The 72089-nt window shown below is 45.7% G+C and overlaps 1 protein-coding gene and 1 long non-coding RNA gene across 2 annotated transcripts; one reads left to right on the top strand and one right to left on the bottom strand.

Annotated features, from left to right (window-relative positions):
* Positions 1–34147: 34147 nt before the first annotated feature.
* Positions 34148–42351, bottom strand: LOC142568009 (uncharacterized). The gene is made up of 5 exons (XM_075678100.1): positions 42063–42351; positions 39661–39803; positions 38612–38680; positions 37478–37558; positions 34148–35169 (listed from the first exon to the last, which is right to left on the bottom strand). Exons 2-5 carry the CDS (start codon positions 39707–39709, stop codon positions 35057–35059), a joined length of 312 nt encoding a protein of 103 aa, XP_075534215.1. The 5' UTR covers positions 39710–39803; positions 42063–42351; the 3' UTR covers positions 34148–35056.
* Positions 42352–62351: 20000 nt separating this feature from the next.
* Positions 62352–63762, top strand: LOC142567946 (uncharacterized). The gene is made up of 3 exons (XR_012825317.1): positions 62352–62447; positions 63251–63325; positions 63394–63762. It is a non-coding gene; the product is annotated as an uncharacterized LOC142567946 (long non-coding RNA).
* Positions 63763–72089: the final 8327 nt, after the last annotated feature.

Genomic DNA, 72089 nt, shown 5'->3' with positions numbered 1-72089 from the left:
CGCAAAGCACAACTTACACTTTGCTATGTATTAAGAATTCGGTCATCACCACAACATATATGCTACAACATCGCAAGACAGTGCAAATCACGAATATACTACACAAATAAACGAAACATGATTCCGCCACTCATCTTAAGACACAAAAAATACTGTCAAACTTATGATGTCCCTCCTGAAGCCCTGCAGGTTGCCGAAAGGCCACCAAGATTGCCTCCGTGGTGCAATTCTACACAACTATATGACTGGACGTTAACACATGTAAAGAAAAAGACATTCCACAAGAACACATAATACAAGAGTTCCGAGCTATTCAAGAAAAATACAAAAATTACACTGAACTTTACACTGACGGCTCTAAAACACTAGAACACGTAGGTGTTAGGATCGTGACGAAAAATTGGAAAAATAGCATTCCGATAAAGAATTTTTCTTCAGTGTTTACCGCCGAAGTTTATGCCATATGGATGGCAGTTAAGAAAATTACTTCCGACATGCACAAGAATGCTATTATTTATACCGACTCGTTAAGTGCTCTAAGAGCACTAAACTTAAACTCCGCGTCTAAGCCCCTGCTTGGCGATATCCTAAACATAGTACTTAACAAGAAATACGAAGGAACCATACGATTCTGCTGGGTTACAAGCAATGTTGGGATACCAGGGAATGAAGCAGCAGTAGAAGCGCGTCCATGGCAGCGCACAAAAACATAACACACATAACACTTCCATACAAAGACAGTATCCGATCGGTTCGTAAGGCCCTAGCATAAAAATGACAACAAGAATGGAACTCGTGCGTAAATAACAAGTTACATATGACTAAACCCCTCCTTCGCGAGTGGAAAACATGCATTCACCAAGACCGGTTCTATGAGGTAATGTTATGTCGATTTCGAATTGGACACACGCATCTAACACACAATTTTTTACTTCGGAACGAAAACGCACCAACATGCGAGAAATGTCATGAACTGCTTACAGTAACCCACATCATTATATCATGTCCACACACTGAAACGCAGAGGCGGAAACATTTCAAAAATTTGTATCACTTACATATACCTTTGCACCCTGCCTTAATATTGGGGGACGATCTACTATTGCCCCCCGCAGGGGCGTCTGCGTCAGCAGGCGTTTGGTGTGTGGCGACACCACGTACCCGAGCACACGAGGGTTGGACCCTCCCGCGTGTAGCCGTGCGCGGCTTAGCCGTGTCTGGGGAAAAGGGGATCCTGGGGGTTGAGCCGATGCTGGGTGTTTGGACCTTTAAGGCCCCCCGGCGGAGGCATCACACCTCTTCGGCCTCGGCTTCACATAGACGGCACCTCCAGACTGACCCACCTGGAGGACATCGGCAGTCGCCTTTTCCTGTCTCTCCCTCCTCGAATCTTCGTCTTTATCTCTCACTTTTTGACCTTTCCTGTCTCCTTCTCTCTTCTTTTTACTTCCTTTCTCCTGGCGGCAAGGGTTAACCCTGTGTGGCTATCCAACCTTGGGTACACCATATTCGGTTATAGGGACGGCGTACGACTGGCGTCGTGTAGACTTGTATGCAAGCTCTGCCGCGTCCCCTCGCTCGGCTCCGTGGTGAGCGGTCGGCGCTGTTGCCGAATGTATATATTTTTTAACGCAAACTTCTTTCCCCTCCCTTGTTGATCGCCCTCAGAAACGAGGGCGCACCGAAGATGTCTTCAAGTTTTTCGGACGCCAAACCCAGAATTTTCCCCGCTTCCACGTTATTCATTCTGAAAAGCCAAACAAAGCAGTGCGAAACATTTCTCCCTTCCTTGTCTCAAAGTCCTTGACTGATGTTTTTGGTCCAGGTTACAAGGTGTCGAGCATGGCAAGCGGTGACCTCCTCTTGGAACTCCGCAATCTGAAACAATATGAGAAACTACCGAAACTAGCGTCATTTGGGGAGAACCACATAACAATAACCCCGCACCGTACAATGAACACCACCCGCGGTGTTGTGTCGGATGATGATCTGCTGGACCTTACTGAAGCGGAACTCCTGGAGGGTTTCAGTGAGCAAAATGTTATCAATGTCAGAAGAATTAAGATGAGGCGAGATGGTGAAGAGATCCAGACCAAGCACCTAATAATCACCTTTGGTTCAAGTGTCCTCCCCGAGTCAATCGAGGCCGGGTACATCAAGCTCCGTGTCAGGCCGTACGTGCCCCAACCTACTCCGAAGTTTCAAATGCCAGCGCTTCGGCCACAGTTCGCAGAGCTGCCGAGTACGCCAAACTTGTGCAAAATGCAGTGCCCCCGAACACACCTCTGAAGCTTGTGAGAATGCTCTCCACTGTGTAAACTGTGATGGGGAGCACGCCGCGTTCTCGCGGTCGTATCCATCCTCGAAGAAAGAAAAAGAAAACGTAACGATCAAAGTAATAGAGCATATCTCATTCAAGGAGGCACGCAGGCGGCTTTCATGCCTGCCAAAGAAAAGTTTTGCCGATGTGACGCGTCAGGGGGCAGCGACACAACGGCCACCGGCGGCTGTCCGACCCACAACCAGCGAGTCGCCAGTTACGCCATCTGCCCCCGCGGCGGTTGCAGCTAGCGCTGCTCCGTCAAACCACCAGATGGCACCACCGACCCCGAAGGTGGGCGCAGCCGAGGTTACCCCAACCTCCCCTACCCCTTCCAGCGCTGGCAACAGCCGGCGCAGCCAAATCCCCCAGGGAGCCCCATCGACCTCCGGGCTGGTGGGCGCAGGGGTCTTGCGCTCCAAGGCAGGACCCTCGCTGGTAAATTCTCGCTCGCAAGAGCACGTGTCCGGCGTCTCACAAGAGGCAATGGACACTACACCTATCCTCAAGGCGCACCATGCGCCTAAGGAGCGGCGAGGCTCACTCGAACGCTCCAGAAAGGGCAAAACCCCGATTACGGGGCCTCGAAAGAGCTCTGTAATCTAAAGCATAACTACCATTTCCGTACGCACAGCACCAACTTACTTTTAAAATGGATACACAAATTATTCAATGGAATGTCAGAGGTCTTCTTAGGAACCTCGATGATGTGCAAGAACTCATCCACAAACACAATCCAAAAGCGCTGTGTTTACAAGAAACACACTTAAAACTAGAATACACACATTTTATTGGACAGCACGTTACCTTTCGCAAAGATCGCGATGATGCTATCGCATCATCGGGCGGTGTTGCCATTGTAATTCAGAAAAGCATAGCGTGTCAACGTTTACAGCTACGAACGGCCCTCGAAGTAGTGGCGGTTCGTGTTGTCCTGCTAAACAAATTCATCACTATTTGTTCGCTTTTCATACCCCACATTACAAATTAAGCAAACCTGAATTTCAGCCCTTCATAGATGAATTGCCAGAACCTTATGTTGTTCTTGGCGATTTCAATGCACACAGCAGCTTGTGGGGAGACTCTCGTATCAATTCGCGAGGTCGTCTCGTTGAACAGTTCCTTTTTTCTTCTGGAGCCTGCCTTCTCAACAAGAAAAAACCCACATATTACTCTCTTGCAAACAGAACCTTTTCGTCAATAGATCTTAGTACAGTTTCCGCGTCTATACTGCCCGAACTCGAATCGGAAATTACGACCAATCCTTACGGGAGTGATCACTTCCCCGTACTGCTAAGAACATCTAAAGAAAATGAATTTCTTCCGCAAGCTCCTAGGTGGAAGATAGATACAGCCGACTGGGAGAAATTTCGAGCTCTCACTAGCATCTCATGGGCTGATATGTCTTCTTTCGTAATTGATGCTGCTGTGGAGTACTTTACAGCGTTCATAATAGATGCCGCATGAAAATGCATATCTGAAGGAAGTGGCTTGGCATGCAGACGGTGTGTCCCGTGGTGGAACGACGAATGTAGGATCGCTCCTAAGGAACAGAACAAAGCGTGAGGGCTACTACGCGCTTCCCCCACTGCAGAGAATCTTATCAACTTTAAGAAAGTAAAGTCCCAAGGCAGGAGAACCCGCAGGCAGGCCAGAAGAGAAAGTTGACAGAACTTTTTATCGAGTATTAACTCGTTTACAGATGAGGCCAAAGTCTGGAACAGGGTTAATAGGATAAGAGGGCGACAAACATACTGCCTCCCTTTGGTAAACACACAAGGCGATACACTGCAAGATCAGGCAGACTCACTTGCGGAGCACTTTCAGAGCGTGTCAAGTTCAAACCATTATTCGCAATCTTTTCGCAAATATAAACAAATAGAAGAACGTAAGCCATTAACAAGAAAAAGTCGAGAGAATGAGCCTTACAACCGTCCTTTTAGTATTGCCGAATTGAGAGCTGCCTTGAGCGCATGCAAGAGCTCCGCACCAGGATATGATAGAATCATGTATGAAATGCTCAAAAACTTGCACAATGATACACAAGTTACACTACTAACACTTTTCAACACCATCTGGGATGCAGGGTACCTTCCTACCGCATGGAAGGAAGCCATTGTGGTCCCTGTTTTGAAACAAGGCAAAGACCCTTCCTCAGTGGCAAGTTACCGCCCGATGGCCCTCACAGGTTGCATATGTAAGGCGTTTGAAAAAATGATAAATCGGCGACTCATTCATTTCCTTGAACAGAGCAAAATGCTTGATCCTTATCAGTGCGGCTTCCGAGAAGGGCGCTCCACAAACGATCATCTCGTACGTGTCGAAGGGACTATCCGGGACGCATTTATACATCAACAGTTCTTCCTATAGATATTTCTCGATATGGAAAAGGCGTATGACACAACGTGGCGTTACGGATCCCTGTCAAAAATGGGCTTCCCCGGTAGTATGCTTAACATAACAGAAAGCTATCTGTCCAATCGTACCTTCCGAGTAAAAGTCGGCAATGCACTCTCACGTCCTTTTACGCAAGAAACGGGTGTACCCCAAGGAGGCGTGCTCAGCTGCACGCTCTTTATCGTGAAGATGAACACGCTTCGTGCTTCATTACCACCGGCCATCTTTTACTCTGTCTACGTGGACTACATTCAAATAACTTTCAAATTTTGTAACCTCGCATTCTGCGAGAGACAGGTACAGCACGCCCTGAACAAAGTGTCCATGTGGGCAGACAGGAATGGATTTAAGATCAATCCTAACAAAAGCTCTTGTGTTCTTTTTACAAGAAAGAGAGGACTTATCCCAGATCCTTGCATAGAACTGCGTGGACAACACATACCTGTAAACAAAACACAAATTTCTAGGTGTCATACTTCACTACAGACTCACTTTCGTCCCCCACATTAAACATATTAAAGAAAATGTCTAAAAACAATGAACATAATGAAACTTCTATCCCAGACTACATGGGGTAGTGACAGGAAGTGTTTAATTAATCTCTATAAAAGCCTCATTCGACCACGACTAGACTATGGTGCCGTGATTTATCACTCTGCCGCCCCGAGCGCACTAACGATGCTAGACCCAGTCCACCATCTAGGAATCCGACTGGCCACTGGCGCTTTCAGAACGAGTCCCATACAAAGTTTATATGTAGAATCAAATGAGTGGTCACTTCATCTGCAGAGAACATACATCAGCCAAACATATTTTCTGAAAGTCTACTCTAATCGTCAACATACGTGTTTTAATACCGTTAACGAGATGACATATGCTACACTCTTTCGTAATCCTCCCTCCGTAAGACAGCCTTTCTCGCTGCGTGTGAGGGAGCTTAGTCATGAAATGCATGTCCCACTCCTCCAGCTTCGCCTAATGCGTGCAGCCAAGCAGCTACCTCCTTGGGAGTGGCAGCTGATACAATGCGACATATCTTTCATGCAAGTTACAAAACACACTTCAGAAATTGAAATCCAAATGCATTTCCGGGAACTCCAGCACAAACACTCCTGTACGGAGTTCTACACAGACGCATCGAAGTCACACGACGGGGTGTCCTATGCAGCCGTCGGACCATCCTTCTCGGAAACCGATGTACTGCATCCAGAAACTAGTATCTTTACGGCTGAGGCCTACGCACTGCTGTCGGTCGTAAAGCATATAAATAAATCAAAACACCAGAAATTAGTTATATATACTGACTCCCTTAGTGTTGTGAAGGCCTTGATGTCTTTCTGTAACCACAAAAACCCGGTAATTAATGAACTCTACGTCGTACTGTGTAAAGCATATAAATCTAACCAACATGTGATTATATGCTGGGTGCCTGGACATAGGGGCATCGAGGGTAACGTTCTTGCGGACCAGATGGCCACATCAATTTCATTGCATGCAGTTAATCCTACAGCTTCGGTCCCTGTCACAGACCTGAAGCCTTTCTTAAGAAGGAAACTGCGAAACCACTGGCAACGTATGTGGGACGCAGAAGTAAATAACAAACTGCACGTGATAAAGCCACAGTTAGGCTCTTGGCCCTCCGTAACAAAATCACGGCGAACAGATGTCCTATTCTGTCGCCTAAGAATAGGACACACATTTGGCACGCATAACTTCTTACTCACTGAAAATGATCCTCCAACCTGCGGTAGATGCGGGGAGAGGCTGACCGTCCTCCACGTCCTCCTGGAGTGTCGGGCAGCCGAATCTGAGAGAAGGAAACATTTCTCTCTAGCATACCGGCAGCACATCCCCCTACATCCCGTAATGCTACTCGGTCCAGAACCTTTATTTGACACCAACACAGTCCTACGTTTTCTGAAAGATGTTGTCTTGCATGTTGTTAGCCCCACATGTTCGTAGCAGGTCCTCTCTTCAGAGGATGCCGCTGTGACAGCTCTTTCGTACAGCACATGCCTCTAGGCCCTTGTATTTCAAGGGCTCTGGCGAGGCAGCAGTGCTCAAAGTAATTTTACCATCTTATATATTTTCTATTTTGCATCATTCTTCTACGATGGGTTTTAATGTTCATAGTATTCGTCATTAGTCATCGCAATAATTTTATAGCACGTAGATTTTACGCACTTTACAGCGACTATTTTAGGCCACTTTACAGCCAAGTCACATCTTCCATAATACATCGTCAACATTACCACTTGTCACGGCGCTCTTTGGCCAAACCTGGCCCTTGCGCCATAAAACACCACACATCATCATCATCCACTATTGCCATTCACTAACTTGTTCGAGTTTTTAGATGAAACCGGTTATCTACATCGACTTTAAGATAACACAGCTAATGCTGCAGTAACAATGGATCTTATACTGTCCTGTGACTGGCGCAGCATGGCCTTAGTCGCTTTTGCGCAATTAAACCCGAATTAACTAACACCCCACCGACGCCGTACTAGCCGCAAGCTCATATTTGCGGTGTGGTACAGCGTTTCACTCGCCATAGCTGCAGACTAAGCGATCGTAAATTCTCAACACTTGTAAACATTGAAAAATGGTGTGCTTATTGTATTTTGAAATAATAATAACAAAATTCTAATATTTGACTAATTTCCATGTTGTTCTTATTTATCAATGCAGGCAGGGATACTTCGTGAGCAGACGGAAACCTTAGGCATCGCTGCGACGGAAATCGCGCTGCTGCAGTCGCATGTGAAAGCTGTCAGCGAAAATCGCTCTGCGACGTGCGCGGCAGAGCGATTCTTTTCGCCCCAGTGGCGCCATTTGAAATAGCCTTATCTGAAGCACAGGGCAAAGAGGTGTGTTGCCTCCGCCGGGGGGGCCTTAAAGGTACAAACGCCCAGCATCAGCTCAACCCCCAGGATCCCCCTTTCCCCAAACACGGCTACGCCGCGCGCAGCTATACGCGGGAGGGCCCAACCCTCGTGTGCTCAGGTACGTGGCGTCGCACCACACCAAACGCCTGCTGACGCAGACGCCCCTGCGGGGAAACCCTATCGAAAGCTTATACGCAGAATCAAATTAATGGTCCCTCCATCTACAAAGAACATACATCAGCCTCACATATTTTCTCCAAGTACACTCTTCTCAAGAACACCCATGTTAACGTTAACGATATGACATGTGCTTCACTTTTCCGTAATCCTCCCTCTGTAAGACAGCCTTTCTCGCTGAGTGCGAAGAAACTTAGCGATGAAATGCATGTCCCATTCCTAAAGCACCGCTTAATGCATCCACCAAGCTGTTACCTCCTTGGGAGTGGCAGCTGCTAGAATGTGACATATGTGACATATCCTTTATCATCATCATCATCATCATCATCAGCCTGGTTACGCCCACTGCAGGGCAAAGGCCTCTCCCATACTTCTCCAACAACCCCGGTCATGTACTAATCGTGGCCATGCCGTCCCTGCAAACTTCTTAATCTCATCCGCCCACCTAACTTTCTGCCGCCCCCTGCTACGCTTCCCTTCCGTTGGGATCCAGTCCGTAACCCTTAATGACCATCGGTTATCTTCCCTCCTCATTACATGTCCTGCCCATGCCCATTTCTTTTTCTTGATTTCAACTAAGATGTCATTAACTCGCGTTTCTTCCCTCACCCAATCTGCTCTTTTCTTATCCCTTAACGTTACACCTATCATTCTTCTTTCCATAGCTCGTTGTGTCGTCCTAAATTTGAGTAGAACCCTTTTAGTAAGCCTCCAGGTTTCTGCCCCGTAGGTGAGTACTGGTAAGACACAGCTATTATATACTTTTCTCTTGAGGGATAATGGCAACCTGCTGTTCATGATTTGGGAATGCCTGCCAAACGCACCCCAGCCCATTCTTATTCTTCGGATTATTTCCGTCTCATGATCCGGATCCGCCGCCACTACCTGCCCTAAGTAGATGTATTCCCTTACGACTTCCAGTGCCTCGCTGCCTATTGTAAATTGCTGTTCTCTCCCGAGACTGTTAAGCATTACTTTAGTTTTCTGCAGATTAATTTTGAGACCCATTCTTCTGCTTTGCCTCTCCAGGTCAGTGAGCATGCATTGCAATTGGTCCCCTGAGTTACTAAGCAAGGCAATATCATCAGCGAATCGCAAGTTACTAAGGTATTCTCCATTAACTTTTATCCCCAATTCTTCCCAATCCAGGTCTCTGAATACCTCCTGTAAACACGCTGTGAATAGCATTGGAGATATCGTATCTCCCTGCCTGACGCCTTTCTTTATTGGGATTTTGTTGCTTGCTTTATGGAGGACTACGGTGGCTGTGGAGCCGCTATAGATATCTTCCAGTATTTTTACATATGGCTCATCTACACCCTGATTCCGTAATGCCTCCATGACTGCTGAGGTTTCGACTGAATCAAACGCTTTCTCGTAATCAATTAAAGCTATATATAAGGGTTGGTTATATTCTGAACATTTCTCTATCACTTGATTGATAGTGTGAATATGGTCTATTGTTGAGTAGCCTTTACGGAATCCTGCCTGGTCCTTTGGTTGACAGAAGTCTAAGGTGTTCCTGATTCTATTTGCAATTACCTTAGTAAATACTTTGTAGGCAACGAACAGTAAGCTGATCGGTCTATAATTTTTCAAGTCTATGGCGTCCCCTTTCTTATGGATTAGGATTATGTTAGCGTTCTTCCAAGATTCCGGTACGCTCGAGGTCATGAGGCATTGCGTATACATGGTGGCCAGTTTCTCTAGAACAATCTGTCCACCATCCTTCAACAAATCTGCTGTTACCTGATCCTCCCCAGCTGCCTTCCCCCTTTGCATATCTCCTAAGGCTTTCTTTACTTCTTCCAGCGTTACCTTCGGGATTTCGAATTCCTCTAGACTATTTTCTCTTCCGTTATCGTCGTGGATGCCACTGGTACTGTATAAATCTCTATAGAACTCCTCAGCCACTTGAACTATCTCATCCATATTAGTAATGATATTGCCGGCTTTGTCTCTTAACGCATACATCTTAACGCATATCCTTTATAGAAGTTACAAAGCACGCTCCAGAGGTCGAAATCCGAATGCGTTTCCAAGAACTCCAGTACAAGCACTCGTGTACAGAGTTCTACACAAACACTTCCAAGTCTCATGCCGAGGTGTCCTATGCAGCCGTCGGTCCATCCTTCTCGGAATCCGCTGTACTGTATCCAGAAAGAAGTATCCTTACGGCCGAGACCTACGCACTATTATCGGCTGTGAAGAAGATAAGAAAATCAAAACTCCAAAACGCAGTTATGTATACAGAGTACCTTAGCGTCGTGAAGGCCTCGATGTCACTCTGTAAGCACAAAAATACTGTACTTACTGAACTCTATTCGGATTTGTGTATAGCGTATAATTATATCATTATATAATGTAATAATGACTTGTGTAAAGCATATCATTATATGATTGGTGCCTGGCTATAGGGGCACCGAGGGCAACGATCTGGTGGACGAGATGGCCACGTCAATTGCAGCACACGCTGTTAATGCTACTGCTTCGGTCCCTGTCACAGATCTGAAGCCTTTCTTACGAAAGAAACTGGGAAAACACTGGCAACGCATGCGGGAAGCAGAAACAAATAATAAGTTGCTCGTAATAAAGCCACAACTAGGTTTCTGGCCCTCTGTAACAAAATCAGGCCGAACAGATGTCCTCTTCTGTCGTCTCAGAATAGGACACACATTCGCACCCATAATTTTCTACTTACTGGAAATGAACCTCCAACCTATGGTAGGTGTGGTGAGAGGCTAACTGTCATTCACGTCCTCCTGGAGTGTCAGGAGGCCGAAGCTGAGAGAATAACATTTTCCTCTTTCATACCTTTATTGTGTCCCTCTTCACACGGCTATGTTTCTTGGTCAAGAACCACTCTTCAGTCCCCGCAGGGGCGTCTGCGTCAGCAGGCGTTTGGTGTGTTGCCACACCACGTACCCGATCACACGAGCGTTGGACTCTCCCGCGTCTCACCGTGCGCGGCTTAGCCGTGTCCGGGCAAAAGGGAATCCTGGGGGTTGAGCCAATGCCGGGTGTTCGGACCTTTACGGCCCCTCGGCGGCGGCAACACACCCCTTTGGCCTCGGCTTCACGTAGACGGCACCCCCGGACTGACCCACCCGGGGAAATCAGTAGTTGCCTTTTCCTGTCTCGCTCTCTCCCTCTAGCCTTCGTCTTTCTCTCACTTTCCCCCTTTCCTGTCTTCTCCTGGCTTCCCTTTACTACCAAGTTTCCAGGCAGCAAGGGTTAACCTTGTGTGAATAGCCAACCTAGGTTATTTCATATTCGGTTATAGTGATGACGTACAGCTGGCGTTTACAAGACCTGTTCTTACAGTCCCTGTAGCGTCCCCTTGTAGGACTCGACGGTGGGTGGCTGGCGTTATTGCCGATAATTCAATTCCTTTATGGCAACCTCGTTCCCTCCACTTCCTGATCGCCCTCAAAAAAGAGGGCGCACCGATGAAGTGTTCCAGTTTTTTGGTCGGCAAAAAGAATCTTTCCCTCGTTTTCACGTGATCCACTCTGAAAACCCAGATAAACCAGTGCGAACTATCTCACCGTTCCTTCTTTCTAAGACATTGACTGAAGTCTTTGGTCCAGGTTATAAGGCGTCGAGGGTGGCAAGCGGTGATCGCCTCTTGGAGCTCCGCGATCAGAAACAATATTAGAAATTGACAAAACAAGTGTCATTTGGGGAAACCCAAGTAATTGCAACCCCGCACCGTACGATGAACACTAGCCGCGGTGTTGTCTCGGACGATGACTTGCTGGAGCTCACTGAGGATGAACTCTTGGAGGGCTTCAGTGAACAGAATGTTATCAATGTTAAAAGAATTAGGATCAGGCGTGACAGCACAGAAATCAAGACCAAACACCTTATACTCACATTCGGCTCAAGTATTCTGCCCGAGTCTGTAGAGGCCGGTACATCAAGCTCTGTGTTAGGCCATATGTGCCAAATCCCCTCAGATGTTTCAAATGTCAACGTTTCGGCCACAGTTCGCAGGGCTGCCGAGGCCGTCAAACCTGTGCGAAGTGCAGTGCCCACGAACATACTTCTGAAACTTGCGAGAACACTCTCCATTGTGTAAACTGTGAAGGGGAGCACGCCGCATACTCGCGGTCGTGCCCATCCTGGAAGTACGAGAAAGAAATTGTCACGATCAAAGTAAAGGAAAACGTAACTTTCAAGGAGGCACGCAGGCGGGTATCTTACCTGCCCAAAAACACATTTGCCGAAGTGGCGCATCAGGGGGCAGCGCCACAACGGTCTCCGGCGGCTGTCCGACCCACACCCAGTGAGGCGGCAGTCACGCCATCCGCCCCCCCCCCTCGGCAGATGCAGCTAGTGCTGCTACGCCAATCCAGCAGACGGGGCCATCTACCTCTGGGCAGATGACATCGAAGGCCTCGTCCAACGTGCCGAGGCCTTCACGCCAAACAAAGCGCTTGGAAGAGCGCGTGTCCATCGCCTCGCAAGAGGCGATGGACACAGCTACCAGCCAGACGGCGCCGCCAGCGCCTAAGGAGCGGCGAGGCACTCTCGATCGCTCTAAAAGAGACAAAACTCCCGTCACTGCGCCTTCAAAGCGCCTGTGAACTAATCCGTTTCTTAAACACACAGCACCAAACACATTTATCAATATGGAAACACAAATACTACAGTGGAATGTACGAGGACTTCTACATAACCTCGATGACATTTGAGAAAGAATGCACAAATATAATCCGAAGCTGCTGTGTGTTCAAGAGACACACCTCAAACCTACCAATACAAATTTTCTTCGAAACTACACCATCTTCTGCAAAGACCGTGAGGAGGCTAATGCCTCCGGCGGTGTAGCAATAATAGCCGACAGGGTGGTAGCTTGCCAACCCACAGCCCTTAACACGCCCCTTGAGGCAGTGTCTGTTCAGGCCATTCTTTTTAATAAAATAGTAACTGGATGTTCCATTTATATACCGCCGAACCAGCGTCTCGAAAAATCAGACTTTTATAACCTCATTGACCAGTTTCCCGAGCCTTATATAATCGTGGGAGATTTTAACGCTCATAACACAATGTGGGGAGACTCGCGATGCGACGCGAGAGGTCGACTCATTGAAAATTTCCTTTTAACCACCAGTGCGTGTCTCTTTAATAAGAAAGAAGCAACGTATTATAATCCACATCATAACTCGTACTCATCAATAGACCTGGCGATCGGATCAGCTTCGATCTTTCCTGATTTAGAATGGCATCTAATTAAAAACCCATTCGGAAGTGATCACTTCCCAGTAACGCTGACCTTCGTAAACAAACATGACTTGCATCCACACTTCCCTCGCTAGAAACTGGCCTCATCTGACTGGGAACGTTTTAGGGAACCCACCCACATATCACGAGATTTTATAGATAATTTTACTATAGATAATGCTGTTTCATACTTCACCGCTTTTATCATTGACGCCGCTGAAAAGTTCATTCCTCAAACAAGAGGCACTTCATCCAAAAGACGGGTCCCCTAGTGGAATGACGATTGTAGAGAGGCGAGGAAGAGACAAAGCTTGGAGCAAACTACGCGAATGTCCTACAGCGGAAAATATTATAGAATTTAAACAGGTTAAATCACAGGGAAGATGGACACGACGACTGGCAAAGAGGGCAGCTGGTAGAGGTTTCTCTCTTGTATAAACTCGTATACTCAAGAATCTAAAGTATGGGATGGGCTGAAAAGGCTTAAGGGGCAAGAAATTCATCCGTTGCCCCTAGTAAACAGTGAAGCAAACCGCTTGGAAGACCAAGCTGACGCCCTTGGCGAACACTTCCAATATGTTTCCAGTTCTAAACATTACTCCAAGGCGTTTCTAAAACACAAACAATTAGCAGAACACAAGGCTATCGACCGCAAATGCAGACAGAACGAACCCTTCAACGCGCCTTTTAACATCGCCGAGTTGAGAGCCTCCCTGACTGCATGTCAGAGCTCCACACCTGGACCGGATAGGATCATGTACACTCGCCCACAAAATATTGCGGTGTGCGCGAGCGCGTGGCGAAGCGACCCTCCTCCCCTTCTAGCGGTGAACCCTTGGTGTCGAGACAGATACCTAAGTGCATGCGCGTCCCTCCGACACTGCAAGCGTGCATGTTTCCGCGCTTCCTCCTTGCACGCCGGCGATATTCAAATGTAGTCGCGAGGTGCCCCTCTTGCGATATGCGCCATGCCGCATATCGGGCAGAGCTTCGTTTATACGGGCAAAACGTAACGGGCAGAACTTCGTTTATACAACCGAAATCAACTGTTCATTTTAGTCTTGCGAGTCTCCTTCTATAGATTGCGTTTTCTGCCACGCTCTTTTGCGGGAGAACGCCCCGTTGGTAAAAAGAAAGAAACGACGAAGATTGGCCATGAAAAGGTGCAGTGCAGAAAAAAACATGACTTCTTGCGTTCGCCACCAGGCCGGCCCTATGCGTCAGCGCTCGTGACTCGACAAAAAGCGGCCGCAGTGGCGCGCGCAAACTCAGGCTTCTAAACACGTTTCACACGCCCGTCGAAGCCGCCGCAGCGCATATCACAAGAGGGCCACCTCGCGGCTACATTCGGATATCGGCGGCGCGCAAGCGCACTACATGCACACTTGCAGTCTCGGAGGGACGCGCATGCGCGCAGGTGTCGTTCTCGACACCAGGGGTTCAACCGCTAGAAGTTAGAGGAGGGTCGCTTCGCCACGCACTCGCGCACCCCGCAATATTTTGTGGGCAGGTGTACGACATGATTAAACACCTTCCCAGTGATACTCAAATTACTCTGCTAGCTCTTTTTAACGCAATATCTGCGGGATACCTCCCTACCGCATGGAAAGAATCGTTGGTCGTTCCGATTCTTAAACACGGCAAAGACCCCACATTAGTAACAAGTTATCGCCCAATTGCCCTCACAAGTTGTATATGCAAACTTTTTGAAAAAAAAATGATGAACCGTCGACTTTTACACTTCCTTGGATTAAATAAATTTCTTGATCCGTATCAGTGTGGCTGTAGAGTAGGACGATCTACAACCGACCATCTAGTGCGCATGGAAGCAAACATTCGCGACGCCTTCGTGCATAAACAGTCCTTCTTATCCGTGTTTCTCGACATGGAAAAGGCGTACGATACAACTTGGCGCTACGTCATCCTGCGTGACCTATCGACGCTGGGGATCCGCGGCACTATGTTAAACATTATAGAAAGCTGCCTGCACAACCGTACATTCCGAGTGAAAATAGGTAATGCTCTGTCGCGTGTATTCATACAGGAAACTGGGGTACCCCAGGGAGGCGTACTGAGCTACGCTCTTTGTAGTTAAAATGAACACGCTTCGTAAAACATTACCCACATCTATTTTTTATTCCGTCTACGTAGACGACATACAAGTAGAATTCAAATCCTGCAACTTAACAGTCTGTGAGAGGCAGGTACAACAGTGCTTAAACAAAGTCTCCAAGTGGGCAGACGAAAACGGGTTCAAAGTGAACCCCAACAAAAGTTCTTGCGTTCTTTTCACCAGGGAAAAAGGGCTGCCTGCAGATCCCACTCTTGAAATATATGGGCAACGAATACCCGTAAACATAGAAAACAAATTCCTAGGTGTTATACTTGACTCCAGGCTTACATTCATCACACACATAAAATATATTAAAGCAAAATGTCTTAAAACAGTGAACTTACTTAAAATCCTATCCTACACAACATAGGGTAGCGACAGAAAGTGTTTATTGAATCTTTATAGAAGCCTAGTTCGATCACGACTGCACTATGGTGCCGTGGTTTACAACTCTGCCTCCCCGAGCGCGCTAAATATGTTAGACCCCGTCCACCACCTGGGTATCCGCCTGGCCACTGGCGCCTTTAGAACAAGCCCTGTCGAAAGGCTAGACGTAGAGTCAGATGAGTGGTCACTCCACTTTCAGAGAACATACATCAGCTTCACCTACTTTCTTAAAGTGCGCTCTGATAAGGAACATCCGTGTTACACGACAGTAAACGACTTGACGTGTGAAACAGTTTTCCGTAACAGACCCTCATGAGACTTCCTTTGTCACTGCGTGTAAGAGAACTCTGTGAAGAAATGGATGTCCCAATACTCGAACGTCGCCTAATGGCTCCTGCTAATCTATTACCGCCCTCGGAGTGGGAGGTGATAGAATGTGACGTATCCTTTGTAGAAGTCTCGAAGCACGCTCCTGAGCTTGAAATTGCTACGCATTTTCGAGAGCTTCAATCGAAGTACTCCTGCGACGAATTTTACACAGACGCGCCCAAATCCCATGCTGGCGTATCCTACGCTGCTGTTGGTCCCTCTCTTTCTGAATCTGACGTGTTGAACCCCCTAACAAGTATCTTCACTGCGGAAGCCTATGCAGTACTGTCTGCAGTAAAACATATAAAGACACTGAAACTTGACAGAGCAATAATATTCACAGACTCGTTAAGTCTTGTAAAAGCACTCATTTCGTTACAAAAGCATACAAATCCTGTCTTCAATGAACTGTACACACACTTATGTAGCATCTACTTATCACATAGACATGTAGTAATATGCTGGGTTCCTGGCCATAGAGGAATCGAGGGAAATGTGCTTGCTGACGAGATGACCTAATCAATGGCATCGCAGTGTACTCGTTCTGCTACAGTCCCTGCCACAGACATGAAGCCTTTCCTCAGAAACAAACTGCGAAGCCACTGGCAACGCTTGTGGGACGTAGAAACGAGTAATAAGCTTCACGTAATTAAGCCTAAGTTAGGTTTCTGGCACCCAAGAACGAAAACACGAAGAACACACGTCCTGTTCACTATACTAAGAATAGGACACACGTTCGGCACTCATAACTTTTTCCTGACTGGTAACGAGCCTCCAACTTGTGGTAGATGCGGCGACAGGCTTTCTGTCCTCCACGTCTTCCTGGAGTGCCGGGAAGCCGAAAGAGACAGGAGGAAACATTTTCCTTTTGCACACAGCCATCACGTCCCTCTGCATCCGGCCATGTTTTTCGGTGTAGAACCGCTTTTTAAGACCAAAGCAGTCCTCGCTTACTTGAAAGATGTGCTACACGTGAAAAGCCTATTAATTCCGTAGTGCATCCTCGTTCCAGAGGATACCTCTACGATAGTGTTCTTTGTATAGCACATGCCTCTAGGTCCTTGGCTTTCAAGGGCTCTGGTGAGGCAGAAGTGCTCCAGACATTTTAGCATCTCACGTTTTTTATATATTGCATCATTTTTTTCTCAATGCCTTCTAATGTTCATAGTAGAAGTCAATAGTCATTCCCATAATTTTATTACTCGCACATTTTATGGAATTTGCATCAACTCTTTCAGGCCCCTTTACAGCCACGACACATTAAGATCACAGAACCCATCTGTCCACTGCGAACTCGTTAACATTAGCATGGCGCTCTTTGGCCACACCTGGCCCTTGCGCCATTAAACATCAAACATCATCACCATCATCAACCACTCTTCACTACCAATGCAGTCCTCGGTTTTTTTAATGATGTTATCCTACATGTTATAAGGCCATTAAATTCGTAGGGCATCCTCATTCCAGAGGATGTCGTTGTGATAATTTTGTATAGCACATGCTTCCAGGTCCTTGTGTTTCAAGGGCTCTTACAAGGCAGTAGTGCTCTAGCCAATCTTAACATCTGACATAATTTGTATATCGTATCGTTCTTTCGCAATACATCTTGATGCTCATGGTACACGGCAGTTGTCATCTTCACAATCTTATTACACATTAATTTTATGCACTTTATAGCGACTATACTTAAGGCCCCTTTACAGCCACGTCACATCAACTTCATAGAACTGATAACTACACTGCGAACTCATTACCACGGGCAGGGTGCTCTTTGGCCATACCTGGCCCTTGCGCCAATAAACACCACACATTCATTCAACATAGCACCACTACACGCCGCAACGCTTGCTACAAATAGAACATTTTTGCGCATGTGTGTTCAATGTAGATGCTGATGTACTGCGGTCGTTATACAAGAAGTTTTCGAGGTCAGAAAGGTTTAGGGGCTCTTTAAGGCCTGAGGCCAAGTTGGGTATCAGATTTTTTACTAAAATATAACTTCTTATTAATACCTTAGACGTGCTGACTCTCAAGTTTGCTCTAGTGACACTCAATTACTTCAACATGGCGGTACTGGCACACTAGATATCATGAAACACATTCGCTTAGAACTTGGCCTTCGCCCAATTAAAAATTTTCTCGCAAATCGCTTGCCAAAGGGCTTCTCCGACCGCACTGGTGCTGCACAAGCTAGAAAAAGAAAAGGTGCCGAACAATTAGAAAACAAGAACAAAGGTTTGAAGAAGACAGATTCAAAATCTGTGGCAATTTAACTCTTGAAAGTCTTTCGAACGTAAAGCAGTTGTTTGAACTCTTTTTCGTTCTCCTTAAATCATTTTTTCTGCAATTCTATCATACACCCAACAAGCACAAGTTTTCGAGAAAACGCGTTTATGTGACGCTAAACATCCATCTTTTAGACAGTTGGGCGAGCACTGAACAGCAAAAAGTAAACTTTCCTATAGCAAGGTGTACCTATTAAAGTAGTACGTTTTTTGTTGCTTCACCATTAAGCTCCCAAAACTCTTCAGATTTTACGAACTTTTCATTCAGAGATCAAAGGATGACTTATGTGACTGCCAAAAATTGGTTTCTTGATGAACTAAATTAAAGTTATTGGGCTGGTGTGCAATTCACATTTGCTAAGGAATGCTTTATACATGACACACTATCCATCTCTATTCTTACTTTTTTTAAATGTTTGCCAGAACTATGCCTCATACTTTAACTGTGCAGCGAATTGAGGTAAATATGCAAGGTTAGGGGCTCAAGACCAAATTAGTTGGATACCTGCGAGCCTTAGAGGCAGGTGTGACAGTTCGCCAGAAGAGCACTTGATACATCCGTGGCAAATTCTGGCAGTACAGTTTTTGATTTTAGCGGAAATTAATAACTGCAAATAAGCCAGCAATCTACCCAAAACCCCATTCGAAAGCTTGGCGCTTTGCTCGTTTCCTTGTTGAACAGCAACTGGTGCCCACTAGAAGACGTTCCGCTGTAGGGCTTCGGCAGCAGCGGCCTCAGAGGATATATGCAGGATCACCATAGATGCAATAGATGTGGCCCTGGACGAGCTTTTCTAGTTCTTGATAGGTTTTACTTCTTGGGGTGTACCTGCAAGATCATAAAGTGGTTTTTGCACTCAGAATACGCTCAAATCTCCCAAAACCGCTGCAAACAAAACGAAACAAGCAATAGTAGATATAGTTTGATCAGTTGCATCACCTCATTCTACATGTCGCATCGTATTATCTGTGCTGTCTCAAACGACACAAGGTAAACCAACCTATATGTCTATTGGTACAGTCTGTGGTACAGCTGTGCTGCCTGCAACTGGTTCTTCGATTGCACGGGGTGCAAGGCTAGGTTGCTGTAAGGTGCTGCCGCGGTGCAGTATACCTTTGACCCTTGCAGCTTCTGCAACCCGGCCGACAACAACCTGCACAGCTCGCATATTTTCTCAATATAACAAACCTTATTACTCCTCACAAATGTGCCAGTCACACATGCTGTAAAATGTATTTGCTTTGAACTTACACTTACTAATAAGTAATATTGAAATAAACAAGATCACAGAAAGTTCTCAGGAGTTGTTGCAAATGAAAAATGCAATGTTCATATTGCTTTAGTCATTAGGAAATAATTTGGTGTTGTCAAAAGAGCCCTATTTAAATTTCGTTCAGTATTCGTCATTACTACACTTCTCTAATTTACCACGCATTCATTCATGCACACATTGTATAACTACATTTGCTTTATCAAACAACATTCCGCTGTCACAATTTGCTACAAATTATGACAAATTGTCTGTTTCAGTGCCAATTCTAAACAATCTATAGTTACACTTTAAAATGTTACCGTAAAGTGGTTTGATATTTTTTTGAAAACTTACTTGCTTTCATCTGTCTAATAATCATAATTATTACCTTCTTGAAATACATGTGTTACAGTTGATGTTCTTGCCGATGTACTTTGACCACATACATTATTTTGCTAACCTTATTTCATTTCTGTGTTTATTCAAAATGTACCGTCCTTGATCTATATATTGTGAATGCAGTTATGCTAATAAACATGACACTAAACATGACGGCTGCGTCGATCACGACCAGTCACAACTTGCGAATAGGAACTCTCGTCTCTATTGTATCATCTCACCAGCATCATGTCGGTTGCCAAAGTACGGTCCATTTAGTTGGCAGATTATGCCGTTTGGACTCATGATAGACTGGTGTTTTACAGCATGTGTATGCTTGTGGCTGCAAACAACATCTTTTGATTTTTCGACGCGCGGCAGATAGCCCTCGCAGGGCCGTCGATGAAGCCTCAACCGTTATCAAGGGGTGCACCTTTGGAATGCATGGCCTGCAAAGTTTACGTGTGAAAAAATATAAATAAATGAAAAGGAGTGTACCAATATATATTCCCTTTTCCGTGCTACACGTTCAACTCACTTGAGCAATTTACTGGTGTTTGTTGCTTGAGAAGTATGCATGACGAATCTTTTTGGCGAACTGACACAGGCTGCTCGACCCAATTTTTTTAGTGAAATATCCCTTATAGGCTGTATGGCTGCAGCCAGAAAGAAGCCGAATTGTCATTCATTCGTAGTATGGGACATATTGAAGCTATAATTCGATGCTGCAAGGTCAAAATTTAAGTGAAATATGTAAGGCTTGTGGTGTCTTCCTAATGAAGGTTCGCGAGGTTCTTTCTTATGTACTGGCGAAGCGAATAGTTCTCCGTTTATAATTAAACAACACTGGATCGAGACATGGCGAGGAAGAAGGTGCTTGAATTTTTCTTTTCTAGGCACCGTAAGCTGCGCTGTGGTACCTCGAGTATACTTTAGGCATTGCAAATGGCGCTGTAGAAAACGGCTTGATGGTTTCAATTCGAAGTTGTAGTGAACTGATGGGTTTAGCGAACAATGCGTGTCTCACCATAACGACAGTCGGTTGCTACCGTTGCATGAGGGGTGTGCCATATTTGCGATAAAGCCTACTGAGGGCTAACATATAACATTTCATCGCTTGCAATTAATCGGCTCTTGATCTTAACCACGAACCTTTTCTTTCAGGTGATTGCAGCTATGGTATTCGTGAATTAACTATATATGCAAATACTCTACATATATGACGCGCCGTCGTGTTAGCAGCCATGAGCAATTCGTTTTATGGGGCCTATTTAAGAAAGCGGTGAAAGTAGCAGCTAACTTCTCGATACGAAATGCGCGCCTATTTCTTTTGCGCATTAATAAAGTGGCAATATTTTAATATAACTCACCAGAGTAATAAGAATAATGATTACCGCTTCGCTGGGCAGTGTGTCTCTAACACGGATAAGATGTTGATACCAAATACCAAAATTTTTCTTCCGTGTAAAATGCAGTGTCTCTCATAGTTAAGTACTGAGTGAATGTTAACTGTTTAGCGAAGCATCATATACAGCTTCGCGTGTTGAATTTGCAGTCACTCTTTTTACGCAAAATTTATGGACAGACACGGCGCATATATGTCCCTTCAACGCTACATAGCTTGCGATATCCAAGCCGCAAATTTTCTCGACTCACGCGCTTTTGAAGGAACTCTGGTTCAGGCATGGCAACAGAAAGAAGCCGACATATCCTTCAACAAGTACGTCTCGAGCCACCTATACCCCAAGCATACGCAAAGGGAACGAGCGTGCGCGGCAGCCGGGCGAGCCGGAGCGATCGGTGTCCTGGCCATGACGTCACTCGCGGAAGGGCGCTACTCCAAATTCTCGGTCAATCGCCTGCACGCCGAAAACTCCGGCACTACCCCATGAGCATGCACTAAAAGAAAGTGACTACAGTGACGGGGCCCGGTAGTTTAACATCAGCACTACAGTGATGGGGCCCGTAACAACACTGTAGCGACAGGGCCGTCACTATAATGATTTCGGTATGCGGGGCGGGCATAGAGTTTTATACAAATATAGGGTCGAGGACTTACGGAGTCTCCATCTGTCGGAAGCGCCTCACTTGCGTAGTCTGAGGGATAACGCGACGCGCTCCGCATAGGTTTGGCTATCGGCGCTAAATAAAGATATTACGCGGGAGCCCTCCTGGACACTTCTGCAAGTACTCTCGAAATGACGAAAGTATTTTACCTTCAAAATATTAATCTTGGACAAACAGAAAGCACAGAATGGTTTAAAGACGTTATCTCCTTACCTACTACGTGCAGTAAGCTGGGACACTGCACGCGGTCGCCGTAATCCATTCCCCCGAACCGGTTTCTTGCGCGAAAGGTAGGCAATCGCTGAGAGAAAGCGATGTGAAATATGTTCTTATATTGATCTGTCTGTGTAATCAAATGGAGCGACGCAGAACGAAGCTTCAATGCAGCGATCGCACGGGTTCGCGGTGATTGACTGCGCGTCTGCATGCATCTCCACGCACAATATTTTACTTTCGCTGCGAGCGCGTTGTCGCACTGTGCCGTGAGCTTTATGCTGCCGTATATGATCAATCTACAGTACGCAAGCAACCATTGTTACATGGACACTATCGGAGCTGTTCAAAAATAATTTCGTTATAGCTAGGCTTCGACGCCTACGTCGACTTGTGATGTGCCGTCGCGACGATTCCAGTCTTTTCTTTCTCTTTTCTTCTGAAGTCTTGGAACCTTCAATGTAAATATTTCTCAAGTTGCATCGCACTGTATCTTTATCGGTATTCTAAGCGAGCAATTACCGTCTGCTTCTTTTTCTTAATCCAGTACAATATTCATTGTCTGGTGCTACAGAAGCATGATATGCCATGCCTTTTTTTATGTGCTTTTACCGTTCACCTTCCATTCTAATGAACTTTCTTTTTCTTTATTGTTATCAGCATAGGTGTTACAGTGCATACGCAAAAGACTGTTGGACCCAATAACCGCAGGCTAGAGGATGGGTGCGGATATCCGAAATATAATAGACATTCGGTAGAAGCATAGGGGGATCAACACAGGGGATGAATACAACATATTAGCCCGTTGAAAACAGAAAAAAAAAGGAATTTTTTTTACGGCACGCATAGAAATTATCACCATGCACTTACGTAAATTATCAAACTGCAAACAACAAAACGCCAAGCAAGAATACAGGCACAAAATCAATGGTTTACAGCTAATAAATAGCGCTTTGCCGAGATTTTGTGTTTGTTATTTTGGAGGGTATGTTGTCCCATGTCTTAACTCCAATACATTCAAGTAGTCTTTTGCCATATACATTATGTAGAGGAGGCAGGTTGAAATTTCCAGCGGCAGTACTTCTGGTAGCACGTGATGAAAAAAATATGGACACAGGGAAAGGATGATTACGTTTCACAACACTGTTAATGTAGCTAGCTGTTTTATGCTCACATCTAAGATCGACTGGCACCCGCTGTGGTTGCTCAGTGGCTATGGTGTTGGGCTGCTGAGCACGAGGTCGCGGGATCGAATCCCGGCCATGGCGGCCGCTATTCGATGGGGGTGAAATGCGAAAACACCCGTGTACTTAGATTTAGGTGCACGTTAAAGAACCCCAGGTGGTCGAAATTTCCGGAGTCCCCCACTACGGCGTGCCTCATAATCAGAAAGTGGTTTTGGCACGTAAAACCCCATAATTTAATAATAAGATCGACTGGCAATATATTTAGTTGATTGAACAGTGGCCTGCTGGGTGTATCGGTTCTCAAGTGCGTCATGGTTCTTAATGCCCACTTTTGTATAACCAAATGGAGCATGACAGAGTGAATCCTCAATGCAGGCGGGCCCCGTCACTGCAGTGTAGATGTTAAAGTGCCGGGCCCCGTCACAGTAGTGACTACCAAAAAAAAAAAAACAGGCGCGCGTTTGACTGCGCCACTAGTGACGTCGTTGCTCTCCGTCACAGTTACTCTCCGGCTCCGAAATGGGTAGGCCACGCTTCATACGTACTCTTTAGGACCAGGCAGCTTTCGATCAGCAACGCCGCGAGCAGAACCGGGAACGAGCTTGTCTACGTCGTGCCAGTGCTTCAGCCCGGGCACAAGAACAGGCCCGCGCAATGGAGCGCAAGCAGCAACTGCGTACGGAGGATCCGGCAGCCTTCCAAGCCGCCGTTTAATGAACCGTCGGGATTAACCCAGTGATGAACACAGGGGCCGCACGTTTCAGCTTCGCTGGTTAACCGTATGTACAGAGTGCTTTGGCGGTGATTTTTTAGTTTAGCCTATAAATAATCGCGAACATTGCGCACCGCAGACGAGCAAGTGTTAAAGAGAAACTGGAAAGCACGCGTTTTCTTGACGCACGCGGAGCAAATAAATTTTGCTGCGTAACGTCACATGGCACCCGGCGCCATAGCAAATGACCTGGAAAAGAGCGCTCCCCTTGCTCATGGCACTTGCTCTGTGCCTTGTCAAGTTGTTTCTGTACGAAAATAATGAACCACAGAAGCACAAATTCGCAACCACTAATAACTTGTTTTTCTTACCTTCATCGCATCAGGGACCGCTCTTCCACTCGACGCCCCGTCACTCCCCTGCTATTACTGCCCAGCCCAAATTAGAAACATTTACAAATCATTTAGAAGAAACAGGCTCGATTACAACTTAGTTTTATTTTTGAAAGAGCAGTTGTGTGAAGACCAATGTGTTACTCAATGAATGTAAGTGTCCATGTTTTTCTATGCTAACTTCTTGTTTGTTCAGTGTTATTTTGCTCATATTGTACTTTTTTGATGACCATGTGCCCACTCCTGTTATAATCCCTATCGATATTGACAGTACTGTGAAATAATAACAGTCGGCGCAGCTGACCACAACGGGGTTGCGACGAGCCCGTGACTTTGCGCTCGGAAGCAGAATAACACAGCTTCTGCGTCATCATGGTGGGTAGCGCAATGTGAAATGGCTGAGTCGTACCATTATAAAACATGATGGCACGCGCATCAACTAGGCATTGATAATGTTTTCAAAAGATGAAACAGAATTTATTGATGTCTCACTATTTATCAATTTTTTCGTGTGACCTTACGACGAGTTTGTTCCAAGATTGTTCTTTTTAGTTTCACAGGCTTTTCTGAATAAATCTTCAGTCGATAGGAAGCGCTCGTCCTGTCTTCACGTTGTCCACTTTTTTACGTCAGCCTTATATAACTGAACGACAGTAAGCTAGACCACACCAAGAAATTCATAACTTTCTGGGCATGGATGCTAGCGAATCTTACAAGCAGACAACCATACGGCGTATGAAAACTTAACATATATGTGCAATACTAACACACCTAGTTGACTTTGGCAATAACTTGCGTTCGTCATTTTCATCATTCTTAGCGTCTCATAAATAAAACAATTGTCCTCGTGGCACACACATATACACACATGCAGACACACTGTGCTCTCTTCAAATGTCAGCCGAGAACTCGGGTGGGTGGGCCACACCGCTGACATGCAGAGCTCCAGTCACTGCAGACTCATGTCAAGTCAGTGTTGGCACTATACTACTAGATTCGGCAGCAGAAGCCGGTAACTGTGCGCTCCCCGCAGTCTGCAGGGCAGTCCCAAGGAGTGGTGGAATGGGTGCCTCAGTCGTTTTCGTGGCGTCCTGAGCACATCCGTTGTTATCCCCATTCTCAGACTTGAAGTAAAGCTTGGTATACTTATAACAGGCTGACACATCAGCAACCGTCTTGTCGAAGTACTTGCACTCGAAAGGCTTGATGTCGTAGTGGCGGTTGGTGTGCTCATTGAGTGACTGCTGCCACGTGAATTTCTTTCCACACTGAGTACACGCATAAGTACGTTCTGTATGTGTCCGTTCGTGACGCAGCATGGCAGCCTTGGTGAGGCACTTTGAGGGGCAGATGTTGCAGGAGTGATGGGGCAGCCCTGATGCCGCTGAATGTGCAGGTCCATCTGTGGGTACTGCCGGAATGCCTTGCCGCAGTGCTCACGCAGGTGCGACTTCTGGCCCAAGTCCATGGCCGTGTGCATGTGCAGAACATCCGTGTGTGCAAAGCGCCCGTGGCACAACTGGCACTGGTAGGGCATCTCGCCGGTGTGTCGTCGCATGTGAGCTACTAAAGTCTTCTCGGTAGAGCACTGCTCATAGTGGCTGCACTTCCAGGGCTTGACGCCTGTGTGTGTCTTCACATGCCGCTTGAGGTGTCCTCGTGTTGAGAATCTGGCATATTGCATTCGTTGCATCCATATGGCTTTTCCCTGAATTAGTCTTTTGGCGGACTAAAACGTTGTTTTTTGTCGAGAAACGAGCACTGTACTCTGCGCGAGCATCGGTCCACGTGTGGGTCGTCAATGAAGAATGGTTAAGTAGCTCCTTCAGGCAGACCTTGCACTGCCTGTCCTTTTCCTCTTTGGATTTCTTAGGCCTCGTCCAACTCTGAATCAAAATTACGTCAGTAATTTCGACGTCCTGAGTGCTTTCCAACTGAGTATTTGATGCTGCATAAGAAGGGGGGGTCTCAGATAAGTGTCAGCTCGCATCCCTGTAGCCTTTCTGAAGCCCGCTGTGGCACTTCTTTTGCCAGAGCTCTTTGCAAACGCTTTCCTTGCCTCCAAAGGCCGTAGTTTCCTCTGAACCTCCGGCCTGGTGGCATACTCTTGACGGGGCTGCCATTGTTCAGAGCCCTCCTTTTTCATTCATAAGTTTGCTGTCTGCTAGCAACTGAAGGACTAGACTGCTGCTTGCGCCATACTCATGCTGCAATGAAACCGGAGGATTGTGGCTCTGCTTATGTGCAACATCAAACGTGGTATCTGCAGGGCAGTCCTCTGCTTGAGTTGGAATGAGCAGCACTGTCGAGTCTTTGGAAAGTGACCGTTCAGACACATGGAGACTCCCCTGGTTCAAAGGGGCGCTGTTTAAATTTGCATGCGCAGACGGCTGTGACGAACGCACTTGCTCAAGCTCGGCGGACCGTGCCAGTAGTTCCTGTTGGTGGCCTTCAGATACGACCTTGACAAACTCCTCGACGGCTTCCGTGTACAGGTTTACCGATCTAGTCATGAGTTCAATGTAGGGCTGTGCCATTATTGCTTGGGATTCTTGTTCATCGTGAGGTGAAGCCACATTTATGTCCTCGCCATGCATGTTCAGTGCCAACGCGTTGATTTTCGGCAGCTCTGTCATTGCCAATCTGTCAGAGCCTCTTCGAAACAACAATCCAAAACTGAATAGCTTTCAACTTCGGCCACCATGTCAGGCACCAGTGCAACCGACTCTTCAATCTTCGCCCCGCAGGGGCGTCTGCCTAAGCAGGCGTTTGGTGTGTTGCGACACCACGTACCCGAGCACACGAGGGTTGGACCCTCCCGCGTGTAGCCGTGCGCGGCTTAGCCGTGTCTGGGGAAAGGAGTATCCTGGAGGTTGAGCCGATGCTGGGTGTTTGGACCTTTAAGGCCCCCCGGCGGAGGCAACACACCTCTTCGGCCTCTGCTTCACATAGACGGCACCTCCGGACTGACCCACCTGGAGGACATCGGCAGTCGCCCTTTCCTGTCTCTCTCACCTCAAATCTTCGTTTTTATCTCTCACTTTTTGACCTTTCCTGTCTTCTTCTCTCTTCCATTTACTTCCTTTTTCCACGGCGGCAAGAGTTAACCTTGTGTGGCTATCCTACCTTGGGTACACCATATTTGGTTATAGCGACGGCGTACGGCTGGCGTCGTGCAGGCTTGTACACAAGCTCTGCCGCGTCCCCTCGTTGGGCTCCGTGGTGGGCGGTCGGCGCTGTTGCCTAACATACTCATTTTCTATGGCAGCACAAACCTCTATCGTCTATGATCGGCGTCTGAAAAGATGCCGCACCGAAGTACCATTCCATTTCTCCTTTCGGAGCAACGCTCCGTCCTTCCCCAAGTACTATGTAGTACACAGCGAAAGCAACATGCCAGTAAGAAAACTCTCACCATTCGTTGTAGCCAAATGCCTGAAAGAAAAAATCGCACCGGCGTACAAAGCCTCCAAAATGTCTAGCTGGGACCTCCTCCTAGAACTGAATGATAAAGACCAAGCAGAGAAGCTCACTCACCTTACCAGTGTTGGCGACGCCACAGTGACGATTTCACCGCATAGAACACTGAACACAAGCCGGGGAGTGATATCTGAAGAAGACTTTATTGGATTGAGCGATGAGGAACTCCTTAAGGGTTTCTAAGAACAAAATGTGACAAAAGTACAAAGAATAGTAATCCGCAGAAACAACCATGAAATCCCCATCAAACATGTTATACTCACCTTTCGAACAAGCGAAATGCCTACTTCACTCGATGTAGGTTATGTTAAAGTCAATGTCAGAGCATATATCCCGAACCCTAGACGATGTTTTAAGTGCCAAAGGTTCGGACATGCTTCACATGCATGCCGAGGCCAAGCAACTTGTGCTAAATGCAGCTCCAGTGATCACCAATCAGACAACTGCACCTCTTCGCTACATTGTGTTAACTGTAAAGGAGATCATCCAGCTTACTCGCGGTCTTGCCCTTGCTGGAAAAAAGAAAAAGAAGTGATTGCGCTAACTGTTAAGGAAAAAATCTCGTTCTATGAAGCCAGAAAGCAGCTATCGTACCTTCCGCGAAGAAGTTATGCCGATGTGACGCAGATAGGGGCAGCGTCACAGAGGCCTCGGGAGTCCTCCGAGACTACGCTCAGTGGTCCCGCAGTGACCCCTCCCGCCCCCATGGTGGAAGCAGTCATTACTGCTCCACCCTCTTTCACGGCCCTGCAGACACCAGTCCCACGGGGCCCTAAAATCAAACGAACCCCAAGGCCCGAGGCACGTGTCTCGGCGCCTAACTCTCGGTCCTCCAGCGCCTCAGAGAGAGCGATGGAGGTCGACACAAAACCCCGGTGTCATTGACACCGAAGGACAAGCGCTCTCTTGAGCGCGGTAAGAGGAACAAAATCCCAATAACAACTCAAAATAAGAAAGCGTTAACCTGATGGTTATCGCTCATTTGTATTAGCCTTTTTTGTCCATGTCACCTATACCTCACCTCTCAATTTTTCCGTAGTGCCATTTCTTATCTTTCCATTTTAAGATGGCTTTTATTATCCACTGGAATTGTAGAGGGCTTTTACACAACTTAGGTGACATTAAATACATGTTAATAAACTTCTCTCCTGTGGCCCTGTGCTTACAGGAACCAAACCTAGGCGAAACACACAAAAACATTTTGAAAGGTTTCACTGTTGTACGGCGCAACCGTACTCAGGCGAACCGGCTGTCAGGTGGTGTAGCCATTGTCCTGCCAGGTGGTATAGCAGCCAGAGAAGTTCCTATCAACACTCACATAGAAGCCGTTGCTGTCACCGTTTTAGCTCGCAAAACCATCACCATTTGTTCAATATACATTGCGCCGCATTCACATTTTACCTAAGAGACCTAGAGTTAATTTTAAACCAGCTACCTGAACCATTTTTAATAAGCGGTGATGTTAATTCACATAACACGTTATGGGGTAGTAAAACTACTGACAACAGGGGTCAAACGCTTGAAGATTTTATCCTAACAAATGACATATGCCTTTTAAACACCGGTGCGGCGACTTACTGCTCCCCAAGCACAGGAGCGATGAGTTGCTTAGATCTGGCACTGTGCTCGCCATCTCTCTTTGGCGATTTTCAATGGACTGTTATTGACAACCCCTATGGTAGTGACCATATGCCTGCTATTATTAAAAGAACATCTCCTTCTCCTACCATACCATTAAGACCACCCCGTTGGAAACTCCATCTAGCAGACTGGCCTCTCTTTGCTGAAAAGGCCACTCTGGATAACATATCAGATGAGCTAACCATCACTCTAAAAACTAAGGGAGTGCCGGGCACTCTCTTTGAAGGAGTAGCTGCCTGTCCCATATTTCACTCTCTTTTCGAGAGTAGATCGACCCTCTTTGAGAGAGAGTAGGTCAACTCCTCCTGACAGAGTTTTGTTACTCCACCGCAAGGGATTGCTAGTACTCTTCCGCAGAGTGATAATACTCTTCCCACAGGGAGTGCTAGTACTCTTTCGCAGAGTGCTAATACTCTCCCCGCAGGGTTAATAGTACACCGCCAGACCGAGTACTTCTACTCCCCCAAACAGAGTGCTTGTACTCCTTCAGAACAGAGTGCTAGTACTCTTCCCAATACCCTCTTAGCCAAGTCCTGGTCACGCATGCAGGCAGGAAATCAGATCAAATTAGGGCCGCTGATATACTGTTCCCTAGGCGGCTCCTCAGAGACACTGGCCCGATTCCAAGCGGCCTTCAGAATAGGCGTGAGCAAAGTTATGCAGGATTTTAAAGTCATTTTTTCCTGGCTATTTGCTGCCTACCGTGAGGCGTGACTGCTCTGAAGCGGCCTATGCGTATGCGTCACGAACGCCACTGAGGAGAAAAAAAAAGCGAATTAACACTTAATCTGCAAATATCTTCGCAAATTTTACAATCAGGAGTCACACAATCTAATTAGAATACAATTGTCAAGGGAATCACATACTTATTAAGAATCACAATTGTCTATACATCATGTGAATTCGAACCCGCGTACACTCGCATTTGTACAATTCAAAACACACATCATAACCATTACACCACAGCGCCACCACGCCCAGTCCTGTTCTTTTAGAGTTTATATATATACCAAACGTATTTGATGAATCGGCTGTGGTGGGTGGGGTTTCTCTGCAGTGTGCTGTACTGTTGTGTACTGGAATACGTGTGCGTTTGCATCATTTCCATTCCTTGCTACGACTAACGAAGGAAGACAACGTAGACGACAACGTGAGAACTATTCACGGCTTGTCGTCACCGCAGGAAAATAACAAATGTGCCGTTCAGCTCATGATCGAGTGCTTCTCCAGTCCACGTTCTCCAAAATACGCGGATACAAAGTATTGCGCCAACCATCCACGTATGTGAATTTAATTCGCGCGTATACTGGTGAGCAACTGCGACGCCAGTACCAGGCATTTCGACGTGCCTCACGCTGCCGTGTAGGCGTTCTTTTCAAGTGCATTAGTTTAGAGTTTGGTTCAGTCCGCTGTGAGCTGTTGTCCTGCATTAGCAGCGGATCGTTAGCGTTTTGAAGCGCACGCATTCCAACATTTGGAGACTGCTTATGCCGATAGCCGCGTCAAATGCATTGGCACGCATGTTTAAATGACTAATGTGTCCACTTGTTACGCGTGCACTGCTCGTATCCTGTGGCAGTGCTCGTTCTAAAAGCTTCGAAGACCATCTACACTCATGCGTGTGTTCAATTTATATATGCACAGGATGGACTTGCCGGCTAGTTGGTTGAGCATTTTAGAAGAAACAGCGCAACACAAGGACGACGCAAAAACATGCCACACCACGAAGCGCTGGTGTGGTTGATGCTTTTTTTCGTCCTTGTGTTTGCGCTGTTTCTTCTTCCACGATACACGCACACCACAGGTACGCGAAAGTTTAGGAGCATAAGTGGTTAATTCTGTTTTCCCCGTTTTCTGTCGGTGTCAATGACACAGTGCGTTGCCCGGAATTGTGCACGCTTACCCCCATATGCAGAAATGCATCATAACTTGAAGCCCATGCTTGACTTGATCTAAATGACGCAAGTCGTGAACGCACCAAAAGAAAGGCAGAGAGCGTCTGGGGGACGTTCGCACCAGGCGTCGTTTATATAAAGTCAAGCATGAGCTTTGTATTAAGATACATTTCTGAATACGGGGGCTAGACATCTGCTTCTTCCAGAAAATGTCGAAGAAACGCCCGCCAAAACCAGGCACATTCGTAAACTTAACTAGGCAATACGAAGCTCCATAGAAAAAAGGAAGAGTGGTATTAAAAGCTTTCAGTATTTTTCTTTACTCCAAAATAGTTGCGCTCTCGTGGCTTCACTGTACAGAGATAGTGCAGCGTTAGCTAGAAAGCATGAATTTCCTAACTCCATGCCAAAATAAGCTTGTAAAATTATTTAGGTGCTAGAATCCAGGGTTTGTAGCGATCCTTGAAAATCCTTTATTTCTAAAATGCCATTTTCAAGGCATTGAAAACCCTTGAATTTTTAGAAGTACTGGAAAGTCCTTAAACTTGTACACTTGGCTAGACTTAGCAGACATTGCCAAGCGCTTTTTTTCCCTTCTGCGACACTCTTTCGCATGTCACAGAAAATTGTCTCTGGAGGTAATAGAAGGAAAGCGACATCCTTAAAGTTGAAATTACAAAGGAGCTGCAGATACCAGTTTTATGCACATGGAACCGGCGACAAATGTGCTTGGAGGAGCAGAAGCAGGAAGCTCAACAGTTGAGGCATTCGAAGAGAAGCCGTGAAGAGTAAATTGAGAGCGACAGACACAATAAAAAGAAATTAGAAATGACTGTTGCTTATTTGATGGTGAAAAAAGCTGAGGCAACAGATGACATCACATACACTGTCAAACCAAACAGTATTCAAAAACTGCAAATGTTGCAGGTCCAAGTAGTTAATTGTGCTATTGCAGAAAAACAGCGCTTTCTTGAAATGCTTCCTTGTGTGCGTTTAGTGGTGGGCGGTGAAAGGCAAATTAGCAGTCTTTCAAATGTTTGAAATCACTGAAATGCGATTTGTTTTGTTTTCTTTTGTTTGCATTAAAGTTAACGGTGTTCTTGAACAAGTTATTGCCTGTCCAAACTACTACACACATTGCACGAGGTCCTTGAAGTTACTGTGTCGGGGCCTCGAAAGTCCTTGAAAACCATTGAATTTTTTTCTTCAATATTGCTACGAACCCAGTAGAACAACTGTCATGGAGTAAAAACCTTGGCTGAACAGGGGCTTATACGCAGAGCACAGGAAGACTAGAAATGCAGTAGTAGGCATGGAGGGCCCTGAAAAAAATGTGCCACATCCGCTCGTCTGCCTTATGTTTCTGCACCGACTGTCGCATTTTTAATGGAAGTGCACTTTCTGTTCTACTCCAATAAACGCAACATTACGAACTCCAGTGTGGGGCAGATCTTCAGCCAGTGCAGCACTTTTTCTGTACATCCGAGTCAGCTCTGTCATTTTTCCATCATTGTAGTACAAGATTTGTTAAACTGGTTTAGCAGAATATGAGCAGTATACTCTTAAATTAGCTGTTTATTTGTATGCACAAGTTCAGGTCCTCAGTTTGGTTGCATGACAAATTGCCATACCTCAATAGATACAAGAAACAATTTTATTACAGTTTAATAAAATCCAAACAGTAATAATTACAACAATATAATGACATACATTTCTTTTGGTACGTATACAGCCCATGTCTTGGCAGTAAATTCAACTATACACAGCAAGTACTGTGTCCTGACCACTATTATTCACATGTGTAAAACCATCACAGCAATTCAACAAATATCACAGTAATTAGTGACATACACTTTGTAACTGCTTTACATGAGCATAATGTATACAAATGGTCCCTGTGTACCTACACATGACTAGTGCCACCCGAGTACTATTACTCACAGGTGTAAAACCAACAAAGCAGTTCTTTAAAAAATATCACAGCGCTTAGTGACGTACATGCTGTAACTCCCTTGTAGAAACTTAATACAAACACGTGAGGACACAGAAAGCTAGCAGTGGGCATACATGGGAATACCACCGCCTCAATACTAATTCACAAGTGTAAAACCAACCAAGCAGTTCTTTAAAGAATATCACAATGCTTAGTGACATACATTTTCTAACTAGCCTATATAAGCTTTATACAAACATGAGAACATACACAAAGCTAGCGGTGCACCCGCATAGAAGTGCGGCCATCTGAACACGATTATTTGCAAGTGTAAGCTCAACAGAACAGTTCATTATAGTGACGCACATTTTGTAACTGCCTTATACAAGCTTAGTGCAAGCACAAGAATGCAGAAAAATATAAATTAAAAACTTGCTCTATGCATACACAAACAGATCAACAAAAATGGTAAACACCGCTTTGAAGACAAATGTGACTGTGGCAAAGCGCAGTGCTGTGCCGGTTGAAATTGCCACCCACAAAAGTATTGAGCAATGCTTAAACCACAGGCAATAAAGTGCTGAAAGACTGCGTCTCTAACGTAACTATTTTAATTCAAATTTCTTGAATATAGGGCTCGCTTGCAGATAAGGCATCTGATCCAACTGACCTGATTTTACACCTGCTACATACATACAATGCACTCAGATATAACTGGTAATAATAATTATAAAAGGCATTTAAAAACTTGATAGTATGATGAAGATGCATGACTAGAAAAGTTCTGTCCCCCTCGTACTTGTTAAAAAGGTGCAAGTACGACACATGTTTTTTTCCTCAATTTTTGCATTAATGGACAGCCGGGAACCTCGAACCGACACAAAAAAAAGATACTGCTATGTTAATGGCGTTATGAATAATTTTTTGTGAAAGCTTTTTTACAGACAAGTTGCAGTCTCGTTTCTGGAGGTTGAGCTGTATCTTGCAAAATAACTTGAAAAGTGGTCACATGGGAGCATGACACTATATCATAATGTTAGTTTCAGTTGACTCTCTTGCCCTACAAGTCGCTGCTCACTGTGGCCAGTGATGCAACAGCAGTGTCTGTGTGATTTTCATCACACTTCTGTTATATGCCATTCTTACCAGAGTTGGCGGCACATAGATACCCAAATTTCGATAGTGTTGCTTTCTCAGGTGGTTGCTTTTGATTTGCTCAATATCAGTTGGCACTTCAGCTGCATCAAACTTCTTTTTTACCTCTTCAACAACAACATCAACAACAATCTTATGACACCTGTGTTGTCCTTCTAGTTGCCTACAAAGACCAGTCAATCTAGCAACAACACTGACAGTTTCTACTATCTTGTAATGGGGGAGAGTTGTGTCCCACCATGTGTTCCACATTGTTGCCACTATGTGGGCTGGCTGGGGAGGCAACAACTGTAATATGTTTGCATTTGCATATATTAAAGTGATGCTTGTACTGTGTTATAACACCTAACTTAGTCTTGCACTTGCTGCACAATAACACTGGCTCACAGTCGTGGTGAAAAGCTTTTGTATGTTGAGCAAATGAGTTGTATCCACTACAAAAAAAGTCAGTGATAGCACACATGTCGCTCTACCAGGCCTGGTGTGGTTCCTTCTGACACTGCTGCTGATGCTGACGCGCTGCTGCTTGCCTCGTACACTGTTGCAGCTGCAGTAGATGTGGCAGTCTCTGTATCTATTGCTGCCGTGTCATCTGTCATGGTAACTTCCAAGTGGTACCGGGCTCACTTCTGCAACAGAGATGTTGTTTGCCCCTTGAGGGCTCTCATGATCAGGGCCAATAATTTCGTAGGCATTGTCTCCTGCATCGAAGAACCAATAAGAACAGCATGAATTAATAAACATAGCTCTAAAAAGTACGGACATCAAGACTTAACCACAAGCTTTGCACATAAGTGACCGGGCTTAATGAATAATACTTGCAGGAGGAGTTACAATTGTTTGTGTATATTACAGTAAAGCCTCATCAGAAGATATTCAAGAGGCACGGGAAACATGTCTCTCGAAACCAAAAATTTTGAGACACTGAGGAGCCAGACTAGATCACTTTATTATGCATCATCACTAAAGTATGTTTTGATATATCTGAAGGAATAAATGCTCAGGGTGGCTTAAAGGGCCCCTAAACCACTTCTCGACATTTTTTGAACATTTCAAGTAAACACGCGTATCGAAATCAGAATGCCGTCACGATCGACGAAGCCAAATGCCAGAGTGCGTAGCACTGCCGGAGCACCACAATATGAAGAAAATGACCCCGTGCGCCTCTCTGGACCTATCCTACACCCCCCAGTTTGTCCTGACGTCACCAGGCTGTCTCTGATGATGTCACCAGTTTCCGGTGCTGTCGATTGGTCGAACGAAAGTGTACGACTGCCGGCAAGGCCTGCAAGCAAATACACACACTCCTTCTTCCTCGTCGCGTTGCGCGCGATGCCATTGTGGGCAGCCAATGGGGGCAAAGAACAGAAACGCCAACAGAAGGGTCTCCCTACGAGGCTCTTCAACACGAGTCACCATATAGTTCCGTTGTATTAGCGCCACCCCTCGCAGGACGACGGGCCAGCGCGGCAGCAACAGAGCTCGTTGGTGTTGGCCTGTCCCGTAACATTTGGAGGTGTACTAGGCAAGGAAAAGACGATACTGTCCATATGGCGTGTACCAGATGAAAGAGTAAAATGAGTGGGGACTACTTTTCGATAATCAAACACACGTAGCTCCACTATTACTGCACCGTTTCGAAAAATTCTCATGGCTACCTGTTCATTGCCTTATTGTGTAGAACTGCAACACCGCAACTAAATTTCAACCTCGGTAGTTTAGGGGCCCTTTAAAGAAGACATTCACAGCTTTTTAGTGACTGTAGATTGTGTCAGCTTCCTTCCCAACTTCTGGAATTTAAACACTTCACTTTGCAAGCCTTGTTGCTCGCAGTACCTTTGAGGTGCTCTTAGACGCTCGTCAGCTTCAACTGCCGACACTTTCTGCCCTGCACTGTCCTCGTTGCCCTGCTTTTCTGGTTCATGCTAAAAGAGACATGCGCGATTGACTTGTGTAAGGATTGCGTGATCTTTACGCCCTTCGGAGCACACAAGGTGCACAAAGTGAATGTGTCTGGGTTGTCTCCCTTCCAAGTAGTGAATACTTAAAAAGTCATCCTTAGTAACAAAGGTGTCTCTTGTATACAGTATTGTTAACGTGGCAAACATCGGAAAACCAACCAAACCATTTTCAGATGTCTCTTACAACCAAGTGCATCTTGTAATGAGATTCTACTGTACTGAATATTTTTCAACTATGGATCATCTGCATGTATATATAGTCACAAAGACATGTTGTGTGGAATGGCGAATCGGGAAACAGTTCGTACTCTTACTTTTTGTCCCTAACATAAGCAGCTGATAACAATACGATAAAAAAGCAGGCAGTGAGGCTAGAATGGAACATAATCCTTCAGCTCTAAACAGTTTTTTGGGCCCACATCATTCCCTCATATGACATAAGGAAACAACTTGATTGCAGTAATGGCTGCATGTGATCTGAGTTGATTGAAACAAACTATACGTAAGGTTGTCCTGTATGTAATTTTATCAGAGTGCTTTTTAGATGTCCTGCTGGTGATCCTGGCTGCGCGATGCTTCTCATGCTTTTTGGCACGATTCCTTTTTTTCCACTCTACTTTTTTTTCAGATTTTCTCCCCTTTCCCTTCCCCCTTGTGTAAAATAGCACACTTGAAGTATCAAATCTGTTGAACTAACGTGTGTATCAAACCTGTTAACATGTGTGCTTCTCTGTGGTCTGTGTTGTATTTTTGCGCTGCACAATTCAATTCAAGATGGAAGATGGAACGTCCCTGCCTTTAGTTTAATTGTGTGTGTGTGTATATGTCCATCTCATGTTTTGAAATATATGTACATTCAGGAGTGCCTGCATGCCCTTCTCTCCTCCTCCAGTGACGAAAAGGAGAGCCTGTTTATGTACCATAGTAAAAAATTCAAAGGTTTTCGCTGTGCTCATTACATCCCTTATCATATGGATCTGTCACAATACAGAGTAGCAGTGGTCCATAATACTAGCCCATCCCAACATAATTATAAATTAACACATACCGACATGCTGCGAAACAGCTGTTGCAAAGCCGCTGGTGAAGGCAATTTCCGCAGCACTGCAGTGGTACAGCCGAGTTTCACCTGTATAGTGAGAAATCCATATGCGTGTTAGCAACTCAGTAGTTGCTGATGGTTTCATAAGCTTTACACTACACAATAAAGTAATCTAGACAACTTTGTTGGAACAAATGCACATAATTAGGACACCACTTAAACACTAACACGATTAATTGCCCCCAATCTCTCACTCACTAAGGGATAATACTATGGAAACATCGGTGGAGAGCTCAGATTAACACAGCCCATAAAGGACAAGCGTTCTTTGAGGAAAACAGCTATAACAGCGGTTAGTTTTCTTGATCATTTTATGTGGTAGCTTTGATTTAAATGTCATGCAGTACTATAAAATACGAAGTGCCGCATTTCTAGCAGCAGAAGGCGTCGTCAGGCTCATGGTACAACAGATTTTTGCACTGTTTGTCAGTGAGCAGACACATACAAAGAAAACCGAATTCACACATACATATACAGTGTCAAGTGCACTTCTCCTTCTGAAAACGCAGCCACCAGTTCCAATGTTGCTGAAAGGAAAGGTTATATAAAGTGCGAGACTGCATGGAACTGCCACTTATGGCTGTAAATGTATGGTCTGCTGATTGCAGAGGTAGTCACATGCTATTTCTAGTCTCTTTTAGAAGCATTACTAAAGAATAAATTAAAATTATTCATAAGTCACGAATTTCATGCATCCACAGTTTGGCTAAATAACCTGTGAGAAAAAGACATGTTTAGCTGGAATAGCAACCTTTTTTCCTGCTGCAAAACTTTCCTTCGAATTAATGAAATAACTTTACAGCGTCATAATGCGTTTCTCGCAACTACTTGCTGGCAGTGGCGAGTTAGTGTTTATATCCGACTCATTGGGCGACAATACTGCAAAACACAAATGCTTCACGAACACGAGAACACGTCCCTCGCAGAGAATAGCAACCATATATGCCTCTGTGAGACATGATCGCACCTTTGTGGTCAAAATGTACATTAGAACGACATCACCATCTCATTAAAAAAAAAGCCTCCGTACAAGGCAGCCGCCAACTGTATAATGTGAAATTGCAACTGATGTCCACTTACTGGTGGCCTGTGTTTGAGTCACTTTTGGCAGTTGATTGGGTGCTGAGAAATGCACGTCCTGGGTTGTCCCTGCAAAACATACAGGGTTATGTCAAATGTTGAAAATATATATATGCCGGCATTTCATCAGTCACAAAACAAACGAGTAAACTAATAAACAACTGTAATGTAAACAGAGTACACATCATAAGATAGGCTGTCAACTGTTAATGCATTACGCAAAAAACCTGATGCATAGGAAAGACTATATGTATACACACGAAACTGACACACAATTTAATTCGCTCTAGGTTTTTCCGTGCAGTATATTGAAATTATTATGTCTCGTGGTTAGAGCAAAATTAGTGTAAATTACGAACTAAATTATCTACCCTGGAAACTTTTCTTCAATATGCACCTGTGCGCGCTTCGAACGAGTAGTGTTGTAAAATTTACGTACATGGCATTTAACATAGTTGCTGAACACGGATTTCCTTTGCCCTGTGTCGTGTACAGTGAGCTACATATATCTGCCCCCCCCCCTTTTTGTACTAGCCACACTGCGTGCCACTGCACCTATACGCACGTCAATAAACCTCACGACACAGAAATAAAAAAAGCGCCAATCACCCATGCCTGCATGTTGTAGTGGGCCTAACCTAACCAAGCATGGGCTGTTGCTTTTTATAGTAAACACAGGCACCGTGCTCATTGCACGGTGCCTGTGTTTACTGCCTGTGTTTACGTCGATAAGCAAATATGCAATTTCATTGTACCACTATTTTTTTATCACATGGATATATCTGTTGAGAGGCAAGACAAAAACCAGTCACTTCTCAGAACTAATCAGCTTTCTTAAAACACATTTTTAACTTTTCAATGACACTTGCTGCTATGTGTTTGTCTCCAGAGAGCATACTTGATTTGACTTTCCAATCAGAGACATTACATAAATATACCATGTTAAGATGACTGCCTGGAGCACGTGAGAATTTTCATCTTCGTGTAACATACTGTATCTTGATTTTGTTGACATTTGGTCAAATGGTACACCCAATATACCGACATACTAGTTTTCTTGTCCAAATAACATGCCAATGTATTTTGATTTTTTGGCATTGGCTCCTCTGCACTACGTGAAGTCGCGCTGCACTGGCTCTTTCACATCCTCGTGTCCTTGCAGCTGCCTTCTTGCGTTATATAAAGTGGGTGCCTGAAAAATATCGTATGCAAAAGTCAACACAAGGGCATGGTCTAAAACAACATCAAGACAGTCAAGGCCATGGCAATAAAAAAGTCTTAGCTCTTAGTCTTCCTAGTGAAATGCATGCAAAACATCCAAATGACTGCAACAGTCAACTGCTAAACTTCAATTTTTAGATTTAAGCAAAAAAACAAAAAACCACAGTTCATCCTTGTTTTTCATGAATGTTAGAATACTCCTGCTAATGAATAGAATATTGGTCATTTTCAGACGTCATAGGTCTGTCATGAGTCTGGTGTATCGCAAACACCACTTGTGACGCATCCTAAGCACGTGCCCAGTGTGCCCCCCCCCGCACCATCCCTGGTTGTGCCACTGCTGAAGCCATAATTTGAGGATTATAGCTGCAAACATGATGCTCAGTAGGGATGAAAATATTGTCCTTCAGCTCAATGGATATATGGATGTGCCTATAAAAAAGGGCAACAAGGCTTGTTATGGCAAGCTTACCCACATTTCAATACTAACAAGTTCACTGTGGCCTGCATCTAAGCTTACTAAAAGGCATGAACTTATTTTCATGCATGAGGTGCGCAGTGGAGTTCATTTTTGACAGACCCGACTACTGCTGCAGTTTGAAATCTAGCATTTTAGATTCTTGTAGGCATGTAAAAGTTGCAGTTAAACCGCAGTTATTAGTTTATTACACCAACCTATTGTTCCGTGTACGACAGACTGGTAACACGGAATTAAAGCAACATTTTATTTTGATATTTTATTTCTCTACTAAAAATATTCAAGCGATAAACACATCTTGATCTGCCATGCTATAGCAAAATGCACACATTACGCTTGTAACCCCCAGAGGAAGGCTGATTTAGCTGTTCATATGACATAACTCTGACACGCCAACTCATATTAGCAAATGCACAGGCATGTCCAAAACAATAAGCGTATGCAAAGCGCCCCTGCAATTGTTTTTCCACACAGCAGCCGTTATATTCGATGCCGATGCGTAACTAGCTGCTCGACAATTCACCGAGTTCGTAGACATAAGCATCCTTTCAGTTTCGCACCGTGCACGAAAACCGCAACAGGAGACAAAACCAGACCTATAATCACACCATTTCAACATGAGCAAAAACAGTTCAGTCTTAGGGATAAACACTGCGAGAGCGATTTAGTGCGCGACGGCGACGAGCGACGGCTTCGAGCGACAAAACGGGCCGTCGCTTGAACAGATGGCTCGGTTCTGGAAATCTAGAAATCGTCGCTCGTCGCCCAGAAGTGCTATGAGCGACTAGCCAATAGTGCGAAGCCGGAACTGGATGTACATACATCGCTCAAATACTACCGATTGTCGCGCGGAACGAGCAAATGATTCAATTTTTATATGTGCAAGGATAAGAACGTACTGCAAGACCTCCGGAAATATTTTATGCTACTTTTTATAGTAAAATACATCAACGTAAATTACTAAAGCACGCGTCACGCGTGACTGCAGCCCTCATGCCGGCAACACCGGGGAGGCGTCTCTCAAAATCGTCGCTCGCACGGAGTACGACTTGTAGGCGACGAGCGAACGCGACAGCCATCTCCGTCGCGTCGCTTGTAGCTGCCGCGCGCAAGATCGCTTATATGGGGTTTATACTTTTTTCAGCATAAAACATGGATTCCTCATGCGTTTTCAGTAAGTTCAAGATAACGCGCCCAACTGACCTCTTGCAGCATGCAGCTGAATGCCTGCGGCAAAGTTTCTAACTAGCACTGGTGCTGCACGTAACTTCAGTGGTCGCAGATTCCCCCTGCGCGAGACACCGTCAAGCGCGCGGTTTATTTATAAAAAAAAAAGCATGCTGCCAGCAAAATGACGCCTTCTGTTATGTGATTCCTTAGTTCAACAGCGTTCCGTACACAGTAGACTGCCAAACTGAATAAATTCAAACACACAAAACGCACGCTAATCACGCTCCGCATAGGCTCGGAATCACGGGCTGGTGAACTAACCATTTTAAGCGTCCTCTCGCCTGGCGTCTTATTGAACATACCATAGTTCTGGCAGCGTTTGCGATTTTTAAAGCTCTTACGGACAACGCAAAGTGATAAAATCACATGCAGTTATCGCGACGACTGGCTTTTTCGATTGACATCGAGAGACAGCGCGTACGCCTAGTCCTTTGTCAATCGCGTCGGCTAAGCGCAGCGACGACTTCGTGGCGATAGCATGACATATACGGAGAATGTGCACCTAAGTTAGAATTCACTTACCGTGGAGGATTTGTTGTTATATCCAAGGCATGACGAACGACTGTCGTGTTTTCGTGGCGCCGCGAGATGGCTGAAACACGATCTCCCTCGGCTGGCCTTTGCTCGCTGGACGGTTCACCTTTCTCCGGTGCTGTGTTGTTCCGCGATCTTGAGCGCGTGCGCGCGCGGTGGAGCCACTCCGAGTGAAAAAGTAGAGCGCTCGCTACGCGTTCCGTTGAACTGCGGCGGCCTGTTCTCTTAGAAGCAAAACGATGTGTTCTTTGCTCAGCGTGCATGAATGATACATTGCCATGTTCGGGGCCAGCCACCTACAGTTGAAGCAGAAGATTACGCTACGTTTTGTTTTCTATTGCCGCAAGATTCTCTCTTTTCTAATGTCGCAAGAGTCTTTTCACTCTCTCTCTCTGAAGGGGAGAGTGAAAAGCACATTTCACTCTCTCCTTGGTGACAGAGTGAACAATGCATTTCACTCTCCTCGACATTTTGCGAGAGTAAAACGACGCTTTGAAGAGTGAACCGGCAGCTTCACTCCTGCGATACCCTTCCTAGTTTTTAGAGTGATAGATGAAATGAATGATAAGATCACCGCCTGTATACTTGCTGCAGCAGCAGAAACAATCCCACAATCGTCTGGTTTCCTAAGGAAAAACCTAAAACCCTGGTGGACGAAACAATCTACGCAAACAAAAAACTCCAAAACAAAGCGTGGGGTATCTTTCGGCGATACCCACCACAAGATAATCTACTCTCTTTCAAAAAAGCAAGAGCAAAAGCCAGGTACACACGCAGACAAGCCGAAAGACAGTCATGGAAAAATTATGTCTCGTCTATAAATGGCTCAGTAACATCCAAACGAATGTGGGATCAGCTTCGCAAGTTTAGAGGCGATTACGCTTCTTACACTATCCCCATACTGTCACCTCCAGGCACACAAACAAATATAGGAGAACAAGCAGACATATTAGGGCAACATTTCCAGGATATATCAAGCTCGAAAAACTACTCTGCTGCATTTCTGAAACATAAGCAATTAGCAGAAAAACTAAAGCTTCCGACCACAGGAAGTTCAGAAAGACTGTATAATGGCGCTTTAACACTTCCAGAAATCAACAGAGTACTTACTAGTGGCAAAAAAACAGCACCTGGTCCGGACAGGGTACACTATTCAATGCTAGCTCACCTATCCCCTAAAGCAGTTGAGACCTTGCTTCACTTCTTCAACATAATCTGGGAAACGGGAAAAATGCCCAAAGAGTGGAAGAAAGCTGTCATAATCCCGTTCTTGAAAGCTGGAAAACCTCCCACAACAGCAACCAATTATAGACCCATAGCACTCACAAGTTGTCTGGCAAAGTCCTATGAAGCCATTATCAACATAAGATTGACATACGTCCTTGAAACAGAGAACATGCTAGATAACCGTCAGTGTGGATACAAGAAAGGTTGCTCCACAATAGACCACCTAGTCCGGCTAGAAGACGAGATACGTGCGGCCTTTCTACACAAGCAATATTGTCTGACAGTTTTCTTTGATCTTGAAAAGGCGTACGACACAACATGGAGGTTTGGTATCTTAAGGGACTTAGCAGATTTAGGAATCCGAGGTAGAATGCTGAAATGTCTAGCCGATTTCATGTCGGACCGAGCATTGCAAGTGCGTTTAGGAACGGTGCTGTCACATGTGTTTATTCAGGAAAATGGTGTGCCACAAGGATGCGTACTAAGCACAACACTCTTTATAGTCAAAATGAACTCTGTTAACAAAGTCATTCCCCCCTCTGTTATGCACTCCATATACGTCGATGATCTGCAAATAGCGTGCCGCGCCTCAAACTTACAAACATGTGAAAGGCAGCTCCAGATAACAATTAATAACTAACCGAATGGGCTGAGAAAAATGGCTTCCGCTTCTCTACCCAAAAAACCGTTACAGAGCTATTCTCGCAAAAAGGAGGATTGTACTTAGACCTGGTTCTAAAATTGAATGATGTCGGCTGCCGGTAAAACAAGAATATAAATTCTTGGGAGTAATATTTGACGAAAAACTAAACTACCTAGCCCACATCAAAACCCTAAAGATTAAGGCAAATAAAGCATTGAATATCCTGAAAGTTTTATCTCATAAGCACTGGGGTTCCGACCGAACCTGTCTTTTACGTATTTACCGGTCCCTTGTGCGTAGTCTTTTAGACTACGGCTCCGTGGTTTACGGGTCAGCCAGGCAGTCCTACATCCAACTACTTGATCCAGTACATAACCTTGGATTGCGACTGGCAAGCGGTGCCTACAGAACGTCACCTATTCAAAGTTTATATGTTGAGTGTAACGAACCCTCATTACAGCAGCGCAGAGCATTACTAACATTCTCTTACCTACTCAGAATTCAGTCATCACCGCAACACATATGCTACAACATCCTCACACAGTGCAACTCACGCTTACACTACACAAATAAACCGAACATGATTAGGCCACTTGTCCTGCGGTATGAACAATACTGTCGGGATTATGACATCCCCCACGAAGTACTCCAGGTTGCCAAGAAACCACAACGGGTGGCCCCACGGTACAATTTCACACAGTTGTGCGACTGGACACTAACACATTTAAAGAAAAGAAACACTCCACACGAACACATCATACAAGAATTCAGTGCCCTTCAGGACAAGTATCAAAATCACATGGAATTCTTCACGGATGGCTCCAAAACAAAAGAACACGTGGGTGTAGGGGCCGTAACATAAAATTTGGAAACAAGTATCCGTCTACCAATACATGCTTCTGTTTTCACTGCGGAAGTTTATGCTGTATGGGTTGTAGTTAAAAAGATTATCACTGGCAAGCACAAAAACACAGTAATATACACTGATTCCTTAAGTACACTGAAGGCTCTAAATCTGAAATCTGAGTGTGAACCCCTGTCAGGGGACATACTAAACATGGTCGCGCTTAACAAATATGGGAGATCAATTCGCTTCTGCTGGGTACCAAGTCATGTTGGGATACCTGGTAACGAATCAGCCGATAGATGCGCATCGATGGCAGCATTAAAAGACATAATAAACAAAACACTTCCATATAAAGATAGTATCCGTGCCATTAGGAAGGCCTTAACGTCAAAGTGGCAACACAAATGGCACCATTGTAGAGAAAACAAACTATATCTCACTAAACCGGTACTTGGTGAGTGGAAGTCGTGCAACCATCAGGAGCGCTTCCTTGAAGTAGTTCTATGGCGACTACGCATTGGGCACACACATCTCACACACAATTATCTACTTACAAAAGAAGACGTGCCAACATGTGAAAAATGCCAAGAACAACTAACAGTCATGCATATACTACTCACATGCACACACAATGAAGTACAAAGACTAAACTTTTTGCACAACCTATATCAAATGCACATACCTTTACATCCTGCTTTAATTTTAGGTGATGATTCGATAATCCCATTACCCGACCTGCGTAAATTCCTATACGACACTGGCTTTTTAAACAAAATGTACATTAACACGGCCTTTCTCCACTTAAATAGTATTATAAAACACCTCGTGTTTGGCGCAGCATAACCTTAGCCGCTTTTGCGCCACTAAACCACATTTAACTAACTAACTCTTCAATCTTTGCTTTGAACGCAAGAAGCAGGGACGACGCTGTCGGTGGAGCCATGTCAGACACACCATGTCAAGTACTGGGAACCCTGTTCCGAATATACATGAATAACTTGCCTTCACGTGTGGCATGTCACACCATATGTTTGCGGACCAACGCGTCATTTATCGTACTATCACTAACCCTTCAAAATGATCTTAACTGTTTTCACGAATGGTGTGACCAGTGGTTCATGACACCCAACCCCACTAAATGTAAATCAGTTTTTTTTTCGCGTCGTCGTAACCCCTTATCTCTTCCTAACGCTGTCGGTAACGTTAACGCTGAGAGTGTGGAAACATAAGTACTTAAAAGTAGCATTGTCCTTTGATCGCACATAGTGCGCACATATCACTAACATAGTAGCGTCTGCTAGCAAAACATTCGGCTTTATAAAACGTCATTTACGTCACGCGCCTGGACACTTAAAGTTGCTGACTTACAAATACATTGTCAGACCAAAACTTGAGTACGCCGCTGCCATCTGGAGCCCGCATCAGGTGCACCTTGTAAATACACTTGAGGCAGTGCAGAATCGAGCAGCTTGAGTTATTCATTGATCCTATTATACCACTGTATCATCCTTAAAAGTAGAACCATCTCTATTGTCTCGCACTTCGTCACCGCATCGCATCTCTAGCCCTGTTCCACGAGTGTTATTACAGCACTCGTGACCGTCCAAGCTTTATCATCCCACCAGCCCGCATATCTCATCGTACCGGCCATGCCCTTCAAGTCGCCCGGCCACACTGCCACATTCTCCGCCTCCTTTATTTCCACGCGCAGCATCTGATTGGAATTACCTTTCCCACAGTATTGCCGCTATCACCGGCCCGACAATATTTCTTCAAATTGTAACAGGCTACCTGTCGCGGAATTAACATGTAGTTACCTTAAGTAAAAAAATTCTGCATGTCGACCCTTTATGTAACACCCCCTACAGGGGTCCTTAAGGTAATAAAATGACATAAAACTTGTTTTGGTCGGGTCGGCGTGGTCCGTTTCTGTGAAGTGGTCCGAGCAGAAGTGGAAGCCATTGCACATCTTCTCCCATGTCAGTCATGCCAGGACTCCCCATTTAGCGTATTTTCACCATGTTCCACATCTGAAAAATGGTTAAAAAACCGCGTGTTCCTCATTAAGGCACACCTAAAAGTGAAACCAAAGTTGACAGTACGAAGAAGCGACGAAAAAATTATGACCTAGACACAGCTTGCAATTTGACGCGAACTTAGGTCGTCACGCAGGTAACTCTGAACTTCGTGTGATTCAAAACGCAAACGATGTCTGCTACGTAAATGATTTTTTGGGCGGCTTCTGCCGTGTTCATCAACATTCAAAAGTGGTAACGTAACGTAAACTTCATGAAGTAGCGACACTCGCTTCCTCCGCCTTCATTCCTTCTCGTTTATCCTCTCTTTTATGCTCCCTCTTCGACCGTGGCGCCACCTACATCACTCAAGCTTAGCAGACGACCTTTCGCAGAGTGAATGCACGCATGGCAAGGCGGTGCGCTTTAAGCGTTCGCGTTGGCACTCTAGCTCCGAGTAACTTCGTGTACAGCATAGAATTACTAAACGGACGGTTATGCAAATTCAGTGACGGTAGCTTTTCGCTTTCTGTTTTGATAGCTATTATTTAAAAATGTACCTGAGCGAGCACTGACGATGTGTCATGACGGTTCCGAATGCACAGCGTGCGCTACAATTAGGTACGCAGCATTTGTCAAGTGCGTATCACAAGATCTCGTTGCGAATTGTTGTAAATAGCACATGTACGATCGAATGCGAACATCCTGACCGCCAGCAAGCCCTCAGTAGCCTAAATAATCCGCGCCGTCCTTCCCATGTGAATTCGCGGCGCGTATCAGCTATGACGTACAAAGTGTACGATGTAGGGCTCTGACAGACGTCTACCCAACTGACTCGGAACCGAGTTGACCGAACGAATGCCCACACCTTTATTGGACGACACGATATATACAGAACGCATGGCGCGTAGCGCCCTCTACATCTCTCCCCCGAGATATGGACACAAGAAAGACCGAACACTTCACAAGTCAAGTATTCTCGCAGTCTTGACTCCCGAACCTGGTGACTCTCACTCCACAATCATTGGAGACTTGTAGTGTGGCTGTCCGTGGTGTCTGTTACCGTGGTCTGCTCTTCGTGCTCCTCGCAGTTTTCACTCCGAGCTCGCTGGTTGAGCTGGCTCATCGTTGGGTCTGAATAGAGCACTAGATGCATCCTATTACGCACAAGTACCGCGTTGGCTGTTTGCAGGACGTACGAGCGGGGCTTCGAGGCTCTGCTGAGGACACACGCCGTATCCTTGATGTCTTGAACCCACACCCTATCTCCCAGCTGCAGCAGAGGAAGGACGGTCGCGGCATGACGGTAATGGAGGTGTTTCTTCTGCCGCCTTCTCACCTCTTAGTCTTGGCACTCGACATCGTCTGGCGCAGGCCACTTCTGTCCCAGGCGGTCCACTGTCTTGGAAAACCTGGTGCGCAAGGTGCGACCCAATAATAGCTGCGCTGGGCTGAACCTTGCGACTCCTGCAGTGCTTTTGTACGACAGAAGAGCCAGAAAAGGATCGTCTGCTTTCGCAAACAATTCTTTGATCGTACGCACCAGCCTTTTCACTTCCCCGTTTGACTGCGGGTAGTTTTGACTTCAGCTGATGTGTTGGAAGCCACAGCGCTTTGCAAAAGCTGCCAAGGCATATCAAGCAAATTGCGGTCCATTATCCCTTCGTACTACTGCGGGAATGCCAAAACGAGCAAAAATGCTTTTGACTGCATGATGACCGCCTTCGCATGTATATGATTTCATAATAATAATATTTGGGGTTTTACGTGCCAAAACCACTTTCTGATTATGAGGCACGCCGTAGTGGAGGACTCCGGAAATTTTGACCACCTGGGGTTCTTTAACGTGCACCTAAATCTAAGCACACGGGTGTTTTCGCATTTCGCCCCCATCGAAATGCGGCCGCCGTCGCCGGGATTCGATCCCGCGACCTCGTGCTCAGCAGCCCAACACCATAGCCACTGAGCAACCACGGCGGGTTGTATATGATTTCAGGGTAGCGAGAACGATAATCAACTACTAGTAGGTAGTTGTGTACCTTGTAACTAAACAAGTTCATTCCTACTTCTTAAGAAAATTAAATTATGGTGTTTTACAAGCCAAAACCACTTTCTGATTATGAGGCACGCCGTAGTGGAGGACTCCAGAAAATTAGATCAACTGGGGTTCTTTAACGTGCACCTAAATCTAAGTACACGAGTGCCCCTAAGGGGCGTCTGCGTCAGCAGGCGTTTGGTCTGTTGCGACACCACGTACCCGAGCACACGAGAGTTGGCCCCTCCCGCGTGTAGCCGTGCGCGGCTTAGCCGTGTCTGGGGAAAGGGGGATCCTGGGGGTTGAGCCGATGCTGGGTGTTTGGACCTTTAAGGCCCCCCCGGCGGAGGCAACACACCCCTTTGGCCTCTGCTTCACATAGACGGCACCTCCAGGCTGACCCACCTGGGGGAAATCGGCAGTCGCCTTTTCCTGTCTCTCTATTCAATCTTTTGCTTTCCCTCTCGCTATCTCTTCTTTCCTGTCTTCTTATCACTTCTTCTCACTTCCGAATTTCTAGGCGGCAAGGGTTAACCTGGTGTATGTATCCAACCTTGGGTATGTTATATTAGGTTATAGTGGCTACGTACAGCTGGCGTCTGCGTTTCCTACCGGACTCGTGGCATCCCCTTGTTGGGCTCGCTGGTGGGCGGCTGGCGTAGCTACCGAAATAAATGAATTCTTCATGGCTAACACGTCATTCCCCCCCCCCCCTTTTCCGATCGTCCCCTTTCAAAAAGAGGGCGCACCGAAGAAACTTTTCAACTATTCAGCCAGCGCAAAGAAACTTTCCCCCGCTACCATGTAATACACAGTCAAGATCCTGAAAAGACAGTCAGAACTATCTCACCTTTCATCGTAGCTAAATGCCTTACCGGCACACTAGGTGCTGGCTACAAAGTGACGAAACTGAGCAGTGGCGACCTTCTTCTTTAGGTCCGCGACACTCTACAGCATGACAAACTCTCCAGTCTCTTAGCGTTCCGTAATGTGAAAATCACTGTTACCCCCCACCTATCACTGAACACGTCTAAAGGAGTCATCTCTGATGAAGATCTGTTGAGCCTCAGCGAGGAAGAGCTCCTGGAGGGCTGGAAGGAACACAATGTGATTCAGGTGCAAAGAATAAAGATCAAGCGAGACAACCATGATATCCCAACTAAACATCTAATCCTCACCTTTGCGTCCACCGTTCTACCAGAAACCTTAGAAACAGGATATACCAAACTTCCAGTCCGGCCTTACATCCCAAACCCCCGAAGATGCTTCAAGTGTCAGAGATATGGCCATGGTTCGCAAAGCTGCCGTGGCCGACTGACCTGTGCAAAGTGTGGCGAACACGAACACGAATCCAATAACTGTAATGGCACACCCTACTGTCCCAACTGTGAAGCCTTTCTTAAGAAGGAAACTGCGAAACTACTGGCAACGCTTGTGGGACCTGGAAACAAATAATAAGCTGCATGTAATAAAGCCACAATTAGGTTTCTGGCCTTCTGTAACAAAAACATGCCGGACAGATATCCTATTCTGTCGTCTAAGAATAGTACACACATTTGGCACGCATAACTTTTTACTCACTGGAAATGAGCCTCCAACCTGTGGTAGATGCGGGGAGAGGCTGACCGTCCTCCACGTCCTCCTGGAGTGTCGGGAAGCCGAATATGAAAGAAACATTTTCCCTTGGCATACCGGCAGCACATCCCCCTTCATCCTGTTATGTTACTCGGTGCAGAACCGCTCTTTGATACCAGCGCAGTCCTAGGTTTCCTGAAAGATGTTGTAATACATGTAATTAGCCCATACGTTCGTAGCGCCTCCTCTCTATAGAGGATAGCGCTGTGATAGTTGTTTCGTATAGCACATGCCTCTCGTCCCTTGGGTTCAAGGGCTCTGGCGAGGCAGTAGTGCTCTTAGAAAGTTTAACATCTCACATATTTTGTACATTGCATCATTTTTCCCAATGCATTCTAGTCTCCATAATACACGTCATTAATCATTGCCATAATTTTATTACGCGTAGATTATATGCCATGAGCACCAACGTCTTTTAGGCCCCTTTACAGCCACGTCACACTAGCTTCACAGATCCCATTAGATCACTACAAACTCATTAACACTAGATTGGCGCTCTTTGGCCATACCTGGCCCTTGCGCCATTAAACATCAAACATTCATTCATTCATTCATTCATTCATTCATTCATTCATTCATTCATTCATTCATTCATTCATTCAAATCGACGTAGATGTTTCAAATGTCAAAGATTTGGCCATGGCTCACAAAGCTGCCGAGGCCGTCTCACTTGCGCAAAATGTGGTCAAGAGCAGACTACCGACAACTGCACTCCACTGTGTGAATTGCGACGGTGATCACGCCACATAATCCCGAGCACGTCGGACGTGGAAAAAAGAAAAAGATATTATTACACTGAAAGTTAAAGAGTACATATTGTTTCAAGAAGCGCGGAAACGTGTTTCATTCATTCATACCGCAGGCCATGTTGGTGCGGCGCGTAAGGGGGGCCCGGCCCACAAAGAGTGTTGCCGAGGTTCTGCCACCAGCCCCCTCGGCGACAGCCAGCGCTGCCTCGCCGTCAGGGAAAGAGGGCCCATCGACCTCAGGGTTGGTAGACACGAAGGTCTCATCTGCTCAGGTAAAGCCTTCACGACAAACGCGCCGCTCACAAGAGCGGACGTCCAGTGCCTCTCAAGAGGCAATTGACACTACTTCAAGCCAAACGGCGGAGCAAGCGCCGAAGGACCGCCGCCAGTCTCAGGACTGCGGCAAGAAAGACAAACTCCGCATTACGGGGCCCGGGAAAGGCCCTGTAATCTAAATCAACTTTCCTCTCTAAACACCCAGCATACACACACTCTTAACTCTGGAGACACAAATATTATAATGAAACGTAAGGGGACTCCTACATAAACTCGATGATGTCAAGGAACTCCTGCGTAAATATAATCCAAAGGTGCTGTGTGTCCATGAGACCCATATAAAACTTACACAGACAGGCTTTCTACCACAATTTAAACATTTTCCGCAAAGACCGGGACGATGCTTTCGCTTCGTCCGGTGGTGTCGCGATTATAGTTGATAAGCGTGTAGCATGTCAGGCTTTGGAACCCCGAACGCCTCTTGAGGCAGTTGCGGTCCGAGCCTTACTGTTAGGAAAACTCGTTACAATCTCTTCTGTGTACATGCCACCCCACTATCGACTCCATAGAACAGAATTTCTTAGTCTAATCGATGAGCTGCCTGAGCCCTACCTACTCGTTGGGGATTTCAACGCACACCATCCTCTCTGGGGTGACTCTCGATGCGATGTCAAAGGTCGCCTAATAGAATATTTTCTTGTTTCTTCAGGTGCATGCTTATTAAATAAAAAGGAGCCGACATTCTATGGCATAGCACATGGCACGTACTCTGCGATAGATTTAGCTATCTGCTCGGCTACACTTGTACCATGCCTAGAATGGGAGGTGGTTAAAAACCCACATGTGAGTGATTATTTTCCCATCTGCCTCAAACCTTTAGAACAAACTGAATTCCTACCACACCCCCCTCATTGGAAAGTTGCATCCGCAGATTGGAAAAAATTTGAGGAAATCACCCAGATGCAGCGAAATGCTTTTAAAGATTTTAGTGTGAACGACGCTATTGCTTATTTTACCGCTTTTTTAATTGACGCTGCAATAGAGTGCATTCCACAAACGAAGGGGACTACAAAAAAGGCACGTGCCGTGGTGGAATGAGCAATGCAAGAATGCGCGTAAGGAGCAAAACAAAGCCTGGCGTTTACTACGTCAGTCTCCGACGACAGAAAACCTCATCAACTTTAAGCACGTGAAATCCAAAGGCAGACGAACGCGTCGTATCGCTAAAAGAGAAAGCTGGGGAAAATACGTCACAAGCATAAATTCCTATACGAAAGAAGCAAAAGTCTGGAACAGGCTAAGAAAATTAATTAGTCGACAAACCTACAACATGCCTTTGGTTGATGATGAAGGCCACAGCCGTCAAGGCCAGGCGAACGAACACTCTGGGACAACACTTCGAGCGAGTTTCGAGGTCTGAAAACTACTCACAGTCATTCCAGAAACATAAACAGACAGCTGAAGGCAAGGCACTGAACCGTAAAGGTAGCGGAAGTGAACCATACAACCATCCTTTTAGCATTGCCGAGTTCAGAGCTTCCTTGAACGGCTGCACCAGGAGCCGACAGAGTCATGTACGTAATGAAAAAACATCTTCACCCTGACACGCAGATGGTTCTGTTGTCTAGTTTCAACATTGTCATTGTCTAGTTTCAACCACAAAATGCGGAGTTGCTTTCCTAAGAAGAGTTTTCATGCTCGAGCCTCAAATTTTATCAAAAGGAATGCGCTGAATCCTAAAGGTTTCGTAATCACGTTTCCGCACGCAGCCTTGCGTGCCCGCGAATTCAAGCCTGCTGGCGTACAATACGATTAAGGATACCAAATGCAACCACGTACTGCTTAAATAAACAAACTACACGTCGTGTAGGAATAGTGTTAAAGCGTGCAGACAAATGGCAACCTCCTCAGTGAACTGTGCAATACCTACTACGTTATGGCCCGCAACAAATTACACAAGCCTGACACCTACTATACTAGGAGAGATTCGCAACTACTTCTGTAGTCGTGTGGAGAACATTGATCCGAAGTTCTTCCTCCGAATACGGTGAATCCATGCATCCTTAACCCGTAGCGCTTACCGGACGGTATCGAGAACAGCTTCTTGTTTTTGCTGAAACCATTTTGCTATACGAAGGCGCGCAGCAGGTTATGATGATAGAAAATGCCGTGAAGCGACGCAGGACTTGCCACAAAACTTTGTTCTAGGCGTTCGCAAACCAAAACAGCACGGAACAGCAACGGCGCCATCATGCGCTCCTCGCCACTCCGTAGATGCTTCTCAAGCGAAGATGGCGCTGAATCGCGACTATAAACAAAGGAAGCCGGTGCGAGGGCCCACGTGATGCTATTGGGCCAATAGCGACGGGGCGTCAGCCAGAGCGCGCGAGGAGGAGGCGGCATTCTTCAAAGCGGGGCGCTAGTTTACGAAGTTCAAGGGGTTTTGTTTTAGTCGACGGCGCTGCCTCCTCTCAGTGCGAAACATTGTCAGCCGTACTCTGGCGGCGGTTGCGTATGGCGCGGTCGCGCGGGCCCTACTGGGATCTGCGGTGGGTACAGAGTGCGGCGAGAGGAGATAGCTTTGTGTGCGCAGTATTCTCGCAGCTTCGTTCGCGGTGAAGCGAGAGGCGGCACGAAGGTGAATAACCAGCAGTGGTTGCTTAGTGGCTATAGTGTTGGGCTGCTAAGCACGAGGTCGCGGGATCGAATCCCGGCCACGGCGGCCGCATTTTCGATAGGGGCGGAAATGTGAAAACACCCGTGTACTTGTATTTAGGCGCACGTTAAAGAACCCCCAGGTGGTCCAAATTTCCGCAGTCCCCCACTACGCTGTGCCTCATAATAAAACCCCATAATTTAATCATTTCAGTTGAATTCAATCGCTGCTGCGGGTCCTATCTTGAAAGCGATCGTGTTACGCGACGGACGGACGGGTTTCCTCGTTCGGTAGGCATACAAATGCTTACGCGTTTAAAAGGTTCATCTGCGCGAGCACAATGAGCCGGTTACATTAAGTGGCTTTGTTATATTCTGGTCAATGGGGGAGATGGGCGTCCCTTTCAAAGCCGTTCGCTGATTTCTCTTTGCGTGAAGAAACGGAAAAATAACTGGGCAACTGCGAAAGCAGCTATCGTCGTAACAAAACTATATCAGACCAAAAGGCACTTCCGGGTGCAAACGTTAGCGCGACGCGCCTGTCGTCTACGAGCTGCTCCTGGACCAAACCATGGGCGCACTGAAATGATTTCCCAGCTGCGTAGCTCGGCGGCGAGACGAAAGCCTTCCGCTACGTTTCCAAGACCCGAGGTCTTTAACACAAAGAACACAGTAGCGCCTGTGGTGTCCAGTGTTGTGTACGTTTTATTCGCGCTACAATGGCTTCACCGAGTCTCATGTAGCCGCGGTGTTGCTGTTGGATGTTAACCGCACGATTCCAACATGAGGACGTGAAAAGCATTTATGTTCTGCTAACGAAGCAGCAAACACTGCTGAATCACTTGTCGAGGCGTATGTATTGCCGCACATCCCTGCCTCCTATTTGAGCTCAGGTATGGGAAAACAGACGAATTTCCATTATATTCGAAGAAAAGCAAGCGGCTTCGCAATTTTATTTGCGTACAAACGGCATTAGGATAGATATTTTTCTGGAAAAATACTGAAGCATACTGCCTTTTCGTATAATGCAAATTCCTGCAACAGCTGCAGTATGCTTCAGTATTTTTCTGGAAAAATACTGAAGCATACTGCAGCTGTTGCAGGAATCTATATTATACGAAAAGGTTCTTTAGTCACCGTGCTACTCTCGCTTAATCACGACAACGAGCGGTGCTCCTGTCAGTAAGATGCGAATTCATGCCGCAGACAAGCCGCAGAATCGCGAGAGCTTTTCTTCAGCGGGGCTGCGCACAATTCCACATCACGTAGACAGACATTCTTAAAAAAGTTTGCGCCCTTTGGGGCTTGGCTTGTCCCACAACGATAACTTTCATCTATTTTTCGCTCATTTTCTTTCTAGGAGTATTCGTTTCTTCAGTTCATAAAGGATCACCCCGTACACCCGTCTCATAAAGAAGACACTACAAACCTCACATGAATTCACTTGATTTTTGACGTCCACCGTTGTATAATGATATCTTCAAAATGCCCCTTACTACAGATATAGTAATGATTAACGCTTCTGTTCCGGCTTCTTGCTGGCTGCAGCCATACGATCCAAAGTCCGTATGGCTGCATTTGGGCCGAGCAGCCTGTGTCAGTTCGCCAAGCAGGTTGGTCATGTCTGTTCCTCAAGCAGCAAGCACCAGCAAATTGCTCAAGTTAGTTGAACGCGTAGCACGGAAAAGGGAATAGATATTGGCGCATTCCTTTCCGTGTACTACAAACAGCTGTAAGCCTCAATTAGCTTTACTTCAAATTAGCGGTACTTAAAATGAACCGGTGAATAAGGACCTCATTTTGTTAAAAAGCAGAATCTAAACTGCCGTGTTCCTGCCGAGCGTTTCTGTGAAGAAATGCAAAAAATCGATATACCATGAACTACTCGCCTTGAGCAAACATGTTTTAGCTTGTTAAAACCAAGGTAAATGTTGTAGAAGTCACATATAGCAAGCGTTTGGGACATGCTTGTCGCATCACTGTAGGTATGGTATCCTAACTTGATTCTTATGTGATATGTTTTTGCCTTTATGCTTGTATTATTGATCAGAGCTACCACTGCAAAGTGTGAATTTGCGAATAAAAAACCCGCAATGGACAGGTCTGAGCTCCTTCGGCTGGCACTGTAGCGTTGCCTTTGAGATATATATTGATTTTATTTTATTGTGTTGATTTCCATTTACACACACACACATACAGAGGAGTGGTAAGTGGAGTTGGATGAGGGAAAAAAGCTGCACAGACGCGGCTTGAGGTAGCCTCATCCCCTTAGGTACAATATGGCTGCATGGGGTAACACATCAAGCACCATATACATTATATTTATACAGTGGCCATAAAACATTGCAGTTATACAATATGTGCAAAACAATGAAATATTTCCACAAGTAATTACAAAGCAAAAAACACTGTGGCATTGAAATAAATGATATGCACTTGCTAACATAGACAAAATAAGAACATAAGTACATTATTAAACATTCACAAATGCGCGCTAAAGAGGTGAAAGCAATATAGCTTTAATTTCTGACAGCGATAAATCATGTAAATTGTAGCCTTCTCTATCATATGAATTCGGTAATCTTGGAAGGTTACTACACAGCATTTTACAACCGTAGTTAGTTCTAGAGCGCGGAACCTTCCATACTCCAGTTGTACGACTTGAATAACGGTGTGTATTGACAGATAGTTTTGCAAGTTCTACAAGTAAGGTATTGCTACGTTTGGCACTAAAGTAAAATTCGTGTAATAATCTGCAGTTATAGATGTTATGGGCTCTAGCAATGTTGTATTTCTGAAACAGGTTTTCAGTATGGGTGGCATGCGGTACATTAGCGATGACACGTATTATTTTCTTCTGCATACGAAATAATTTATTCAAGTTACACTGAGTCGTGGTACCCCATACAAGATCCCCATAATGTATGTGAGACACAAGTAGAGCATCATAAATTAATAATTTTACAGAGGCGGGTAACGTATATCTGTAGCGATTAAAAACACCTCTTATGCGGCTAAGCTTCTGGAGTACAAAGCTTACATGGTCGTCCCATTGCATACACGCTTAGACAGAGGTACACCCTTTGGGGTGTATATCTGCCACACAACAATAATCGTAATTTGCCTTGCTTGCGTTTCCTTTCTTGAAAATGCCGCGCCCGCTACTTTCCTGTCGGGAATGCTAAGCCATGCTGATAACGCACATGCCATTCGTTAGTGGGATGCACCGGGCTCGCAGCGTTAAAGAAAGGAAATGCGGACAAGACAAATGACATTTATTGCTGTGGGGCAGGATACAAGCAAAAGGGTGCAATTTTGTTTTAGAGTGTAGAACTTGTAAAGTGTACCCCTAACATCTTTGCAGAAAGAGCAAGTTCTATATTTGTGGATCTATACGCTAATGTTAGATCTGAAGTAAGGCTCATGCCTTTGGTATGAAAAATTACAGCCTTTGTTTTCGCCGTATTTACTTTTAAACAGTTATCTGTGGACCAATAGGATACACTGCACAAGAAGTCATTTGCCATAGTAATTAAATTGGTGTAAGAACGGGACGAAATGAAAACACTTGTGTCATCTGCGTAAATTATAAATTTCGCCTTTTCGTTGATGGAAGTAATATCGTTAGCGTATAAGTTGAAAAGCAACGGAACCAAACTGCTAACCTGTGGGACCCCACAAAATATTTGTTTGGTTACCGATGTATTATGGCCTACAGAAACAAACTGGCGTCTGTTATTAAGGTAAGATTTTAATAATTGAAGTGGAATGCCTCTAATTCCATATTTATCTAGCTTGCCGAATAAAATGTGATTAATATGGTCAAACGCCTGTGTAAAGTCGACAATTTTGCCTATTGTTAATAGCGTATGTTCGAAGTTCTGTAATATAAATTCTTTTTGATCAAGAAGAGCTAATTCAGTGGACCTGTGTTTACGAAAACCGTATTGAGCATTTGAAATTATCTTGTATTTTTACAGAATGAAGACAACTGCCTTAAAATAATTTCTTCAAGACGTTTTGAAGAAACAGAGTGCATCAATATCGGGCGATAATTTCTTATGTCTAATTTATCACCCTTTTTAAATAATACTACCACCTTAGCAACCTTCATATTTTCTGGAAATGCGCTTGTAGAAATGCACAGATTATAAATATGTGTGAAAATAGAGGCTATATCATATATCGCACATTTGATAGGTTGAATCTGTAGACCATCGGCATCGCAGCTGCGAGATGTTTTGAGTCTTAGGTATACAGGACATACATCCGAAAGCATTAGTGGCTGAAAAAATATTGTGTTTGCGTTTGGAGTAAGGTGCAAATAATGCGGCATGGAATGATTGAGGTCAACGTCTCTGTGTACAAAATAATCATTGAAGGCGTTTGCCAAATCCTCCTGTACCAACAATCTACCGTTCAAACTAATTTGTTCAATAGGATCGCTCATCTGATTTCTATTCATGAGAACGTTTAGTCTATTCCATAGTTTCTTTAAGTCATTCATACAATACCAAAACATCTGCAGAAAATAAGCATCACGTGCTTTCCGTAATTATTTGGTTAATTTGTTACGAAACACTTTAAATGCTTTTAAATCCAGAGGCTCTCGGCTTTTGATAAAGTTAGCACATAGTTTGTCACGCTTCTTCTCTTTTTTACAAAGAGCATTCGTTAACTATGGCTTTCTAAGGCATTTTTTTCTACTGTTGATTTTGTAAACGAAATATTTTTTATACACGGCAACAAACCTGATAAGAAATATATTGTAAGCTGATTGAGCATCATGTTCCTGTAAAACATCATCCCAGTTAATTTGCTTCAACTCTGTTTGAAAAGATGTTAGGGTATCCTTGGTTACCTTCTGGAAGGTTCCGTTTGTGTCTCTGTGGGAGGTGCTAGCTATGCTAGTTTTCACAAACACGCAAATAGGCACGTGGTCACTTATAGTACTACTCAAAACAGCACTTGTGATACACAGAGGACAGTAATTCGTTATAAACAAATCAAGCATAGTTTCCGTTATTCCAGTGCTGGAGTGAATTGTATTTTTACAACCATTTGAAATGAATACCCTTTCAAAATCAGACCGCCTTACTGTATCCGCGCCAATACTTACATTAAAATCTCCAATAATTAGGTTTAGGGCATTTTCATTGGCGAATAATAACAGCTCATCAAACAATTCAAGAAAATGGGCAAGAACACCATCAGGAGGGCGGTATCGTGCAGTAAAGATGCCTTTATCTCAATGAACACATAGCACTTTGTAATGCATCGTTGCACGCGAAAAATTAGGAAGTATATCACAAGGTATATGATCAGACATTAATAGGGACACACCTCCACCGCGTCTTGTTAACCTATTAAGGTAAAATGTTTTCTTCTGCGGAAGCTGAAAAAAGTGACTCTCATCCTTATACCAGGCTTCGCTTATCATGACAAGGTCACACAGTTTATCTATCTCCGCAAAAAAGCTTTCGAGTTCTTCTGTTTTGCTAGAAACGGATTGTGCGTTAATATAAACACAACTAATTCCTTTTTGTTCAGCTTCTATGTGGGCAAACCATTCGTGTTTAGAAAGAGACCCTAAGTGATTCGTGGTGCTGAAGAAAACTAAAATCAACAGCAAGGAACATTAGCAAGGAATACTAAGCAAGATTCAAGACCTCATCCTCTTGCTTAATGACTACGGCGTGGGCAGCATTTCCTTTGCGTACAAGTACATGCCCATTCGCGTGCCATGCATACTTGTACCCGGAATGTTTCACCCATTCCTTAGCGGCAGCCAGGAGTTATGTTCTCGGCAATGAAAACTTTCATCGAACTATCTCTGAGTGATCGTTTCTTAGCAAGCCAGGCATTTCGCAACTCCTGACTCGCGAAACGCACAATAATGCCGCGGGTCCTTCCCGACCTAGCTGGCAGCCTGTGGGTAGCCACAGCACAACAACTTAACATTGAATGTTTATTGGAGCAGGACGTTATTTCGTTCACCTGACATAGCAAGTTCTCGCCCCCAGTCTCAGGAACTTCATGTGTGTCTGGGTTCAGGCGCCTCCTGTGCCATTCAAGGGCGTTAATGCCATCCCAAAGCTTACCAAGGTCCTGAGGGGCTCGAGCTTTTTCCATCTTTTCCGCCCTACGATTTACATTGTTGGTGTCTTTTTCGTGACAGTAGAGACGTCTCTCAATTTCATCAAATTGGTCTGACAGCATATGGATAGATTGCTCAATGCCATTTACTGTACTTGCCAAGTCCAAAAGCAAATTAAGCTTCGGATCCAATTCTACCAGCTTCACCATGATTTCCAGATCTTTTACCTGACCCTGTACTGGCGCAACAGTTTTGCCCCCTTTCGCTTGACATGTCTCACACTTCCAATTTTTCTTGAACGCTCCTCGTTTGGCCTCATTCACGCCCGAACACTGACCAATATGAAAAAAAAAATCCCCAGTCGGGCCACGTCAAAACTGAGTCATGCTCGCCGATTACTAAACGGCACGCGGAACAACGGGACATTGTTGGCAGCAAAATAAGCCGGGGCATGCGAGCGACAGCCGAAATCGGATAAAACTGCATCGCCGCGCCATCTGACGTCGAGCGTCTGGTGTCGAGACATCACAATGCGCGCGCGCGTCCTTTTTTCGCTCGCACCCACACCCTTTTACTCATAGAGTTAGTATAGAACAACTCTAGAGGAAAATCTGGGCCGGAAAAGTGGGAACCTCTAGGGCGCCGCCCTGTTGCTACTGGGCAATGTGGCGAGCGCAATTACTATTGAAAGAGCTAAAAACAAGTACAGCTCACCTTATGGTTTCTCATCTAAAAACGCATACCTGATGGCTTTATGAAGGTGGTGCGTCAATATTAAGTTTACAGAAAGCGATCACTAAGTCCGTGACTTATGTAAATCACGATGTACGCACTCATGCAATAAAGGATGACGCGAATTTCGGTTTCGAATCTGTTTTTTGGATGCGTAGTAGTTTCGTACAGTTTAGGTGTGACATGCGATCGCGCGTCGACATCGGACGCTATGGCACACTCGTGCCTTATGTGCCATCGAAGCCCCGAAGTGCTCTGGCATATACCTTCACATGTAAGTAAACGAATGTATCTCCTTGTTCAGAATAACACGCGAGTAGGCAGCTCTTGTGGTGCATCACAATCGTTTGAGAAGCGTCACAGTAGAGCATTTTTCTACATGCGGAGCGGTGTTTTTATTTGCAGGTTTCCATTCAGTAGGAAATTGCTGGACAGGCGGACCAGCACACCGGACTTGTACTGGCGAAGCCACAAGCAACTCAAAGAATTTGTTTAATTGTTGCACTTTGAACAATCATGCTTCCACAAAGGCCATAGCAGAAAAACAGCCTGATGCCGAGTATTTCTCTGCCACGAAGTAATCAAGAGGCGAGTGCCTAATGCGGACGAAATCGAGTGCATCGAGACTTAGAACGACAGAAAGCTGAGCTAGTTGGTAAGAATTCATTATGCAAAACAGAGGTGAGGCGTGCAGACAGGACAAAAGAGTAGAGAATTGGGCGGCGCTCGTGTTGTTTGCTTGTAGATACTCTACTCTTGTGTCCTGTCTGCACGCCTCACCTACGTTTTGCATAACGAGTGCATCAACCCGCATATTAATAGCGTAGGCGTTTTATTAATTGTGCAATATTTTCAACACTTCCTTGCATGCCATTTCATGTGGAATATCTTTTCTGGTCACAAATTTGTGCAGCGAATCTATTTGCATGATCGACTCCGGGCCTGTGCGACCGTTCACTTGCACTTGATGCTGAGTCTTTTACATGTATTAATAAACTGCAGATATGCACATCAGATCCCTACGAGCATTTTCAACATTCAATTATTTTAGACAACAGGCACATATGCAATACTGACATAATCTCAAATACCACTAAGCAGCTGGGACACATTTTTGTTGACCATACTCGCAGGTAAAATAAGTAGATCATGTGGACAGCTCCAGTTCATTTTCCTTAAATCAGTGTGTACAAGGGGTATGCAAAAATAATTTTTTATTGCGCACAGATTATTTTGCTGTATAAGCAAGAGAACCCACCACGTTAGTGTAACGTATCTTGTACATCACACTAAAATGTGCTTTAATTTACCAAGTGAGATGAGTTACTTTTATGGCTCATTCAGTCATATCACACATCAAGCTGCATTCATCAATCTTCAATTGTATTTTGCAAATGTTTAATGAAACATGTTTCCCTTTTATGCAGATATGCAATGGCAAGCCCTTCCGTGTGTTCCAGAGGTAACATTTAAGCTCTAAATTAAAGAAGACATATTTAGTCAGAAACAAGCAAAAATGGTGAATGCAGAGTATCAGAAGCCCAAGGTACAGAAATTATGAGAAGTGTCGAATGATATTAAGGAAAGAGTCGTATTTGAAAATGCAAGACTCCTTAGTGGAGGTCAAGCAAGTCAATATAGGTAGAATACTCTGCAAAATTATGCGAGTGAGGGGATGTCAAACAATGGGTCAGGAAATGCGTTGTTTTTCTGCAAAACAAAAGCTGATTACCATTACATAAGTCACTTTAGCATCATGAGACTGCTGCTTGATAAATTCAGAAATAAACCAAAAAACAAGACACGCAAAATAAAAAAAAACAATTTAATGATGCTCTCTCCACACTGGGATAAATAAAAACAAACACATCACATCTAATGTGGACATATCAGACGCCTTGTGAAACACTAAAGGAAAAATTCAGTTTCGAGCTATTGCACTTGCCGCATAGATGTGGGGGGCCTTGCACTAATAGTGATAGTTACCACTGCATTTAGAAATTGAAACCGTTCATGCAGACAAGAATGATTCTTTATATTTTTGGCTACCACTTCTAATGCCTCCACCAAGTGTTACAATGCTGCACGCAGCCATACTAAGGATCTCGCAGCAACACCTGCAGGTAAAAAGCAGAAGCAGTCAAAGTGCTGGTGTGTACTGGACACTATGTTTGAAAACATTTAGGCAAGAAGAGTGCAAGAAGCAGACATAACTGCATTTATTTCCATAATTCCCCATTTGAATGGCCTTTTCTTTTTGCTTAGACAGTGCCTACGCCTAGCCACAGCAGCTCCCTCATACAGACTCCGCAAGCCAAGAGGCCGTGGAGGCAAATGCAGGTAAGAGGCAAGAAGCAATAGCACAGGTATCAACATTCATCTAATTTCTTTCTTTTTCTTTCGTTTAGGCAGCCAGCACACCCCGAACAGCCACCTTGACTGCAGGTGTGTCACCCTAGTCACCAAGGAAACATTTGAGGGAAAGCGACAGGCAATGTGAACAGCCACTTCTCCATGTAAACGATACTCTTTCTCTCGGATGACTCCTACGCCTCGCCACGCCAGCACACTTGTGCACAAAGATGCCGTGGAGGCACGTGCAGGTCAGAGGCAAGAAGCAGTGGCACTGGTGTTGACATTCACCCAATTTCTTTTTCTTACACTGAGGCAGCCAGCACACCTCGAACAGCCACCTTGACTACAGGTGTGTCAGCAGATTCCTGTTGTACATATGCTCATAATAAACTTCAGTAAACTTGAACTTGATAATAAACTTGAAGGCCAATGGGACATTGATGCATTGCTTTTTGGAACATTTATTGTACACATACAGTATATGTTATACTTTGCAGTGCTACAGAGCGTATTTTGAAGCTTCCCTTATATTTTGCACCTTTAATTACGTATGTGTTGTGTGGCCCTCAATGTAGTTCATGTTGTAGCAGCTGCTTTGTTTGTGTATCTCACATTGGCTTAAGCTCGTGATATCCACATACTTCTCTCACATATACAAAATAAAGTCCTATGTAGTCCTCAGTGTTACAACAAAAAATGAAGGTAAGCAATCCGATCGTGGAATTGTGTTTATTACAGTGGTTCCTATGACAGTTACTGACAAGTTGACAACTTGAACTGGTCAATCAGTCCATAGCCTCCTCTATTTTTTCAAAAATAATGGAGGCTATGATCCGTCATGGCAAGGAATTGTATGTATACATAAAAAAAGGGGGATATGTGTGTGTGTTTGTAGTGGGGGGTATAGGATTAGGGCGGTACAAAAATATACACCAACACCGTCCTCTAGACCCATTTCGTTAAGGTACCGTAACAAAGCGTATTATGCATGAAGTTCGTACAACCAACTCTGATACTACTACACACGCCGGGCGACGCGAGCTACATTTGCCATGACGCATTCGCGACTGCACCGGATGCCCTCCATATTATTCTCGTTAATCGTGTTCACTGCACAGAGGCAAAAGAAAGATCATGGGCGCAGGTGCCTTTAAAGTATCTCTACCTTGAGAGGCACTGCTGCGCGTGCCAGGGGAGCTGTCCGTGCGAACACTCCCTGGCACACACCTGCCTCGGCGGCCCCAACCTACGTACCGTTCTGCTTCGAGCTTTGATCCCCCCACTGTCCCTTGAGTGCCCTGGAGTTCCTGCGCCGCCTGCTTTATTATAATCTCAGGTGCTCTCCTGAGACTTCCGTTTGTCGGTTACATGTGCCCTAAAGCTGGATCAGTACTTATAATAACAAAAAAACCCGATCTATCGTCGCGACGATAGATAGCGAAAGCGGCTTTTGTAACATACCGCGCGTCCGTGCGAAGAGAATTACAGAACGCCAACGAGGAATCTGACCACAGCTTCAAGCTCGTAACCTCGTCGAGTGACACTCCTGCAACAAGCGTGACCATTGAAAACCGCATACCGCCGGAAACTTCAACAGGATCATCCCTCGGTGGCAGAACTGCCACCTGTACGGCCAACGTGGACCACACCCACACCGTCCCGCAACATAGAATAAAGAAACCAACTTATAAAGCCCAAACACACGGCTGCACGCACGCCACATCACGACACTACAAGCCAGACGCCATGCTGCTACGCTGCTACGGTTGCCGGATTAAAACTGACTACTGTCACCAAGTCTAGCAAGCGTCTCAGGAGCTGGCAACCTCGGCGCCTAGCAACATGGCGGCGCTCTTGCGGTTCCCGGTTTCAATGCATGGGACCTATGGGTAGCTTGTCCTCTAGAGTCAGTATAATAACTCTATGCTTTTACTCGCTCGCCGCCTACCATCTGATCGCATGCAGTGCTTGGCCTTGGTGGTAGGGGTCGCTCTTTTTGTTCAATCCGTAACGCTCTCAGCCTGACGGGGCCACGGTGAGGGCGAAGCGTACGCTGCTCGAGTTGCCCTGATTCCAGAGATAACGTACCTTGTCTCGGCTGCAAACGGTGCCACATACAGCGTTAGTTCGCCTGTTTGTATTTTCTGTTCGGTTGAAACGCCCCGCGTGATCATGAAATACGAACGAGGGCACCGAAAAAGAGGCATTGAGCCGAAGAAATCAGTTTATTTAAATCAAATGAAACGAGATAGGCAGGTCACCAAAGAAATAGGTAAGTAGACGAGTCAAAAATAACGCGAGCAGATATCGGCGCAGTCATGGGTTGGCCATGAAAGAACAAAAAGCTTCTTAGCCTGAGGGCACGCAAAATATACCATCGGCAAAATGTAATATCTGCGCCCCCGACATTGCTGCACAAACTTAGTAGTGGGTGAAGTGACCGCCCGCGGAACTTATCTCCGACATCCGCCTTGGCATCGAACTGTAAAGCGAGGCGACATATTCGCTGTTAGATTCGAAGGAGATCGTCACAAATGCCGTTCCAGAGTGCGTCCGCCCTGGACAAGTTGCGTTTGGACAGAGCCCATTTCATGAGCGCCCACACATTTTCGATGGGGTTTACGTCCGCGCCATCCGGAGGCCACAGCAACGTGCGCACGCCAAGGTTCTCAAACACGTCGGTCACCTTACGAGCCATGTGCACGGGGCTATTGTCCTGCTGGAAAAAGAAACAGCCGTCGGGTAAGCGTCCATCAAGCACATGTGGGAGCATGGTGTCTTGAAGCAGAAAACTAAGATGACGCCGTGAATTTCCCATGAATGCGGACAAGAGGCCCTAGCCCATCTTTATCCATGGCACACGCCACGGAGACTGCACACCGGCCACTTGAATGAACGCTCCGAGTATAGCGAGGGTGATACCTGCAATTTTAAAAGAACCAGAATGGACAGAAAAAAAATATGGAAAGAAGTGATTTTGCAGCCGGTAAATGAAACCTTACAATGCGCGTTGTGCTACATACACCTCGCAACCATAGCATCGTACAAGTAACTTGAAGCACGCGTATTCGAGGTGCTGCTAACAGAAGTTGTTTATGGACATTTATGTTAATTGCCATGTATTTATTTCTCAGTTGATATCAGCAGATAATTTCATTCGTGTGGATAATTTTGACAACTCAGTATTATTACAGCCAAGGGAAATTTCCGCATATGCGAAGGAGCAAGATATGTTAACACGGCGATAAAGTGAAGGCATTGGCTACCTGGAATTCAAGGGCCGCCAGACCCTCCTTTTTTGATCCCAACGAGTGCAGAAAGTGGACTCATCAGAAAAAACTAGATTGTGCCACTTTTATGCGCTCCAGTGCTGGGGGTCCAGAGCGAAGTCCAGGCATTGTTGGCGTTGTCTCTCAGCCAGGAATGGCTTTTGCGCCGCGGCACAATTTGAAATTCCAGCGGCTGTTAAACGACGGCGAACTGTCGAAGGAGAAATATCCAGTGACATCTCGTCGCGGATTTCTTTAGCACTGAGGAAAGGGTCCACGACAGATGCGGCCACAGTCAATATGTCGTCCTCATGCGTCGTGGCTCTTGGCCGGCCGGACCGCTTGGCATCCGCAAGTGTTCCTTCATCTCGAAAGGCACGGATATTTCTGCTCACCGATGTCTTCGACCTACAAGTTCTTCGGCAAATGTCTCTCTGCGGTGCACGCTCAACGAAAAATCTGGCACGAGCTTCCGTTCAACTGGGACACGTGGTATCATTTCAGCAGACGCCCCACCTTTGGTCGGCGCTCCGCATTTCTGAACCATTCAAAAGTATTGCTGGCCAATGAGAAGCCAGAACACATGACGAGCGGGTAAAGATGAAGAAACGCCATGACAGCCGATGTCTGGTCGAACCGTTAAACATCAGCTCATTCACTGTGTAGATAAATCTTCTATATTCGCGTGGTGCCCCTCTGGCTTGCTTTTTATATTTTTTTATCAGCGACATAAAAGAGCCGGGCAGACACGTCACCTTCAGATTTTTTAGTGCGACACATGTGCTTAATAATAGAGAACTAATGACTGCTGGGGTTTTACGTGCCAAAACCACGATGTGATTATGAGGGACGCCGTAGTGCAGGGATCAGGAAATTTCTAACCCCTCGAGTTCTTCACGTGCACTGATAACGCACAGTACACGGGCCTCTAGCATTTTCGCCTACATCGAGAATGCGACTGCCGTGATTAGGATCGAATCTGCGTCTTTAGGGCCAGCATCCAAGCACCATAACCGCTAGGCCGCCGCGGCGGACACTAATAGAACACTCGTCCCCTTTAATACTTTACGCTGCATTGAGTTGTCATTGAAAGCAGACAAACCGTTCCTTCGCGTGGTGAAACTCAAACTGATCTGCAAGCTTTCAGGCAGGAGGTCTAACGATGCAATTCTTTGTTGTGTGATGGCGCTCCTTCAGGCATTGTGAACGCCTATAGCAAGCATGGAAATCACAACGCGTTCCGCGTGGTTAAATAAACAAAAACACGTGCCAGCAACGCTGAACGATAGCACGCTAAAAAAAAAATAAAACGTCTGGCTGCTATGCGTTATCTGTCTGGTCGGGGCAAGGCAAGAAGTGTAGGCTTCACACCTACCGCCACGCCCCCAACGTGCTCCCATCAAAATGAGTGCGTGACGGATTAAATAAAGAAAGCGACCCCTACTAAGGTAAATATACCTGGTAGCGAAGCTTCCATAGGAGCCCATACGTTCAAAACGTGGCAGTTCATCGATGGTTCATGGTTCATTATGTGGAGGGAACACTTCCGGCGGAAAAAATAATGTGACGCTATATCCGTTAAAAGCAGAAGTGACGTCACTTTGTTTTCGAAGGCGCGAAATTTGTTTTTTTGGCCTGCCTTTAGAACTATATATCCAAATGTCCCGGCATTAGACTTGAGCGTTTCGAGCGTTCAGCGCGGAAAGCGATGCACGAAAAGGCCAGCCGTACGGTTGTCGAAATCACGCCCCTGCAAAGAACATACTTTCTTTGGATTCCGACAAAAGCTTTAAGTGTAGTGCTTGGGTGCGATCGGAGATGGTTGTTCGGCGCGTTCGTTCGGTTACCGGCGCGCGCGATTGGCCTACTCCGCGCCGACGTCGCCAGCCGCGGGGCGCCGCCCCGTTTTTGGTGACGTCAAAATGACGACACGCTCCTGTCAATCATCCGCCCACCGAGCATTTCGTCCGAACGCGACGGGAGTTGAGAAGTTTGGAGCGATCATACGGCTTCGCATGGCGCGTCTGGTGGAATGGATTGGATCCAAAAGGCGGCCTTTTCGGCTGCGGAATGGCAGGTTTCAATCCAATTCATAGTTTAATTCTAGAAAATGGCGCTTCCGTTGGAAACATAATAGTGAGAAACTCTATGGTTGGAAACTTAGGTTGTTGCGCTGGCTTTTCTAGAGGAAGGAGGAGAGCGGGTGGCGGTGCGAAACGCGTTTGAAGAGATGGCAGAAAGTGAATTCCGGCGTCGTTTTTGTTTCTCGAAACAAATAATTCGTTGGTTGTACAGAGAAATCGACAAGATCATCGGTGCCAGCGAGCCACTGGGATGTTGTCGCTGCCTCTTGAAAAGTGCGCCACTCTTCCCGTCGTTTTTTTTTTCTTTTTCCTTCTCGCTGTGCGCGACACCACCTAGGGACGATGCAAAGAACCTAATAGTTATAAATTGCAGTAGTCACACGTACTACTATTTGAAAACGTGTTTGGGCTTGAGAAGAAAAAAATAAATTTCTTTAGATAAAGATTTAATTCACTTGGAAGACGAGAAACATTTGGTTTTGTAGTACACTGTTTGCAAGCAGACGACAAACGACGCAAGTAAACTTCCGGGGAGGTCACCGCTTTCTGATTGGCTGCTCTCTCCGCCCCGCTGTCACAAATTTTGCATACTGCAACTCTGTGACGTTGCAGCAACTGAACAGAACGCGTATCGAACAAAATATCTCCGATCGCGCCCCTGGTTCTACCGTCGGACGCCAAGCCTGTTGGCCTGCGCAGTCGCACGAAAACAACTCAGCAATTGTCTGGCGATCGTAACTCACTACGTTTGACTGAACAGGTTAAGAAGCGATGAAGCTAGCCGCCTGACCAAATCAGACAAACTTCGACAAGCAAAAAGCACAACGGGTGAGGGCGGCGTATTTCGACAGGTGAACTTTACGAGCGCGTCTTTGTGCACATTTCAAGAGCTGCATTGCATTGCGAGTGATAGCGACGTCAATGCCCCCTGTAACGATGGCGCTGAAAAGCAGCGTATTTATTAAGAATAGAAGTATATAAACTTGGATTTTCTTAACTCGTCACAGGGCGTAATGTTACTAGTCAAGAAGCATATAATCGACGGCATGACCAGAGACACCAGAGGCATACTGGCCCTGGACCTAACAAAAGCGTTCGACACGATCAAGCACAGATTTCTAATGGAAACGACATCGGTGATGGGGCTCGGCCGGAAATTCCGCTCTTACATAGGCTCCTTCCTCAGACAGGAAGGCCACGATCAAAATAGGTCAGGCCACGCCCGATTGGTACACGCTGGGCGCGAGGGTCACCCCACAAAGGGCGGTGCTCTCCCCACTATTATTCAATCTAGCAATGAAAGCGCTTTTGGACCGGCTGACGAGACTGACCAACGTCAATCACGAACTGTACGCAGACGACATTACGATGTGGTGCGCGGGAGGGTCCGACGCAGAAGTCGAGCGGGCTCTTCAAGAGGCGCTGGTCACAGCGGAAGAGTACCTGAAGGAAACGGGACTCCGCCTGTCACCCAGCAAATCGGAACTGTTGCTGTACAGGCGCTCGAAACAAGGCATGAGGAATTTGACGCCGATCGATCAAATACCGACCAAATTACACACGAGCGACGGCCAGCCGATCCCCAGAGTGGACACTATAAGAATCCTGGGGCTGCTAATTAAGACTAAAGGCGGTAACACGCAAACGGTCAAGAAAATCACGTCCAAAACGGAGAACATGCTCCGGCTGATACTCAGGGTGACCAACCGCAGGGAAGGACTCAGCGAGAGCAATCTCGTCAGACTTTACCACGCCTTCCTCATGAGTCACGTAAATTAAAGGGAAACTGAAGAGTCTGTCGAATTCAATAAGACGCTCATATACGGATGCGGGAACCTTATAAACGATGAAGGTAAAATTTTGGCGGGGATTTTTCACTTAGGAGCGACGCAATCGTCGGTTAAAATTGCGCTGTAGCTCCGCCCCCCGTCGAGCGCCGCGCGCTGCTGCTGACGCTGACGATGCGAGCGGAGACCGGAAACCGCGGCTTAGTGACGTCAAAACTGGTGTTCCGCTCCTTCGCATTTTCCGCGATCGTGCCTGACCGGGCTTCTTTCTGCGTGCGTGCCGTCCTAATCTGCTTCGCTCGACCCTACATTCCGTTATTTGTGTGTACATAGGAGTGGTAGTTAACGTGCGCAGCATCAATTGAACTTGTAAGCCGATCATGCCGGCGTTCTGTGCAGCCTACGCTTGCACGAACACCAGCGGCTGCGGCGATGTTCCGATGTTCCATTAGTTCCTGCAAGACAGGCGCTCGAAAAGGCGCTTCACAGCAGCCTCCCACTTAGCTTTCAGCTAAGTGGGAGGCTGCTGTGAAGCGAAACAACTTCAAGCGCTCAAGAACAAGTGTTGTGCTCTAACCACTTCCGTGACGATTACAACCGGAGTTTATCAATAATGCGTGCTTTGAGTTCTAAAAAAATAGTTAGCACGCTGAACGGAAGGTGCATGTTTATCGCCCACCCTTGACGCAGGCTTCATCGCCAAGCGCCGCGAATTTTCTATTCGCACGTGTGTTGTGAAACAGTCTGCATGCAGCTACCATAACGCAGTGCAAGCGTAAAGTTTGCATATGTTGGAAAGCCTGCTCACGCCAAGACGCTGCACTGCCCCTTCTCTCGCACACATAAGAAACCGACCGTCTCACGTAGCCGACGGAATTCACAGGTTACGAGTAGCGTGCGCATGGCGCGCTGATGAAGGTTCTATACTACACGTGCTACAACAGCCGGTAAACTTTTCCCGCGTTTAAACCGTCTGTGTAGATTGCAGACAGCTTTGGGGCAGCGCACAAATGCTGAAGATCGCATCACCGCTTACGTTCTACGAGGAGGCATGCAGGTACATAACACTAGAGTTGTTTGCCCGGAAACGTACTCACTGGAACGCTGAATGCAGCTTAGCAAGAAACATACTCGCCGAAGAACATTTCCAACACAAGGAGATGCTAACACAGCCTTCGTTCGCGTGGAAAGCAGTGCTTGCACCAGCATTTTTTGCTTCTTGGGGAGGCCGGCTCTTCGCAATCGGCTCCTACATGTAGTGTGTACAAGTATGTACGTACGTGTAGCATGTACAAGTATAAACCCCTTACAAGTGATCTTGCACGCGACAGCGCTACAAGCGAGGCGATGGCTGTCGCGTTCACTCGTCGTCTGCAAGCCGAACTCCACGCGAGCGACGGCTTTGAGCGACGACTTCCCGGTATGAGGGCAGCAATATACGCGCCGAAACTAGCGTGACGCATGCTTTATCAATTTAAGTTGATGTATTTTACTGAAGAAGGATCATAAAATATTTCTGAAGGTCTCGCACTAGGTTCTTACTCTTGCACGTGTAAAATTCAATAGTTTGGCGTTCCGTGCGACAAACAGTAGTATTTGAGTTATGTAC

The sequence above is a fragment of the Dermacentor variabilis genome, unplaced genomic scaffold (genome assembly GCF_050947875.1).
Source record: "Dermacentor variabilis isolate Ectoservices unplaced genomic scaffold, ASM5094787v1 scaffold_15, whole genome shotgun sequence".
In the NCBI taxonomy this organism is placed as follows: Eukaryota; Metazoa; Arthropoda; class Arachnida; order Ixodida; family Ixodidae; genus Dermacentor; species Dermacentor variabilis.
Note: the sequence above shows the minus strand (reverse complement) of the source record. Positions and strands in the feature narration are given on the sequence as shown.

Coding starts and splice junctions, on each gene's coding strand:
- LOC142568009 (XM_075678100.1), bottom strand. CDS start 39,709: ATGCCAAAAAATCAAAATACATTGGCATGTTATTTGGACAAGAAAACT. Junction 37,559..38,611: donor GACTCAAACACAGGCCACCA/GTAAGTGGACAT, acceptor CTCACTATACAG/GTGAAACTCGGCTGTACCAC. Junction 35,170..37,477: donor AGCTGTTTCGCAGCATGTCG/GTATGTGTTAAT, acceptor TCTTCGATGCAG/GAGACAATGCCTACGAAATT.